This window comes from Salmo salar, chromosome ssa02 (assembly GCF_905237065.1).
Source record: "Salmo salar chromosome ssa02, Ssal_v3.1, whole genome shotgun sequence".
Taxonomy (NCBI): Eukaryota; Metazoa; Chordata; class Actinopteri; order Salmoniformes; family Salmonidae; genus Salmo; species Salmo salar.
The window spans coordinates 20,837,779-20,909,867 of NC_059443.1; the positions used below are offsets into that span (position 1 = coordinate 20,837,779).

The 72,089-nt window shown below is 44.5% G+C and overlaps 2 protein-coding genes across 3 annotated transcripts in view; one reads left to right on the forward strand and one right to left on the reverse strand.

The window, feature by feature from the left end:
* Positions 1-942: 942 nt before the first annotated feature.
* LOC106593696 (cytoplasmic phosphatidylinositol transfer protein 1) lies at positions 943-19,855 on the reverse strand. 2 transcript variants are annotated; one of them, XM_045699858.1, is made up of 10 exons: positions 19,314-19,855; positions 15,509-15,657; positions 7,298-7,386; positions 7,043-7,050; positions 6,635-6,706; positions 4,807-4,899; positions 4,289-4,444; positions 4,001-4,064; positions 3,143-3,232; positions 943-1,598 (listed from the first exon to the last, which is right to left on the reverse strand). In XM_045699858.1, the coding sequence occupies exons 2-10, from the start codon at positions 15,634-15,636 to the stop codon at positions 1,450-1,452; spliced, it is 849 nt and encodes a 282-aa protein (XP_045555814.1). In that variant the 5' UTR covers positions 15,637-15,657; positions 19,314-19,855; the 3' UTR covers positions 943-1,449. The 2 variants fall into 2 exon arrangements, with proteins under 2 accessions (XP_045555814.1, XP_045555811.1); XM_045699855.1 differs by having other exon boundaries at positions 944-1,598; positions 19,136-19,831.
* Positions 19,856-66,408: 46,553 nt separating this feature from the next.
* Positions 66,409-72,089, forward strand: part of LOC106591967 (glutamate receptor ionotropic, NMDA 2D) — an 85,255-nt gene continuing 79,574 nt past the window's right edge. Inside the window, exons 1-2 of the mRNA XM_045712846.1 lie at positions 66,409-66,729; positions 69,661-69,867. Of these exons, the coding sequence (XP_045568802.1) occupies positions 66,445-66,729; positions 69,661-69,867 (492 nt within the window). The 5' untranslated portion in view covers positions 66,409-66,444. The remainder of the gene's footprint in view (positions 66,730-69,660; positions 69,868-72,089) is intronic.

A 72,089-nucleotide genomic window follows, 5' to 3' on the forward strand; every position in this document is an offset into this window, starting at 1 on the left:
TATCCACTCTAGTAGCCCTTTCCTGCAGTCAAATTACCTAGAGGTCTCATGGGTGGAATGTTATTAATCATTTCAAACAAATATTTAACCTGCCGAAAATTCGGTGTTTCTATGTCAAACAGTTTTGTAATATTTCAGTCTACTTTGATGTATATAAAGTGTAATATTGGGATGCAAACTCAAGGACAGGGAGTTGAGTTATTCAGTTACTGCTGGAGAAAGGGGTAGGACAGGGGTTAGGGTTATATAGTTACAGCTGGAGAAAGGGGTAGGACAGGGGTTAGGGTTATATAGTTACAGCTGGAGAAAGGGGTAGGACAGGGGGTTAGGGTTATATAGTTACAGCTGGAGAAAGGGGTAGGACAGGGGTTAGGGTTATATAGTTACAGCTAGAGAAAGGGGTAGGACAGGGGGTTGGGTTATATAGTTACAGCTGGAGAAAGGGGTAGGACAGGGGGTTGGGTTATATAGTTACAGCTGGAGAAAGGGGTAGGACAGGGGTTAGGGTTATATAGTTACTGCTGGAGAAAGGGGTAGGACAGGGGTTAGGGTTATATAGTTACAGCTGGAGAAAGGGGTAGGACAGGGGGTTGGGTTATATAGTTACAGCTGGAGAAAGGGGTAGGACAGGGGTTAGGGTTATATAGTTACAGCTGGAGAAAGGGGTAGGACAGGGGTTAGGGTTATATAGTTACAGCTGGAGAAAGGGGTAGGACAGGGGTTAGGGTTATATAGTTACAGCTGGAGAAAGGGGTAGGACAGGGGTTAGGGTTATATAGTTACAGCTGGAGAAAGGGGTAGGACAGGGGGTTGGGTTATATAGTTACAGCTGGAGAAAGGGGTAGGACAGGGGTTAGGGTTATATAGTTACAGCTGGAGAAAGGGGTAGGACAGGGGTTGGGTTATATAGTTACAGCTGGAGAAAGGGGTAGGACAGGGGTTAGGGTTATATAGTTACAGCTGGAGAAAGGGGTAGGACAGGGGTTAGGGTTATATAGTTACAGCTGGAGAAAGGGGTAGGACAGGGGTTAGGGTTATATAGTTACAGCTGGAGAAAGGGGTAGGACAGGGGTTAGGGTTATATAGTTACAGCTGGAGAAAAGGGTAGGACCTGAGTGCTCTAAGTGCTGCTTCTGTGGACAGTGTAGCGTTATTGGTTAAATGTGTTTGTGGTGGACGGCCGTAAAAAAAAGGAACTGCTGCAGTGTAGTTACTGTCATGGAGGGGTTTAAGCAGGCAGGAACTGATGCAGTGTAGTTACTGTCATGGAGGGGTTTAAGCAGGCAGGAACTGATGCAGTGTAGTTACTGTCATGGAGGGGTTTAAGCAGGCAGCAACTGATGCAGTGTAGTTACTGTCATGGAGGGGTTTAAGCAGGCAGGAACTGATGCAGTGTAGTTACTGTCATGGAGGGGTTTAAGCAGGCAGGAACGTATGAACGTGTGTGTGTTACTCGGGGGTGGAGTTAAGGCGGACAGTGCTATGAGGCATTGTGGAGGTGGAGGGGTCTGACATGGCCATAGTCTTCACTCCCATCTTCTTCAGAGAGCGCTCATCTGTGACGGACATAGAGCGCGAGTATGCCGGACGAGGGGTTGCTGCAGATGAGAAAGAGAGAGGCAGGGGGGATGAAGGGAACGAAGGGGGAAGGGGGGGGGGTTGAGGGGTTAAATTATTCAAATACACATCCCTTCACTGTTCACACACCCCTAATAAAAATTCAAATACACTTTTTGTTTTCGAAAAGATGAATGGCATGAAATGTTTTAGTGTAAAATCTGCTAGGCGCCTGCAGTAGCATGTTCTGGCCTGTAGGTGGTCAGGACAGCGCAGCGAGCTGCAGCAGAGAGAGAGTGAGCAATGACTGCAAATCCATTTCAGCCCCCTGTCTCGCATACCACACAAACATTCTACGGGCCATACTGTGGCTGCCCTTGATATCGTTCAGCAGCAGCAGCCGGCCAAACTTCTCATGACTCACCAGCAGGGGGCAGAGTGACCCCACACACACACACACACACACACACACACACACACACACTAGGGCTGACATTTGCAGTAAGTGCTGCAATAGCTACCCAAACTCCTTGTTCCAGCCAAATGATATGCCCTACCCACGGACATTAGTTTCTTCTCTGCAATGAGTCTGGATCTGAGTACCTACCCAACGATTTCTAGAACACAAACATATTCTAACAGTTCTGATTGGTCCCAGAAACTGATGGGTTGAGCCAGAACACAGGTGGGCAAATCAGCGTTTAGAAAATGAGTCATTGGCTTTGAAACTCTGATTGGTTAGAGACTATCCAATCGCTGATTACTTGTAATGAGGGCTGTTTTGTAAAACATCCCTCATTTAGACGTCACCACAAACTAACTTCAATGATTGTAGTCTCAGACTGAAGTATGTAGCTAACATAGAGCAGAGGAAGTATTCAGTTTGAGTCTCCAGGCAATGTTTCTCCCTGTTGGGTTCCCTCTCCTCTGCTCTCACTGAGCTTCCTTTCCTATTTTGCTTCTTTGCTCTCTTACCTCTGGTTCTCACTCTCAATGATCTTTCTGTCTTTCTCTCCACGCTCTTCCCCCTCCCCCTCTCTCACTTTTCACCCATCCTTGCACTTTCTCCCTCCCCTTCTCACCCACTTTCTCAATGTTCCCCTATGCTCTCTCCTCTTCCCTTACTCTTCTCCCCCTCTTCCATCCACCCATTCTTCCTTCTATCACTCTGTCCTTTTTCTCCACTTTACCTTCTCTCTCTTCCCCCACAACCCCCCTCTTTTACTCCTCCCTCTCCTCTATTAAAATATGATATAGAATAGTACAGTAGTAGACCATTAGTTACTACAGCTGGGTGATACGAACAAAAATCCATATAGCGATAAATTGCCTGTATAGATAATGATAAATAGAACGACAAGTTTCTAACATTAATGTGAACTGCAGTTTTTATCCTTTAAAATACTAGTTGTGGTGGAAGCCATCAATTATCCAATTAACAATCACCCATATTTGCTAACGCATTTAATTTCAAACTTAACATTTCTCTAGAGTACTTATCATAATGAATGATATCAGCAAAATGCCTTGGATAAGTAATCGGTGTCGATCATTTTCCGTTTATCATCCCAGCTCTAATAATTACCTGTGTTGTTGTTCTGGGTTGATTTGAGTTTGCTGTTGGTCTGTTCCTGTATCTGTCGCTCATACTCTCTCACATCCTCCAAACTCATCCCTGTAGGGAAAAGCACAGTCGGATGAGATTATAATAAATATAATAATGTATGTAACGTGTGTATCATAATGCATTATAACCATGTGACATGTGTATCATAATGCATTATAACCATGTAACATGTACATCAATGCATTTAAAGCATGTCCAAACAAAAACATACAGCAACAGTGAACAGCACATTGAAAAGCATTAATTACGACGTAGTATAATGCATTATAACCATGTCCTATTATTATCATATATGTTATAGAGCATTAAAACAATGTTCTATTATAATAATGTCCTATATGCTATAAAGCATTATAACCATGTTCTATAATATAAAGCATTATAACATGTCCTATTATTATCATCATCATCATCGTCCTATATGTTATAGACCATTATAAACATGTTCTATATGTTATAGAGCATTAAAACATGTCCTATTATAATAATGTCCTATATGTTATAATGCCTTATAACCATGTCCTATTATAATCTTGTCCTATATGATAAAGCATTATAACCATGGTCCTATTATAATCATGTTCTATATGTTATAAAGCATTATAACCATGCCCTATTATAAACATGTTTTATATGTTATGAAGCATTATAACCATGCCCTATTATAATCATGTCCTATACTTTATGATGCATTATAACATGTTCTATAATGTATTGCATTACAACCATGTTCTATAATATAATGCATTACAACCATGTCCTATTATAATCATGCTCTATATGTTATAAGGCATTATAACCATGTCCTCTACTGACCATGCCATTCGTCTGTCCAGGCCACAGCCTGTCTGTGTCCCACCAGTAGGATGTCCTGGATGTTCTGCCAGATCATACACAGAGAAAATACATTTCTTACATCAAAGAAACACATCCAAAGGCTTTCAGCAGGTGCTGCTGGAGATCAGTGTATATGTTGAGCAAAAAGAAAAGATTCCCCACACGCAATCTATGCTGTCAAATGTGTTTCCTTAAACAACATTTTGACCCTTAGGTCTTTATCAGGTTCTCATCTGATGCATGATGGTAAATGTAGTTTCCTCTCACCCTGTGTATGAAGTCCTCAGTCTTGCCCTGGAAGCCGTAGACTTCGAAACTGCACTGCACCCTCTTATAGGAGCACATGATGGGGGTGCTGTCCTTACGCCACCCTTCCACCAGGGGGCCTCGGCCCGTCTTCTCAGACACCCAGCGACTCAGGTCCTACAGAGACAAAGTGCACATTACCTGCTGACTGAGCTAAATCGCTGGCCGGTGTGTAGGGGGGAGGGCGAGTGTGTGGGAGTGTGCGTGTGTGCAGGCCTGTGTGAGCAGGCTGTTGCTGAATACCTCACATATAATCTATGAATGATTCAAGATGATAGGCATCTGGGGCCCAAGATGCATAGATTGTACAAGTGTCTGTATTTATGTTTGTATTTATCTACAGTACATCTTCCTCTGCTCTGCGTGAGATAGTGAGTGTGTGTGTTTTCAGCTATGTGTCTTGCTGATTGACCTTTGTTTCTGAAGTTACTGGAACTGCGGAAGTCAGGAGGAGGAAATGTGTGTGTACACGCTAGTACCTCTGTCTCCTTGTAGTGTTTGTCAGGGATGGGGTCAATGAGGATATCCAGGTGGCTCACGCTCTCTGCAGGGGTGGGCCTGTCTCCAAATACCTGCAACCGAGCAGAGGGGGAGGTCACCCAGAAATAGACTGACACACACACACTGGAGCCAGGGACTAGTAGATGAGGAAATAGACTGACACACACACACTGGAGCCAGGGACTAGTAGATGAGGAAATAGACTGACACACACACACTGGAGCCAGGGACTAGTAGATGAGGAAATAGACTGACACACACACACTGGAGCCAGGGACTAGTAGATGAGGAAATAGACTGACACACACACACACACACTGGAGCCAGGGACTAGTAGATGAGGAAATAGACTGACACACACACACACACACACACACACACACACACACACACACTGGAGCCAGGGACTAGTAGATGAGGAAATAGACTGACACACACACACTGGAGCCAGGGACTAGTAGATGAGGAAATAGACGTAATAGTGAGGTCACACAACGTGTCACCCATCATAATACTCCACCCTCGGGCTTTGAGCAAATCATTACACTACAGCAAAACACTACACACAGACAGAGACAGAGACAGAGACAGAGAGAGAGGGAGAGAGAAGGGGTAAGGGAGATCAAGAGAGGGAGCACACTAAATCACAGAGAAAGAGAGACAAGCAGAGAGGGAGCAGGCGAGGATGTACTAGCGGGAGTGAAAGAGGAGAGAGAGAACGAGACACTTATCAAAGAAAGAGAGAGAAAAGTCACAGTTCTTTCTGTTCTGTCCCCTTGTCTTTGGAGATGTTCATTCCTCTGCTGGTATTTAACAAAGAGAAGAGCAGGGAGACAAACCCACAGCCAGATAATCAGCTGTGTTTCAGATCCTATTATGCCGTGTATCTTGTGTTTAAGAACCTGTTCTCTCGTATAAGGTATCTATTGTCCATCTGTCTGACTGTTGACACTTGTCATAGTTCCCATTTTTCCATGTCAAAAGCATTGTTTTACCTCATCCTTTAAACCTGCTGATATTCCTCTGTTTGGTTGTGCTTTTGGGCTCTTTAGATGTCTTCTATGTTGTTGTGTGTTGTAATAGAGGTGTATGTATCGGTGTGGTGTGTGTGTGTGGGAGCATGTGTGCATTAATGTGTGTGTGTCTGTGTGTTTCTGCTAAAATGAACACATGTAACCTGTAGCTGGGAGAAGGTTGAAACAAGCTTTGCCACATTTCTGGATAAACACACTAACAACCAACAGCCAGATGAGTTCAGTCTTGTTCCCAGGTTTCTATCCCAAAATGACAGGGGCACGCTGTAGGGACAAACCAGCTCAGAATTGTGTTTGTGTGTCGGAATTCCGTGTCAAGGCCAGAAAAGGTGGTGAAATAAGCCTGTAATACAAGCATGTACTCTTCTTTCTCCCTCTCATACAAACACAGTGGATGGCTAATAGATCTGCCGCTATTGCATTCTGGGCTTTGCTTGTTTTCCTTATAATGGCCACATCAATTTGATGAGCATTCTCCTTACACTGCAGAGAAGATTAAAATGTCTCTCCCTCCCTCCCACCCTTCCTTCAGTCTCTCACGCCCCCTTCTCTCTCACCCCCCTTCTCTCCCTCCCTCTCCCACCTTTCCTTCAGTCTCTCACCCCCCCCTTCTCTCTCTCCCTCCCTTCTTTCAGTCTCTCACCCTCCCACCCTTCCTTCAGTCCCTCTCCCACCCTTCCTTCAGTCCCTCTCCCACCCTTCTTTCAGTCTCTCACCCACCCTTCTTTCAGTCTCTCACCCACCCTTCTCTTTCTCCTTCAGTCATACTCACATTATTGTTGTCACCATTGTTGTTCTCAAACCTGGTCTCAATACGGATGCTGAACTTGGGAAGGAAGGAGACCTACAGTAGATGACGGATGGATGTGAATGGAGAGAAGGAAAGAGAGAGAGAAGGAAGGAGGGGGAGAGAAGGAGGGAGGGAGGGAGGGAGGAGAGAGAGAGAGAGAGAGAAAAGGAAGGAGGGGGAGAGAGGGAGGGAGGGAAGGAGGGGGAGAGGAGGAAGGAGGGGAGAGAAGGAAGGAGGGGGAGAGAAGGAAGGAGGGGGAGAGAAGGAAGGAGGGCAGAGAGAGGGAAGGAGGGCAGAGAGAGGAGTAGACAGATGAGGTTATGTACACAGACATTTGGAGAGGGATGAGCTCTACTGCATGCCTCATGCAAATTATGTGTGAATACTTACTGAGTACTCTGTAGCACACACCACAGAAGTTCCATACGGATAGAGAGGAACATCATTAGTGACACACCACACACACATTTCAAAACATGTGGAACGAAAGATTTTTAAAGTAAATCGGGTCTAGATAAGCAGATTGTGTTTTAATCTAAGTGCAGACAAGGAAACAGTCACTTCCTATGTTGACCCTATAGGAAGAACAGGTTGGTAGCAGGTGAAACGGCTGTGTTTGTGGTGGATAGAATAGTGTTGTCAGACCTGTGATGGTGTAAGGGTAGAAGTTCCAGGCCTTCTCTGTCACATAGAAGACCCTGGGGACAAACACACTCACCCAGGATGGCAGTTTACTGTCAGAGAGAGAAACAGACAGAGGGGAGGAATGTACTGTTATCGTCGCTGAAGTAGATGTATGTGTGCGGTATGATCTAGTTCTAGGCCATAGGGGGGGTGTGGGATAGTAGATGTATGTGTGCGGTATGATCTAGGGCTAGGCCATAGGGGGTGTGGGATAGTAGATGTATGTGTGCGATATGATCTAGGGCTAGGCCATAGGGGGGTGTGGGATGGTAGATGTATGTGTGCGGTATGATCTAGTTCTAGGCCATAGGGGGGGTGTGGGATAGTAGATGTATGTGTGCGGTATGATCTAGGGCTAGGCCATAGGGGGGGTGTGGGATAGTAGATGTATGTGTGCGGTATGATCTAGTTCTAGGCCATAGGGAGGGGGGGTGTGGGATGGTAGATGTATGTGTGCGATATGATCTAGGGCTAGGCCATAGGGGGGTGTGGGATAGTAGATGTATGTGTGCGGTATGATCTAGTTCTAGGCCATAGGGGGGTGTGGGATAGTAGATGTATGTGTGCGGTATGATCTAGGGCTAGGCCATAGGGGGTGTGGGATAGTAGATGTATGTGTGCGGTATGATCTAGGGCTAGGCCATAGGGGGGTGTGGGATAGTAGATGTATGTGTGCGGTATGATCTAGGGCTAGGCCATAGGAGGGGTGTGGGATAGTAGATGTATGTGTGCGGTATGATCTAGGGCTAGGCCATAGGGGGGGTGTGGGATAGTAGATGTATGTGTGCGGTATGATCTAGTTCTAGGCCATAGGGGGTGTGGGATAGTAGATGTATGTGTGCGGTATGATCTAGGGCTAGGCCATAGGGGGGTGTGGGATAGTAGATGTATGTGTGCGGTATGATCTAGGGCTAGGCCATAGGGGGGTGTGGGATAGTAGATGTATGTGTGCGGTATGATCTAGTTCTAGGCCATAGGGGGGTGTGGGATAGTAGATGTATGTGTGCGGTATGATCTAGGGCTAGGCCATAGGGGGGTGTGGGATAGTAGATGTATGTGTGCGGTATGATCTAGTTCTAGGCCATAGGGGGGTGTGGGATAGTAGATGTATGTGTGCGGTATGATCTAGGGCTTGGCCATAGGGGGGTGTGGGATGGTAGATGTATGTGTGCGGTATGATCTAGTTCTAGGCCATAGGGGGGTGTGGGATAGTAGATGTATGTGTGCGGTATGATCTAGGGCTAGGCCATAGGGGGGGTGTGGGATAGTAGATGTATGTGTGCGGTATGATCTAGTTCTAGGCCATAGGGGGGTGTGGGATAGTAGATGTATGTGTGCGGTATGATCTAGTTCTAGGCCATAGGGGGGTGTGGGATAGTAGATGTATGTGTGCGGTATGATCTAGGGCTAGGCCATAGGGGGGGTGTGGGATAGTAGATGTATGTGTGCGGTATGATCTAGGGCTAGGCCATAGGGGGTGTGGGATAGTAGATGTATGTGTGCGATATGATCTAGTTCTAGGCCATAGGGGGTGTGGGATAGTAGATTTATGTGTGCGGTATGATCTAGTTCTAGGCCATAGGGGGGTGTGGGATAGTAGATGTATGTGTGCGGTATGATCTAGTTCTAGGCCATAGGGGGGGATAGTAGATGTATGTGTGCGGTATGATCTAGTTCTAGGCCATAGGGGGGGATAGTAGATGTATGTGTGCGGTATGATCTAGGGCTAGGCCATAGGGGGGGGATAGTAGATGTATGTGTGCGGTATGATCTAGTTCTAGGCCATAGGGGGGTGTGGGATAGTAGATGTATGTGTGCGGTATGATCTAGTTCTAGGCCATAGGGGGTGTGGGATAGTAGATGTATGTGTACGGTATGATCTAGGGCTAGGCCATAGGGGGGTGTGGGATAGTAGATGTATGTGTGCGGTATGATCTAGGGCTAGGCCATAGGGGGGTGTGGGATAGTAGATGTATGTGTGCGGTATGATCTAGTTCTAGGCCATAGGGGGGGTGTGGGATAGTAGATGTATGTGTGCGGTATGATCTAGTTCTAGGCCATAGGGGGGGGTGTGGGATAGTAGATGTATGTGTGCGGTATGATCTAGTTCTAGGCCATAGGGGGTGTGGGATAGTAGATGTATGTGTGCGGTATGATCTAGTTCTAGGCCATAGGGGGTGTGGGATAGTAGATGTATGTGTACGGTATGATCTAGTTCTAGGCCATAGGGGGGTGTGGGATAGTAGATGTATGTGTGCGGTATGATCTAGTTCTAGGCCATAGGGGGTGTGGGATAGTAGATGCATGTGTGCGGTATGATCTAGTTCTAGGCCATAGGGGGGGTGTGGGATAGTAGATGTATGTGTGCGGTATGATCTAGGGCTAGGCCATAGGGGGTGGGATAGTAGATGTATGTGTACGGTATGATCTAGTTCTAGGCCATAGGGGGGGTGTGGGATAGTAGATGTATGTGTGCGGTATGATCTAGTTCTAGGCCATAGGGGGGTGTGGGATGGTAGATGTATGTGTGCGGTATGATCTAGGGCTAGGCCATAGGGGGGTGTGGGATAGTAGATGTATGTGTGCGGTATGATCTAGGGCTAGGCCATAGGGGGGTGTGGGATGGTAGATGTATGTGTGCGGTATGATCTAGGGCTAGGCCATAGGGGGGTGTGGGATAGTAGATGTATGTGTGCGGTATGATCTAGTTCTAGGCCATAGGGGGTGTGGGATAGTAGATGTATGTGTGCGGTATGATCTAGTTCTAGGCCATAGGGGGTGTGGGATAGTAGATGTATGTGTGCGGTATGATCTACGGCTAGGCCATAGGGGGGTGTGGGATAGTAGATGTATGTGTGCGGTATGATCTAGTTCTAGGCCATAGGGGGGTGTGGGATGGTAGATGTATGTGTGCGATATGATCTAGGGCTAGGCCATAGGGGGGTGTGGGATAGTAGATGTATGTGTGCGGTATGATCTAGGGCTAGGCCATAGGGGGTGTGGGATAGTAGATGTATGTGTACGGTATGATCTAGGGCTAGGCCATAGGGGGGTGTGGGATAGTAGATGTATGTGTGCGGTATGATCTAGTTCTAGGCCATAGGGGGTGTGGGATAGTAGATGTATGTGTGCGGTATGATCTAGGTCTAGGCCATAGGGGGTGTGGGATAGTAGATTTATGTGTGCGGTATGATCTAGGGCTAGGCCATAGGGGGTGTGGGATAGTAGATGTATGTGTGCGGTATGATCTAGTTCTAGGCCATAGGGGGGTGTGGGATAGTAGATGTATGTGTGCGGTATGATCTAGGTCTAGGCCATAGGGGGGTGTGGGATAGTAGATGTATGTGTGCGATATGATCTAGGGCTAGGCCATAGGGGGTGTGGGATAGTAGATGTATGTGTGCGGTATGATCTAGGGCTAGGCCATAGGGGGTGTGGGATAGTAGATGTATGTGTGCGGTATGATCTAGGGCTTGGCCATAGGGGGGTGTGGGATGGTAGATGTATGTGTGCGGTATGATCTAGGGCTAGGCCATAGGGGGTGTGGGATAGTAGATGTATGTGTGCGGTATGATCTAGGGCTAGGCCATAGGGGGTGTGGGATAGTAGATGTATGTGTGCGGTATGATCTAGGGCTAGGCCATAGGGGGGTGTGGGATAGTAGATGTATATGTGCGGTATGATCTAGTTCTAGGCCATAGGGGGGTGTGGGATAGTAGATGTATGTGTGCGGTATGATCTAGGGCTAGGCCATGGGGGGTGTGGGATAGTAGATGTATGTGTGCGGTATGATCTAGTTCTAGGCCATAGGGGGGTGTGGGATAGTAGATGTATGTGTGCGGTATGATCTAGGGCTAGGCCATAGGGGGGTGTGGGATAGTAGATGTATGTGTGCGGTATGATCTAGGGCTAGGCCATAGGGGGTGTGGGATAGTAGATGTATGTGTGCGGTATGATCTAGGGCTAGGCCATAGGGGGGTGTGGGATAGTAGATGTATGTGTGCGGTATGATCTAGGGCTAGGCCATAGGGGGTGTGGGATAGTAGATGTATGTGTGCGGTATGATCTAGTTCTAGGCCATAGGGGGGTGTGGGATAGTAGATGTATGTGTGCGGTATGATCTAGGGCTAGGCCATAGGGGGTGTGGGATAGTAGATGTATGTGTGCGATATGATCTAGGGCTAGGCCATAGGGGGTGTGGGATAGTAGATGTATGTGTGCGGTATGATCTAGGGCTAGGCCATAGGGGGGTGTGGGATAGTAGATGTATGTGTGCGGTATGATCTAGGGCTAGGCCATAGGGGGGTGTGGGATAGTAGATGTATGTGTGCGATATGATCTAGGGCTTGGCCATAGGGGGGTGTGGGATAGTAGATGTATGTGTGCGGTATGATCTAGGGCTAGGCCATAGGGGGTGTGGGATAGTAGATGTATGTGTGCGGTATGATCTAGGTCTAGGCCATAGGGGGGTGTGGGATAGTAGATGTATGTGTGCGGTATGATCTAGGGCTAGGCCATAGGGGGGGTGTGGGATAGTAGATGTATGTGTGCGGTATGATCTAGTTCTAGGCCATAGGGGGTGTGGGATAGTAGATGTATGTGTGCGGTATGATCTAGGGCTAGGCCATAGGGGGGGTGGGATAGTAGATGTATGTGTGCGGTATGATCTAGTTCTAGGCCATAGGGGGTGTGGGATAGTAGATGTATGTGTGCGGTATGATCTAGGGCTAGGCCATAGGGGGGTGTGGGATAGTAGATGTATGTGTGCGGTATGATCTAGGGCTAGGCCATAGGGGGGTGTGGGATAGTAGATGTATGTGTGCGGTATGATCTAGGGCTAGGCCATAGGGGGTGTGGGATAGTAGATGTATGTGTGCGGTATGATCTAGGGCTAGGCCATAGGGGGGTGTGGGATAGTAGATGTATGTGTGCGGTATGATCTAGTTCTAGGCCATAGGGGGGGTGTGGGATAGTAGATGTATGTGTGCGGTATGATCTAGGGCTAGGCCATAGGGGGGTGTGGGATAGTAGATGTATGTGTGCGATATGATCTAGGGCTAGGCCATAGGGGGGTGTGGGATAGTAGATGTATGTGTGCGGTATGATCTAGGGCTAGGCCATAGGGGGGTGTGGGATAGTAGATGTATGTGTGCGGTATGATCTAGGGCTAGGCCATAGGGGGTGTGGGATAGTAGATGTATGTGTGCGATATGATCTAGGGCTTGGCCATAGGGGGGTGTGGGATAGTAGATGTATGTGTGCGGTATGATCTAGGGCTAGGCCATAGGGGGTGTGGGATAGTAGATGTATGTGTGCGGTATGATCTAGTTCTAGGCCATAGGGGGTGTGGGATAGTAGATGTATGTGTGCGGTATGATCTAGGGCTAGGCCATAGGGGGGTGTGGGATAGTAGATGTATGTGTGCGGTATGATCTAGTTCTAGGCCATAGGGGGTGTGGGATAGTAGATGTATGTGTGCGGTATGATCTAGGGCTAGGCCATAGGGGGGGGGTGGGATAGTAGATGTATGTGTGCGGTATGATCTAGTTCTAGGCCATAGGGGGTGTGGGATAGTAGATGTATGTGTGCGGTATGATCTAGGGCTAGGCCATAGGGGGGTGTGGGATAGTAGATGTATGTGTGCGGTATGATCTAGGGCTAGGCCATAGGGGGGTGTGGGATAGTAGATGTATGTGTGCGGTATGATCTAGTTCTAGGCCATAGGGGGTGTGGGATAGTAGATGTATGTGTGCGGTATGATCTAGGGCTAGGCCATAGGGGGTGTGGGATAGTAGATGTATGTGTGCGATATGATCTAGGGCTAGGCCATAGGGGGGTGTGGGATAGTAGATGTATGTGTGCGGTATGATCTAGGGCTAGGCCATAGGGGGGTGTGGGATAGTAGATGTATGTGTGCGGTATGATCTAGTTCTAGGCCATAGGGGGGGTGTGGGATAGTAGATGTATGTGTGCGGTATGATCTAGGTCTAGGCCATAGGGGGGTGTGGGATAGTAGATGTATGTGTACGGTATGATCTAGGGCTAGGCCATAGGGGGTGTGGGATAGTAGATGTATGTGTGCGGTATGATCTAGGGCTAGGCCATAGGGGGGGTGTGGGATAGTAGATGTATATGTGCGGTATGATCTAGGGCTAGGCCATAGGAGGGGTGTGGGATAGTAGATGTATGTGTGCGGTATGATCTAGGGCTAGGCCATAGGGGGGTGTGGGATAGTAGATGTATGTGTGCGGTATGATCTAGGGCTAGGCCATAGGGGGGTGTGGGATAGTAGATGTATATGTGCGGTATGATCTAGGGCTAGGCCATAGGAGGGGTGTGGGATAGTAGATGTATGTGTGCGGTATGATCTAGGGCTAGGCCATAGGGGGGGTGTGGGATAGTAGATGTATATGTGCGGTATGATCTAGGGCTAGGCCATAGGAGGGGTGTGGGATAGTAGATGTATGTGTGCGGTATGATCTAGTTCTAGGCCATGGGGGGGGGTGGGATGGTAGATGTATGTGTGCGATATGATCTAGGGCTAGGCCATAGGGGGGTGTGGGATAGTAGATGTATGTGTGCGGTATGATCTAGGGCTAGGCCATAGGGGGTGTGGGATAGTAGATGTATGTGTGCGGTATGATCTAGGGCTAGGCCATAGGGGGGTGTGGGATAGTAGATGTATGTGTGCGGTATGATCTAGTTCTAGGCCATAGGGGGGGTGTGGGATAGTAGATGTATGTGTGCGGTATGATCTAGGGCTAGGCCATAGGGGGTGTGGGATAGTAGATGTATGTGTGCGGTATGATCTAGGGCTAGGCCATAGGGGGGTGTGGGATAGTAGATGTATGTGTGCGGTATGATCTAGTTCTAGGCCATAGGGGGGTGTGGGATAGTAGATGTATGTGTGCGGTATGATCTAGGGCTAGGCCATAGGGGGTGTGGGATAGTAGATGTATGTGTGCGGTATGATCTAGTTCTAGGCCATAGGGGGGTGTGGGATAGTAGATGTATGTGTGCGGTATGATCTAGGGCTAGGCCATAGGGGGGGTGGGATAGTAGATGTATGTGTGCGGTATGATCTAGGGCTTGGCCATAGGGGGGGTGTGGGATGGTAGATGTATGTGTGCGGTATGATCTAGGGCTAGGCCATAGGGGGGTGTGGGATAGTAGATGTATGTGTGCGGTATGATCTAGGGCTTGGCCATAGGGGGGTGTGGGATGGTAGATGTATGTGTGCGGTATGATCTAGGGCTAGGCCATAGGGGGGTGTGGGATAGTAGATGTATGTGTGCGGTATGATCTAGGGCTAGGCTATAGGGGGGGGGTGTGGGATAGTAGAAGTGTGTGTGTGTGTGTGTGTGTGTGTGTGTGTGTGTGTGTGTGTGTGTGCGCGCGCGCGTACTGGTATCATTTCTTGGTTGAGCAGTGCTAGGAGTGTGTGAGGTACAGTGTGTGTGTATATGTGAGGTACAGCTGCACCATCGAGAGCATCCTGACCGGTTGCATCACCGCCTGGTATGGCAACTTCTCGGTATCTGACCGTAAGGCGCTACAGAGGGTAATGCGTACTGCCCAGTATATCACTGGGGCCAAAGCCTCCTGCCACCCAGGACATATATAATAGGCGGTGTCAGAGGAAAGGCCAAAAAATTGTCAGAGACTCCAGTCACTCAAGTCATAGACTGTTTTCTCTGCTACCGCACGGCAAGCGGTACCGGAGCGCCAAGTCTAGGACCAAAAGGCTCCTTAACAGCTTCTACCCCCAAGCCATAAGACTGCTGAAGAATTTATCAAATGGCCACCAGACCATTTACATTGACACACCTCCCCCTCCATTTGTTTTGTACACTGCTGCTACATGCTGTTTATCATCTATGAATAGTCACTTCACCCCTACCTACATGTACAAAATGACCTCTAACCTGTACCCCCGCACACTCACTCGGTACCGGTACTCCTTGTATATAGCCTCGTTATTGTTATTTTATTGTGTTACTTTTTATAATTTTTTACTGAAGTTTATATTAAATATTTTCTTAACTCTTTGTTGAACTGCACTGTTGGTTAAGGGTTTGGAAGTAAGCATTTCACTGTAAGGTCTACACCTGTTGTATTCGGCGCATGTGACAAAGTTTGATTTGAGGTACAGTGTTAATGTGGGTGTGTTACCTATTGAGGTAGATGCGTTTCTCTGTGAGCTGTCCCAGGCCGTGTTGGGGATGTGTGTCTGGTTGGTTCCTCACCACCTCCACTCCCTCCCCTCCTCCGCTCTGCTCATTACTGTGTTTACTGATCATGTACAGCTGCCCTATCTTATACTGGGAGGGAAGAGAGAGAGAGAGAGAGAGTCAATTCACAGTCCTGTCTTAATACCACATCCTTCTTCCTTCTTCCAATTAATGTAGATCGTACACATTAAATATTTACTTACATAGCAGTCAGTTAATTCATCATAAAACCGGACGCTTTTATGGACTGCTCACGGTGAGCTTTTCTTGGGAACATAGGTCAGCTCACCCTCCTCCAAACCCCTAACCTTATCCATTAGGAAATCAATGAACAACTAACCTTAGATCAGTGAAAAGGCTGACTTCTTCCTGTGTGTGCCCTGACCATCAGCTTGGTGTGGAAACGTCAGTCACCTGTATACTGAATGGATTAAAGCTAAAATAAATACATTTCTGACTTTTTTGTTGAGAGCTGCCTCAAATGTTCTGCCTCAAATGTGTCATTTTCGAAGTTTTTCCTTGGTATGCCCTTTACTTGGGCTCCCGAGTGGCACAGCGGTCTAGGGCACTGCATCTGAGTGCAAGAGGCGACACTGCAGTCCCTGGTTTCAGGCTGCATTACTGTACATCCGGCCATGATTGGGAGTCCCATAGGGCGGCGCACAATTGGCTCAGCGTCGTCCAGGCTTTTGCCGGGGTAGGCCGTCATTGTAAATAAGAATTTGTTCTTAACTGACTTGCCTAGTTAAATAAAGGTTAAATGTAAAAAATGTAGATTTAGAAATGTATTTAAAATATTTTTGTAATTGTTGTTGAGCACCCCTCCTTTCCTTTGTTTGTTGAAGCATGGAACCCCACCTGAACTCTGACCTTAGACCAGTAGTATCTAGCTGTTACTTGCCCAAGTCCTTAAGGCAGTGATAAGACTTGGGTTGGGAAACCCAGAACCAGTCATTGACAGTGTTTACCTAGTCCTGTCCTATAGAGATGTTAAGATCACTGCATGTCTATCTATGTCTCTGTTCGGGCCATTCTCTACGTGAATGTCTATGTCTCTGTTCTGGCCATTCTCTACGTGAATGGATATCTATGTCTCTGTTCTGGCCATTCTCTACGTAAATGGATATCTATGTCTCTGTTCTGGCCATTCTCTACGTGAATGGATATCTAGGTCTCTGTTCTGGCCATTCTCTACGTGAATGGATATCTAGGTCTCTGTTCTTGCCGTTCACTATGTGAATGGATATCTATGTCTCTGTTCTGGCCATTCTCTACGTGAATGAATATCTATGTCTCTGTTCTTGCCGTTCACTATGTGAATGGATATCTATGTCTCTGTTCTGGCCATTCTCTACGTGAATGGATATCTATGTCTCTGTTCTGGCCATTCACTATGTGAATGGATATCTATGTCTCTGGTCTGGCCACTCTCTATGTGAATGGATATCTATGTCTCTGTTCTGGCCATTCACTATGTGAATGGATATCTATGTCTCTGGTCTGGCCACTCTCTATGTGAATGGATATCTATGTCTCTGGTCTGGCCACTCTCTATGTGAATGTGTCACCCACCCTTTGACTAACAACACAAACCCACACAGCGTTATGTTTCTCTTTCACTTCAGATCACTGTGACAGTTTTGTGGTTAATGTGTTGTACTGATGACTGAAACATACAGTGCAGTGAGACAGCAACTATATTATGTGAATATGTGCCCCACCCTTTGACTAAAAACAAAACACACACATACCTGTCTTAATTTGTCCCCCAGCTTTTGACTAAATATGAAACACACGTACCTGTGTCTTAATCCGCCAACCTACTAGTACAACCAGCTACACTCCCCTCAGAATTAGAAGTGTGTGTGTGTGCAGACATTGCATAAACAGTGGTTTGAATGTGGACTATAAGCTGATCCCACTAAAGCTGCATAGGAATCTTAACGCGCTTCCCCATCAGACCATGAGAGTCAGAGTTCCACACGTGGAATGGATCTCACCGTGGGGTTGGGTTCTGTGTGATTTTACGGAGACTATTTTCAGATAGATACACACAAGACACTGATCCAGGGTTTTTTCTGCAAAGAAAAGTCTTGGGCAGGTCTCCTAAGTGTTTTTTCGGGCTGCACATGTCCAAACAGTAAAAAAATACAATAATAAAATAAATAAAATAATAAATGATGGAAAAACGTTGTCAGTTTAAACTTAGACTCAAACCAAATATAAAGTATGTAGAAAACATAACGGACCTATATATTTTTATACGATCATCTTTGAGGACCAACAGTCACCAAAATAAAAGATAGAAAGTCCGGGATAATCTAAAATTCCAAAAATTATACATTCAGGAGTGTTTTTGTCATGGCATGGGGCCTCCATTGACTTTGTTATAATTTGAGAGTCACTCACATAGCATAAGCCATGGCAGCATGTTTAGAATGGCAGAAAATTATCTTTAAAACTGCACATTTCTCTCTCAGCCTCATGGCAGAATTGCAGGAAATGTACTTTTAAAATGGCGGCCAACAGGAAGTCCTCAAACAATTTAGGTCGGCCACCGCACCATTGGCCAGGCCCACCACCTAAGCCCCATTTTGATCCATAAAAACCCTGTGATCCTTCTAGCTAAAGCTTCTACAAACACTAAAACATTAGTAATCTTAAAGTTCACTCTAAAGTTTGTCACATTTCCAGATCACAGAAGTGGTCTAACAACTGACCAAAGTTGGTTTTAGAGTTAAGTATCAATGGAAGTTTCCGGCACAGCATGTTGTATTAATCACCAACTACATAACACTGTTCCCGACAGATAGCTCAGACTTAAACACTATGACAGGGAGAAATGCTTTGTTCTGGTGGTTGGAGGGAATGAGGACCTTCCCTTTGAAGGCACTCTAGAGCACCTTTCCCCTAAACCCTCGTCCACCCACCACTTCTTACTCCCTGGCGGAATCTGTCCTTTGTTTTTAACCTCAAGGCCAAATGCCTTCGTTGAAGTTTGTAAGCCTCAACCAGTCCAACTTGTTTGTGTGGTAAAAAATAAATAAATAAATAAAAGCGAAAGAGAGAGAGTGCGAGAGAGAGAAACAGCTGAGGTTAGGTACATGCAGAACCATACAGAGTGCCAGCCACATGAACAACACTACTCAACTACAGGATGTCTGTGCGTAATGTTGTTACAGATGTAGGATCTTAATTTGAGCCAGTTTGCTACAGCAGGAAAATAATCCTGCAACAGGAAATCTGAATTATTATATGGATTACAATGAAGGGACATTTTTGTCATGGGTGATACATTTATCGTAAATTAAACCCTTAAATCAACGACAAGCTGTCCTGCAACAGGGTGATCATATGAAGATTCTACATCTGTATTCTAGCAACTTTAACATTTTCAAGATCACATTAAAAGCTGTCACCTTATTTTTACAACAGTGGTCTACAGTATACACACATTCAATCACACAAGCACACAGACACCCCCCCCAAGCCACGAACACACAGACCCCCGACACACACATACATGTTCAAAGACAAACACACACTTATCCAGTCTACACACACTTACCTCTTCCACAGTTAGTGGCATGCATATTCTATACTCCTTCATCAACATGGTTCAATCGTGTAGTGAACGTCTGTCTGTCTTTGCTTGTCCTAACTCTCCTGTTGCATAGTAAGCGTGCTTAAGGAATTACAGTGCACAGCACCTACTTCGGACTGCAGTGACCTCCTTTCTCTCTCACCCTTTATTTTGCTGATGTCAGTGCTTCATTGAAGTCCAGTCCACTCTGTCAATGTGTATCTATTCGTTTTTCTACACTTTCTCTTTTTTCCTCCCCTCTCCTTTTTGCTTATCTCCCAATTAATATCCTCACTCCCTCGGTCAACATTCAACTGTTGTCCTTCCCTTTCTCTCTACCCCTGGTTCCCCCTTTCCCTATCTCCTTTCCTCTCTCTACCCCTGGTTTTCCCCTCTGCCTCTCTCTCTCTTTCTCCGTTGCCCTTATTGTTTACTCTTTCTTTGTTCTCCACTTTTCTTTGTTCTTTCTTCTCCTCCAGTGAGCAACAGGTAATTAACTTGTGAAGTAAGATTGAAACCTTCTCAACTCCATAATCCACACTATCGTACCTGTCCTGCTATTCTCTCTCTCCTCTGTCTCTCTTTCTTACTTTCGTTCTCTGGACTACTCTCACGTGTAACCTTGTTCTCTGCTCGGCACTCCTCCCTCTCCCCTTCGCCGCCCTCCCCTGCTTTCAGTTCCTCACAAATTCCTTCACTCCCGCCTTCTCTTCTCTCCCTCCACATCTTCTCACACCCACCTTACTTTACCTACATACCTGTTTCTGCTCTCTCTCTCACACAGCCAAAGTTTTGACAGCTCTCAGCTGATATGAATGGCTAGCACTGAGCAGTAGTCAAGTGGTGGGTTGGATTAAATATTAGCAGAGAGCTATGAGTGCTTCTATTAAGCACAGCCCCAGCATTTTATATATATTACCATGACCTTGAACTGAGTTTCATTGAATCCATGTTTAGTCAATGAGTACAGAGATGTGAGCAGTCATAATTGTATCTATTTCCTGTGTGCATCCTTGAGTACTGGGTTTGTTTCCCTGGAAGGGAGAAGGGAACAACACTGGTGGTGGTCATGATGAATGCCAAGCTTGAGTTGTATTGTTGCCCCACTATCAAATGTGACAAAGGAGGAACAGATGCTTGCGTTTATATGGGTCATAACACAGGGGCGAAGCTATACTGCATGTGTCAAACTCATTCTACGGTGGGCCAAGCGTCTGCGGGTTTCCACGCCTTCCTTGTACTTGATTAATTAAGGCACTGATTAGTAAGGAACTTACCCACACATGGTTGTCTAGGTCTTAATTGATAAAACCAAATACCAAAAACACTAAGCCCTCCATGGAATGAGTTTGACACCCCTGTTATACTGGGTCTGAGCTATAGAATCCCATAAGCCTCTCAAACTCAACTCTGGACCTCAAAGCCAGTGCCATTGCTTTTTTTAAATGGTTCCCCTCTACTCAGGGACTGATTTAGACCTGGGACACCAGGTGAGTCTAATTAATTATCAGGTAGAAACCAGCAGGCTCCGGACTTCGTTGGGTAAGAGTTGAATATCCCTTCCCTAAGCTCTCTGTAGAGCAAGGCTCTCCAGCCCTGTTCCTGGACAGCTACCGTCCTGTAGATATTCACACCAACCCTAATATAGCGCACCTGATTCTAATAATTAGCTGGTTAAGCTGAATCAGGTTAGTTACAACTGGGGTTGAATCAAAAACCTACAAGAGGGTAGCTCTCCAGGAACAGGGTCGTGGGGTTTTTGATCCTGTTTGAATAGTTTTATCCAAGTCCCACATTGACCCCTAACCCTTATCCATGAGTACTCTATAGATCTGAAATGATTGGATACGCAGTATGGTAATAGCTTCACCATGTCCTCTCACTGGATTGGGTTTTCTCCATCTTGCTTATACCAGATCAAAGTTCATTCATCTATCCCTTCCTTACAGATCTATACATATGAGCTCCTCCAGATAAGGCCAGAGCAGTGGCAACTTAAAATAGAGATTGTTTAGAAAATGATCGATGACTGACTGAAGGAAAGGTTTACCGGTTGATTGATTCAGTTACTGATTTCATTATTAATTGGTCAGTAGGGATTTTTGTCTCCAAACTTTGTGTTCCAATGATTTGAGACTGTTGGATGACTCGCGAGTTAATTCAATTATTGATTTATTCAGCCAATGTCACAATTACTGTTTCTGCATCCCAGTTCTCTCCAAACCTTCATCTCATTTCCTTTCCCTCATCTTTCACTGATAGGTGAAAAGACAGGTGTCAGCCATCTGGTGAATCCCTCTCTCAAACCCTCTCAGATCAGTGAAGTTAAATGAAAAACAAATGCTCTTTATGACTGTTTTGGCATAGCATTTAATCATTACTTTTCCTGTCCTGTGTGTGTATCTTATTGTGTGTTTGTGTTGTAAGGTTATTATAGTAAACTGAAACTAAAATAAACTAATCATGAAAAAACAATTGGTAAACGGAAATAAAATAATTAACAAACCTGTTTAAAAATGTCAAAGTATAATGAAACCATTAACTTTCTCCAAAACTAAATAAAAACAGTTATTCTCAGTTTTTTTTCTCAAAATGTTTGGCAAAAATCTAAAGGGGTTCTCAAGCTTTTTCTCCTAGTGGGGTTTTCAAGTTTCTGAATCTGGTGGGTCACATTGAGATTGGGCGTGTAGGCTCAAAGTCAACGAGGGAAGTTGGGCGTGTAGGCTCAAAGTCAACGAGGGAAGTTGGGCGTGTAGGCTCAAAGTCAACGAGGGAAGTTGGGCGTGTAGGCTCAAAGTCAACGAGGGAAGTTGGGCGTGTAGGCTCAAAGTCAACGAGGGAAGTTGGGCGTGTAGGCTCAAAGTCAACGAGGGAAGTTGGGCGTGTAGGCTCAAAGTCAACGAGGGAAGTTGGGCGTGTAGGCTCAAAGTCAACGAGGGAAGTTGGGCAAGATGCAACTGTGCTAGTCATAAGTTGAACACTAATGTGGTTTTTCAACAGCAAGGCTCAGATCAACATGGTTTTCCATTCTCTCTGTCTCTAACCCCCATATCACACACTCAACATGTATCATGTTCACACATCATACAATCCAGGTCCAATCCCAAAATGGACCCCTATGCCTTACTCTTTATGCAGGTTGACATGGGAGTGTCCCATCTTGTCCTGTCAAACGTTTAGATGCTCGTCTGTCTGTCCCCGCTCTGCGTGTGAGTAGCCATAGCAACTGCTCTGTTTGGCTGCTGCTCAGAGCTCACGAGACAGTTGCCTGTACACAGCTGATAACAACCACATTACGAGATGTGGCAATGAAGGCAGCCCTTGCACTTACTTACCCAGACTTGGATGAACTCATGGATATAGACATGTGTAACAGTGTACGTCTCCGAGCGCATCTGAGGTAAAGTTGGGAACGAGGCGCGAGAGTGAGCCAACAGCAGGGGGAAGGGGAAATTAACACACACACACACACACACACACACACACACACACACACACACACACACACACATATATATATATACTGCTCAAAAAAATAAAGGGAACACTTAAACAACACATTCTAGATCTGAATGAAAGAAATAATCTTATTAAATACTTTTTTCTTTACATAGTTGAATGTGCTGACAACAAAATCACACACAAATAATCAATGGAAATCCAATTTATCAACCCATGGAGGTCTGGATTTGGAGTCACACTCAAAATTAAAGTGGAAAACCACACTACAGGCTGATCCAACTTTGATGTAATGTCCTTAAAACAAGTCAAAATGAGGCTCAGTAGTGTGTGTGGCCTCCACGTGCCTGTATGACCTCCCTACAACGCCTGGACATGCTCCTGATGAGTTGGCGGATGGTCTCCTGAGGGATCTCCTCCCAGACCTGGATTAAAGCATCCGCCAACTCCTGGACAGTCTGTGGTGCAAAGTGGCGTTGGTGGATGGAGCGAGACATGATGTCCCAGATGTGCTCAATTGGATTCAGGTCTGGGGAACGGGCGGGCCAGTCCATAGCATCAATGCCTTCCTCTTGCAGGAACTGCTGACACACTCCAGCCACATGAGGTCTAGCATTGTCTTGCATTAGGAGGAACCCAGGGCCAACCGCACCAGCATATGGTCTCACAAGGGGTCTGAGGATCTCATCTCGGTACCTAATGGCAGTCAGGCTACCTCTGGCGAGCACATGGAGGGCTGTGCGGCCCCCCAAAGAAATGCCACCCCACACCATGACTGACCCACCGCCAAACCGGTCATGCTGGAGGATGTTGCAGGCAGACTCTGTCACGTCTGTCACGTGCTCAGTGTGAACCTGCTTTCATCTGTGAAGAGCACAGGGCGCCAGTGGCGAATTTGCCAATCTTGGTGTTCTCTGGCAAATGCCAAACGTCCTGCACGGTGTTGGGCTGTAAGCACAACCCCCACCTGTGGACGTCGGGCCCTCATACCACCCTCATGGAGTCTGTTTCTGACCGTTTGAGCAGACACATGCACATTTGTGGCCTGCTGGAGGTCATTTTGCAGGGCTCTGGCAGTGCTCCTCCTGCTCCTCCTTGCACAAAGGCGGAGGTAGTGGTCCTACTGCTGGGTTGTTGCCCTCCTACGGCCTCCTCCACGTCTCCTGATGTACTGGCCTGTCTCCTGGTAGCGCCTCCATGCTCTGGACACTACGCTGACAGACACAGCAAACCTTCTTGCCACAGCTCGCATTGATGTGCCATCCTGGATGAGCTGCACTACCTGAGCCACTTGTGTGGGTTGTAGACTCCGTCTCATGCTACCACTAGAGTGAAAGCACCGCCAGCATTCAAAAGTGACCAAAACATCAGCCAGGAAGCATAGGAACTGAGAAGTGGTCTGTGGTTACCACCTGCAGAACCACTCCTTTATTGGGTGTGTCTTGCTAATTGGCTATAATTTCCACCTGTTGTCTATTCCATTTGCACAACAGCATGTGAAATGTATTGTCAATCAGTGTTGCTTCCTAAGTGGACAGTTTGATTTCACAGAAGTATGATTGACTTGGAGTTACATTGTGTTGTTTAAGTGTTCCCTTTATTTTTTTGAGCAGTATATATATATATATATATATATATATATATATATATTATTAAGTAAAGTATATTAGGCCTACACAGTTGACTCCCATTCATGCTAGATTTCTGCAAGACCCCCGGGAGTCCTGTTCCCATGTCAACCTCTAGTGGAGATCTGAGAGGTATAAGCAACATGGTGAAACTTCCACACAGCCTATCAGAGGGCAAGGTGAATCTATTACCATATTGCTTACACCTGTCAAATCCTCTCCGATCTCTACTAGTGCACAGGGTGTTGGGAGAATCACAGCAAAGTTAGTTCCTGTTTCAGTCATGTCAAGAATAATGATTGGTTGACAATAGAGGCTCCCACAATGCAGGCCATGGTTGCTGGAGGAAGTTGGTGAAGAGCAACTGCAGAAACGTTCCATTAACTGCAGTAAAAACTTCACAACCTTTGATCACATGATTTTTATGAAGTTCATGCAGTCAACATGTAGGTGCAAGTAGGAAAATGTTTATGCTCATAATTCAACACACTTTTAAAGGTGAACAACAATGCAAGCAAGATGACATTGCCAACAGCAGCACAGCAAATATTGGGCGCGTTCAAGCGGATACATTCTGTCTAGTCAAGATCAACGATGGTCACCGCCTTTCAAAGAGTGTTGCATTATTGGGCAAAAAAATGTCCAACTTGCGCCTACATGATGACTGAATGAACTTTACAAAACCATGTGATCAAATGTCATGGAGATTTTATGAAGTCATCTTCAAGTCGCTACAGTTGTTTCTCACCAACTGCACCACGCAGCCAACTCCTGGCTAGTGGGAGACACTATTTGTCAACCAGTCACTAGGGTGTTTTTGGTTGACCCACGTGAACGTGACCAAAGACATGAGTGAAACCAGAACCAACTTTGCAGCGATTCTAAAGCTACAGGCAGAACCGAATGAAAGTGATATGAGACCTTTCTCTCTCACCAATTCATTGTACAAACATTGTGTTTTCAGTTTGTGTTTGATATGGGATTTAGAAAAGTTTATTTTTACATTTATAAAGAAAAACTTTGATAAACAATAGCAGCTACAGTGCCTTCGGAAAGTATTCAGACCCTTGACTTTTTACACATTTGTTACGTTACAGCCTTATTCTAAAATTGATTAAATTGTTTTTTTTCCTCATCAATGTTCAAACAATCCCCATAATTACAAAGCAAAACGTTTTTTGGACATTTTTGCTGTTAAAAAACTGAAATGTCACATTTACATAAGTATTCAGACCCTTTAATCAGTACTTTGTTGAAGCAACTTTGGCAGCGATGACAGCATCGAGTTTTCTTGGGTATGATGCTACAAGCTTGGCACACCTGTATTTGGGGAGTTTCTTAAATTATTTTCTGCAGATCCTCTCAAGCTCTGTCAGGTTGGATGGGGATCGTTGCTGCACAGCGATTTTCAGGTCTCTCAAGAGATGTTCAATCGGGTTCAAGTCCGGGCTCTGGCTGGGCCACTCAAGAACATTCAGAGACTTGTCACTCCTGCGTTGTCTTGGCTGTGTGCTTAGGGTCGTTGTCCTGTTGGAAGGTGAACCTTCGCCCCCAGTCTGAGGTCCTGAGCACTCTGGAGCAGGTTTTGATCAAGGATCTCTCTGTACTTTGCTCCGTTCATCTTTGCCTCGATTCTGACTAGTCTCCCAGTCCCTCTCCCTGACCAAGGCCCTTCTACCCCGATTGCTCAGTTTGGCTGGGCGGCCAGCTCTAGGAAGGTTCTTGGTGGCTCCAAACTTCTTCCATTTAAATATGATTGAGGCCACAGTGTTCTTGGGGACCTTCAATGCTGGAGAAATGTTTTGGTTCCCTTTCCCAGATCTGTGCCTCGACACACTCCTGTCTCGGAGCTCTACGGACAATTCCTTTGACCTCATGGCTTGCTTTTTGCACTGTCAACTGTGGGACCTTATATAGACAGGTGTGTGCCTTTCCAAATCATGTCCAATCAATTGAATTTACCACAGATGGACTCCAATCAAGGTATAGAAACATCTCAAGGATGATCAATGGGAACAGGATGCACCTGAGCTCAATTTCGAGTCTCATAGCAAAGGGTCTGAAAACGTATGTAAATAAGGTTTTTTATTTTTAATACATTTGAAAAAATGTTTTACTTGTTTTTGCTTTGTCATTATGGGGTTTTGTGTGTAGATTGCTGAGGATTTGTTTTATTTAATCCATTTTAGAATAAGGATGTAATGTAACAAAATGTAGAAAAAGTCTAGGGGTCTGAATACTTTCCGAAGGCACTGTATGTTGACACTGCCATGTTGATCTGAGCCTTGCTGTTGAAAAACCACTACAGTGTCCGACTTTTGGCTGTCGCCGCTGCACTTCTCCGACTTCACTCGTTGACTTTTGTTTACAGTCGGCTTCGTTAGCCTTACTATTCGAACACACCCAATGAGATGAGCGTGATGCAAGACTGCTCTCACACAGTCACACAGAGTGTCTGCGCATGTGCACAGGTTGGCTTCCTGCTGCTACATCTTTGTAGCTACAGGACCAAAACAGCGGAGAAGTTTAGCCTTGCCCTTTAACGCACCTGGTTGTTTAGGAAAATGACCCACTACTACTGTTTGCATTGTCAACATTGTCAACATACGTCAACTTGCTACCATGATTACGGATTGTCCTGAATGAATCGTGAATAATGATGAGTGAGAAAGTTACAGATGCACAAATATCATTCCCCCAAGACATGCTAACCTCTCACCATTACAATTACAGGGGAGGTTAGCATTTTTTTTGGGGGGGGGGGTTATGATGTTTATGCCTCTGTAACTTTCTCCCTCATTATTCAAGACTAATTCAGAACTATCCATAATCATGGTAGCATCCACAGTAATGTAGAAGTGTTTAGTAACATATTCTATTCTTATTTACAATAAAAGTGACTCCAAAATTGACACAATACATTATTTACCATTCATTTCTATTGGGCACAAAATCATCTGAAACACAACCAAAACAAACAGCAAATGCATCCAACAAGTTTGTACAGTTACAAGCCTGATGTAATCATTGCGTGCCAGGAATATGGGACCAAATACTAAACGTTTGACTACTTTAATACACATAAATTAATTTGTCCCAAGACTTTTGGTCCCCTAAAATGGGAGGACTATGTACAAAACGGTTCACCCGATATGGATGAAAATACCCTCTAATTAAATCTGACAGTCTGCACTTTAGCCTCATAGTCTTTGTTTCATTTCAAATCCAAATTGACGGCATACAGAGCCAAAACAAGTGGAAGAGGTGTTGAGAGGAGTGAGCCGAATAGGATCCATATTCAAATGAGAAGGCAGTTTTAGATAATTAAACAGTGGGCAGGATGCCAGCAGCATCATACCACCTCTTAAATGTCATGTGCCGGGGTCACAGGTCAGGAAAGTGTCCACTCAGAGGAGGTAAATGATGGACCCGTCCTAGCCCACTCTAGTTTTTACCATGTTTTGAAGCTATACCGTGTTTGTTTACAATTACATTGTTCACAAACAGTGGAGTAAAACAAGCTTATATTTTGGGTCCTGATGTGGTTACAGTTAAACTAAGCTCATGAGGCATTTCCAAGTAATATTCTTTAAAAAATCTATAGCTTTATATCATTAATTTACAAGTCCCAAACGGATATAGCAATTGTACATTTTTCCTTTAAGGTTTGGCTTGGGTTTGCATTTGTGTTAACAGGTTAAGTTAAGGGTGAAAGTTACAGTAAGATCATGATTCGCGTTTGAAAAGTGCATTTGTGTTTTGAAAGCACAGCACCCCCTTCGTCCTCTCTACCATGGCCAGATAGATAGTGTTGACCCTCCTCCTCCTCTTCCCTTCCCCATCTCCCCCCACCACCCCACTGGACTCCTCTGATCTAACGTTCAGTCCAATCATCAGAAAACCTGAAGGATTTGGGTCACACCTCCACCTAGCTCGGAGAAAACACAGAAAGTAATAGTCAGGGATTTTAGACTTAAACTTTCTCCTCCATCAAGGATTTATTTTTCTCACACAGTCTCACAGCAGTACAACAGCTGTCAGAAGTCATTGCAATACATAAAGAGCTACATGGTTATTTAGCCTGCAACAAGGTGTATGTATGTCTCTGTGTGTCTGTCTATGAATAAAGCGGGGAGAGAGGCTCCTGTGGGTTGTGATGGGAGGGAGGTTTAGGCTGGGTAATCTGGTGTAGGGGAGGATCACAGACTGATGGGATGGTGAGACACTGAGTCATTGATTAGACCTGCTTTCTTATTGATATCACCAGAGGACTGCTGTCAGGGGTGTAGTGGCAGGATGGAGGGAGACAGGGAGGGAGAGAGGGAGTGTATGTGTGTGGTTGTATGTGTGTGTGTGTGTGTGTTTAAAAAAATCTATATATATATTGCGGAAAGAATGTTGCTTCCATCAATGTAATTGTCTGCCTCATTTCCAATCCCCCATATATTTTTGGGTAAATATATATATCCATATACAAACACGCATGCATACACATATATATATATATATATATATATATGTGTGTGTGTGTGTGTGTGTGTTTGTGTGAGTAGGGGGATGTGAATTCCCCAGTGAGCTGGATGAAACAGAGCGCTCACTTCTCCTTATGGAATCCTGATCCCCCGTTGTCAGGCAGTATTCCCTCAGGAGACACATTCTCCAGCGAGACATCGTTAGGCGCTCTGGATGGCGTTGCAGACCGCGCCAGCCACTGCAGAAGGAACAAGACTATTAGACTCAAACTCAACATGAGGGCTGTGATTTGGTCCAAGCAGAGACAGAACAGTCTTGATTGGTCCAAGCAGAGACAGAACAGTCTTGATTGGTCCAAGCAGAGACAGAACAGTCTTGATTGGTCCAAGCAGAGACAGAACAGTCTTGATTGGTTCAAGCAGAGACAGAACAGTCTTGATTGGTTCAAGCAGAGACAGAACAGTCTTGATTGGTCCAAGCAGAGACAGAACAGTCTTGATTGGTCCAAGCAGAGACAGAACAGTCTTGATTGGTCCAAGCAGAGACAGAACAGTCTTGATTGGTCCAAGCAGAGACAGAACAGTCTTGATTGGTCCAAGCAGAGACAGAACAGTCTTGATTGGTTCAAGCAGAGACAGAACAGTCTTGATTGGTCCAAGCAGAGACAGAACAGTCTTGATTGGTCCAAGCAGAGACAGAACAGTCTTGATTGGTCCAAGCAGAGACAGAACAGTCTTGATTGGTCCAAGCAGAGACAGAACAGTCTTGATTGGTCCAAGCAGAGACAGAACAGTCTTAATTGGTCTAAGCAGAGACAGAACAGTGTTGATTGGTTCAAGCAGAGACAGAACAGTTTTGATTGGTTCCCAGGACACAGGCAGGGATAACGGAATCTTAAACACACACATGCACACAAGTATGCAGGCATGCACTCAAACGTGCGCAGATGCTACATAGGCACTTCACACGCTACACACACATGCGCGTACACACACACACCCACTCCCTCTCTCTCTCTCTCTCTCTCGTTATCAAGTCCTGAGATTCTCTTGTTTCCACATAATAAAGAATTATTCATTTGCCGGTTTTACATATTCATGAGCTAAGATGATATAAAGTGTATTTATTACATTGTTGTTCTTCTGTTCCCAGATAAATAATACATGGGCTTTTAAATTGTTCAATGTTCTTTAATGTCATTATTAATCTGAACATGTTTCAGGCTTTCATCCACAAAGTAGTGTGTGTTTTATAGAGAAAGAGATCAACATCTAGACTGTAGGCTACTGTATTCCTGTTTGAGCCAATGTCTACTTGAGCCAGTGAGTGTGTGTGTGTGTGTGTGTGTGTGTGTGTGTGTGTGTGTGTGTGTGTGTGTGTGTGTGTGTGTGTGTGTGTGTGTGTGTGTGTGTGTGTGTGATGTTCCCGAGGGTGTGAGTTCTACACATTCATCAGGGTTCTCCGGGGGGATAAAAGTTGAGCCTCACAATGGCCAGAAGAAAAAAAAAAAAAATGTATTCAAGAAGAGCAATGGAGGGGATTTGCACACAGTAGCATGAGGACTGGAGGGCCACTGAAATGGATTAGAGTTCCTTTCAGCACAGCAGGTCATTGGGAGCTACGGCACTATAGCACAGAGGAGCAGGATATTTCCTCTTTCACATTCCATAGAGGGAAATTAAATTGCCTCTTCTCTCTGCCGTGTATGTGTGTGTGTGAAGTCAGCGTCGGTTGGAGATAGGTTTGAATACGCTTCCCACACGTTCTCCTTAGCCCTCTGTCTAACTATGCCAAGACCCCATGGCCCTATCATCCTCTCTCTTTCTTCTCTCTCTCTCTCTTCCTCCCTTGCTCACATTCATATTCCTCATGCCATGACCCCATGGTACTCTCTAGATCACCCACTCACAGCCCTTCTTTTCTCCCTTCCTCTGTACCTTCCTCTTCTCTCCCTCTCTCAATCACTTCCTGCCTCCTCTATCCTCCCTCCCACCCACCCACCCACCCTCTCTCACTATCTCTTTCTCTCTCCCCCTCCATGCCAATCCCCATGGTCCTCTCTAGATCACTCACTCCTTTTTCGCTCTTTCTCTCTCTCTCTCTCTGTGCCAGGGCCCCATGCCTTCAGTTAATGCCAGACAGGCTAGTCAGGCTCAGAGAATCATCCGGAGGGCTTGTGTCTTTAACACCACTCCACTGAGGACCAACTATCCATTTCCCTCTCTCCAACATCTCTGTCTCTCTCTGTCTGTCTGTCTTTCTCTCACACTGTAATGAAACCTATTCCGGAAGACCCTCCTGACATTGCAAGGACCCAGTCAAGCAGACAAATCTGAAATGATGAACCATCTCTCTCTCACTACAGCTATGTAATTAACAGACTTTTAAATGATTGTTTTCCGAATAAAAAAAACCTGGGTTATATCAAAATCTAATCAAATCTGGTTGGTGTGTGTGTGTGTGTGTGTAGCCTGGTGTTTGATTATTAGCTCAGAGCTAAACAGATGCGTAAACAGAGATAGGGGGGAACCCAGTCACATCAGATTAGGACAGACACCAAAGATCTACCCTACACACACACACACACACACACACACACACACACACACACACACACACTCATTTTTGCAAGGCAAAATAATGTACAGTATGTGTAATGTGCACATGCAAACATAATCCTGTCACAAATACACACCCACACAACCCTGCATAGGAACACATCTATAGTACTGCTCCAGATTCACATGCATACTGTACTTATAGCCTATACTGTACAATACACAAAAGGCAATACTACACATGCTGCCACAAATAATAAATGCTAGAATGCATACCATCACATGCCTAATAAACCCTATATTACAATATAAACATCTCAGAGGGCATGAGAGAGAGAGAGAGAGAGAGAGAGAGAGGTTCATAAGATAGCAGGAGGAATGTGACAAGTTCTCTGGTTGAGGAGGTTCATAAGATAGCAGGAGGAATGTGACAAGTTCTCTGGTTGAGGAGGTTCATAAGATAACAGGAGGAATGTGACAAGTTCTCTGGTTGAGGAGGTTCATAAGATAGCAGGAGGAATGTGACAAGTTCTCTGGTTGAGGAGGTTCATAAGATAACAGGAGGAATGTGACAAGTTCTCTGGTTGAGGAGGTTCATAAGATAACAGAAGGAATGTGACAAGTTCTCTGGTTGAGGAGGTTCACCTGTACTGTATGAGAGAAACCAGGGGCTGATATGTATCTGGCCTATTATTAATACCACTATAGTAGCACTGTCTCGCAACACACCACTGAGCCTGATATGGATCCTTATCCCACATCATATACCTCAGAAACAATGGGTCCTCGCTGTCTATCCGTCTCTGCCATCTGGGGAATAATGACTTCACAGATCTAGGATCAGCTTGCCATAACCTTATCGTAACCTTTAACCATTAGGGAAGGAAATGTACGACAGACCATATACCAGTGTATAGGGGTGACTTTATCATCCTCCTAATGACTGGGATGTGAGCTGCCTGTAGGCACAGATCTAGGATCAGTTTACCGTTCCACATCCTAACCATATGGCACTTGTCACGTCCTGACCCTTGTAAGATGTCATTTTCTATAGTAGAGTGGTCAGGGCGTGACAGGGGGTGTTTTTGGGTGGTTTTTGTGTTTTCTGTTTCTAGGTTGTTTTTCTAGGTTTCTATTTCTATGTTGGGGTTGTTGGGATGATCTCCAACTAGAGGCAGCCGGTTCTCGTTGTCTCTAATTGGAGATCATATTTATGTAGGGGGTTTTGCCATTTGGTTTTATGGGTTGTTAATTTTGAATAGTGTGTTTTCTCTCTGCGTCACGGTTTGTTGTTTTTGTTATTTGAAGTATTTGGTGTACTGCATTCAGTTTCACGGTTTAATAAAGATGTGGAACTACAAACAGGCTGCGCCTTGGTCCGATCCTTTTAAACAGCCGTGACGGCACTAGGGAGGGTAAATGCAACTGAGCTTAGATCAGTGTCTAGGGGAGACTTTCTCCTACAGTCCTAATGGCTGGGATTGGTACAGGAGAGAAAAATAACTTCCACTATTTGCCCTAAGGTCTGCTGTGTGTCCACCGCTAATGGTTACACACACACACACACACACAGATATTGATGAATGTTAAATGAGATAGAACAGAGACACCTACATGTCCATCAAAAAATATATATTTTTTCGTATTCGAATGTAACCTTCATAAACACAACCAAATGATTATTTTTGCGATAGCATATATGAAAGGTATTAATTACACTGTTGTTGCAACCAGAATGACTGCTTATCAGCTCAAAGGGGGGTCCCTCGAGGGCCAGCTGTTCCAGTGTTAAGGTAAGGGTTAACATTGGTGATAGGGTTAAAACAGAAAAAATAAAAACAAGTGCTTAGAACTGGGATTAAACCCGCAATCCTCGAAGCCAGAGCATACAGTTTAAGCCCATCCTCTATCCCCATCCACAAGACCCTAGCAAGTTGCTAGCTGGATGCTAATAGGCGCTCTCGTTGCTCCTAGCGGACGGTGTTGAAGGCATCTCCCAATGTCCTGGGGACCTGGACAACGTTGAATATTGAAGTCGATCTGTTGTGACCTGGCTGGTGTGTATGTGTGTGTTTTATGTAAATCAATCTGGAGCGCTCCTCAATATGTTAACTCCAATCATATGATAATTTACACAGTAGCGTGGTGCAGGCCTCACTAATGATCCATGGTCATTTACACAGTAGCGTGGTGCAGGCCTCACTAATGATCCATGATAATTTACACAGTAGCGTGGTGCAGGCCTCACTAATGATCCATGATCATTTACACAGTAGCGTGGTGCAGGCCTCACTAATGATCCATGATCATTTACACAGTAGCGTGGTGCAGGCCTCACTAATGATCCATGATCATTTACACAGTAGCGTGGTGCAGGCCTCACTAATGATCCATGATCATTTACACAGTAGTGTGGTGCAGGCCTCACTAATGATCCATGATAATTTACACAGTAGCGTGGTGCAGGCCTCACTAATGATCCATGATAATTTACACAGTAGCGTGGTGCAGGCCTCACTAATGATCCATGGTAATTTACACAGTAGCGTGGTGCAGGCCTCACTAATGATCCATGATCATTTACACAGTAGCGTGGTGCAGCCCTCACTAATGATCCATGATAATTTACACAGTAGTGTGGTGCAGGCCTCACTAATGATCCATGATAATTTACACAGTAGCGTGGTGCAGCCCTCACTAATGATCCATGATAATTTACACAGTAGTGTGGTGCAGGCCTCACTAATGATCCATGATAATTTACACAGTAGCGTGGTGCAGGCCTCACTAATGATCCATGATAATTTACACAGTAGCGTGGTGCAGGCCTCACTAATGATCCATGGTAATTTACACAGTAGCGTGGTGCAGCCCTCACTAATGATCCATGATAATTTACACAGTAGTGTGGTGCAGGCCTCACTAATGATCCATGATAATTTACACAGTAGCGTGGTGCAGCCCTCACTAATGATCCATGATAATTTACACAGTAGTGTGGTGCAGGCCTCACTAATGATCCATGATAATTTACACAGTAGCGTGGTGCAGGCCTCACTAATGATCCATGGTCATGTATGGATCTATTGATCAAATCAAACTTTATTTGTCACATGCGCCTAATAGAACAAGGGTAGACTTTACCGTGAAATGCTTACTTACAAGCCCTTAACAATAAGTGCAGTTCAAGAAGAGCCAAGCAGAGTTTACACACCAACAAAGACAAGCATAGAGGAAAGGAGGAAGAGAGAGGGATAGTGAAAGAGAAGAAGGGGAACACTCCCAATCTCAAACTCCACTTCCTCTATCTCAGTCAAATAAAACATTAGCTAACACTTTGCTGTGTGTGTGTGTTTCTTGTTTGTGTGGGTGTGCGTGTGTGTGAGAGAGAACTAATGTAGAAAATATTTTTGTTATTTAATCTGAAAAATGTATTTAAAAAAATGTATGAATGGTATTTCTAAACGATCCAGATAATTTCCAGAATAATTGATTTAAAAAAAATGCAATGTGTGTGTGAGTGTGTGTGTGTGTGTGAGCGCACACATGTCTGTGTGTGAGAAAGAAAACGAATGTAGAAAATATTATTGTTAATTGATCTGAAGAATTAATGAATATTTTTTTATGAAGGTTTTTTCTAAACAATCCAGATACTTTCCTGAATAATTGATAAAAGATGCAACGACCAGACTGGTCTTTCTACTGGATACCCCAGGCCGGACACCGACCAGACTGGTCTTTCTACTGGATACCCCAGCCCGGACAACGACCAGACTGGTCTTTCTACTGGATACCCCAGGCCGGACACCGACCAGACTGGTCTTTCTACTGGATACCCCAGCCCGGACAACGACCAGACTGGTCTTTCTACTGGATACCCCAGGCCGGACACCAACCAGACTGGTCTTTCTACTGGATACCCCAGCCTGGACAACGACCAGACTGGTCTTTCTACTGGATACCCCAGCCCGGACAACGACCAGACTGGTCTTTCTACTGGATACCCCAGCCCGGACAACGACCAGACTGGTCTTTCTACTGGATACCCCAGCCCGGACAACGACCAGACTGGTCTTTCTACTGGATACCCCAGCCCGGACACCGACCAGACTGGTCTTTCTACTGGATACCCCAGGCCGGACACCGACCAGACTGGTCTTTCTACTGGATACCCCAGGCCGGACACCGACCAGACTGGTCTTTCTACTGGATACCCCAGGCCGGACACCGACCAGACTGGTCTTTCTACTGGATACCCCAGCCCGGACAACGACCAGACTGGTCTTTCTACTGGATACCCCAGGCCGGACACCGACCAGACTGGTCTTTCTACTGGATACCCCAGCCCGGACAACGACCAGACTGGTCTTTCTACTGGATACCCCAGCCCGGACAACGACCAGACTGGTCTTTCTACTGGATACCCCAGCCGGGACAACGACCAGACTGGTCTTTCTACTGGATACCCCAGCCCGGACACCGACCAGACTGGTCTTTCTACTGGATACCCCAGCCCGGACACCAACCAGACTGGTCTTTCTACTGGATACCCCAGCCCGGACACCAACCAGACTGGTCTTTCAACTGGATACCCCAGCCCGGACACCGACATCTTGCTTTCGAAACTAAACACCTTCTTTGCCTGCTTTGAAGATAACACAGTGCCACCGACAGGGCCCGCTACCAAGGACTGTGGGCTCTCCTTCTCCGTGGCCGACGTAAGACATTTAAACGTGTTAACCCTCGCAATGCTGCCCACCCAGATGGCATCCCTAACCGCATCCTCAGAGCATGCGCAGACCAGCTGGCTGGTGTGTTTACGGACATATTCAATCTCTCCCTATCCCAGTCTGCTGTCCCCACCTGCTTCAATATGGCCACCATTATTCCTGTACCCAAGAAAGCTAAGGTAACTGAACTGAATGACTATCGCCCTGTAGCACTCACTTCTGTCATCATGAAGTGCTTTGAGTGACTAGTCACGGATCATATCACCTCCACCTTACCTGTCACTCTAGACCCACTGCAATTTGCATACCGCCCCAATAGGTCTACAGACGATCCAATCGCCATCACACTGCACTCTGCTCTATCCCATCTGGACAAGAGGAATACCTATGTAAGAATGCTGTTCATTGACTACAGCTCAGCATTCAACACCATAGTACCCTCCAAGCTCACCATTAAACTTGAGGCCCTGAGTCTCAACCCCGCCCTGTGCCATTGGGTCCTGGACTTCCTGACGGGCCGCCCCCAGGTGGTGAAGGTAGGAAACAACTTTTCTGATCCTCAACACTGGGGCCCCACAAGGGTGCGTGCTCAGCCCCCTCCTGTACTCCCTGTTCACCCATGACTGCGTGGCCATGCACGCCTCCAACTCGATCATCAAGTTTGCAGACGACACAACAGTAGTAGGCTTGATCACCAACAACGAGACAGCCTGTAGGGAGGAGGTGAGGGCACTCAGAGTGTGGTGTCAGGATAACAACCTCTCACTCAACGTCAACAAAACAAAGGAGATGATCGTGGACTTCAGGAAACAGCAGAGGGAGCACCCCCCTATCCACATCGACGGGACAGCAGTGGAGAAGGTGGAAAGTTTGAAGTTCCTCAGCGTACACATCACCGACAAACTGAAATGCTCCATCCACATAGACAGTGTGGTGAAGAAGGCGCAACAGTGCCTCTTCAACCTCAGGAGGCTGAAGAAATTTGGCTTATCATCTAAAACCCTCACAAACATTTACAGATGCACAATCGAGAGCATCCTGTCGAACTGTATCACCGCCTGGTACAGCAACTGCACCGCCCACAACCACAGGGCTTACCAGATGGTGTTGCTGTCTGCACAACGCATCATTGGGGGCAAACTACCTGCCCTCCAGGACACCTACAGCACCCGATGTCACAGGATGGCAAAAAAGATCATCAAGGACAACAACCACCCGAGCCACTGCCTGTTCACCCTGCTCCCATCCAGGTGAGGAAGGTGAGGTCAGTATAGGTGCATCAACGCTGGGACCGAGAGACTGAAAAACAGCTTCTATCTCAAGGCCATCAGACTGTTAAACAGCCAACACTAACACAGAGAGGCTGCTGTCTACATACAGACTTCAAATCATTGGCTACTCTAACAAATGGATCACTAGTCACTTTATTAATGCCACTTTAATAATGATGTTTACATGTCTTGCATTACTCATCCCATGTGTATCTCCTGTATTTATAATATCTATTGCATCTTGCCTATGCTGCTTGGTCATTGCTCATCCATATATTTATATGTACATATTCTTATTCCATTCCTTTACCTAGATTTGTGTGTATTAGGTAGTTGTTGTGGAATTGTTCGATTACTTGTTAATATTGCTGCACTGTCGGAACTAGAAGCAAAAGCGTTTCACTACACTCACAATAACATCTGCTTTCCATGAGTATGTGACCAATAAAATGTGATTTTAGACTAGACTAGAAGTAACATAGTGGACGAAAATACGGGACACTCAAATTAGTACAGCATATGTTTCGTTTGGCATGGTTACAGTACATAAGATGGAAGGTTACTAAATGCAAAAACAAAAGGAGGGTGGTTGGTCAGGGTGGATGGGTCTAGCAAGCCAAATGTTGTGTGTTTTACTCTCACCACAGACAACTTTAGCATTTTAGCTAATTAACAACTTTGCAACTAATTACTACTTTTTAGCTACTTAGCATGTTTGCTAACCCTTCCCCTAACCTAAAGTCCTAACCCCTAATCCCTAGCCAAGCTAATTTTAGCCACCTAGCTAACGTTAACATTAGCGTTAGCCACCTACGTAGCTAACATATCCTGTGAATTGTAATTCATAACATATCATTCATTATGGTTGATGGACATACCAAATAAAACATGTCATACTAATTTGAGTGATTTTTGTTGACCTCTTTCATCCACAGGAGGTTGGCGGAACCTTAATTGGGGAGGACGGGCTTGTGGAAATGGCTGGAGCTGAATAGGTGGAAAGGTATTAACAACATTAAACAAAAGGTTACCATGTGTTTGATGCCATTCCATTTATTCCATTCCAGCCATTATTACTAGCCTCAGCAGCCTCCACTGTTTCCATCTACCCCCTAGTCCAGGGTGCAAACTGATTCACTATGCTACGCTATCATTTCACACGTAGACTATGCACTAACGCAGCACATTCGTCCAAATTACAAGGCAAGATTGCATACGACCATACACAGCAAGCACACGTGCCCCCCTCTCTCTCACTCACTCACACACACACACACACACACACACACATTCATGTCAGGTCTTTCCAGCCACGGAACAGTGACACTCACATGTGCTCCGCAGACAGTGGCGAGGTGCGCCTCCGTTTTGCTTGGAGAAGCAGAAAGCGATAGGAGCCAGGAGAATGGCAGGACTGGAGGGGAGGAGAGAGGGAGGGAGGGAGGAAGGGGGAGGGAGGAAGGGGAGAAATGCGGATGGAGGGAGGTGGAGGGGGTGCAATAAGAGGGTTGAGTGGTTCTAGTAAATATTTATATTGCATTATGATAGCCAAAGTGTGAGTGAAAGAGAGAGAGAGGCAGAGAGAGGGAGAGTTATAGAGCGACCACCCCTTTATTCATATTATTCCACACCGCTAAGTTTAGCATTCAACACGTGTCGCCAGTGATGGAGAGAGAGGGTGAGGGAGGGATAGAGAGAGAGGTTGATGGTTGCTAGGTGACCGGGCGCATATACTGAATTTTAACAAAAGAACAGGGAAAGGGGGAGAGAGAGAGGAGAGAGGGAGGGAGAGAGAGAGGTAGAGAGAGATCGAAAAATTGAATACATGTAGAATATATATTTAGATATATATTTTCAGAGGGGAAAACACTCAAACGGATACCTCAAAAGGGAAGGATGTGAAAAGGATGGAGGGACGAAGGGAGCGAGGGGGGAAAGGCTCATGAAAAACAGTAAGTACATTTATTTTTATGAATTCGAGGTGCGGAGGTATTTCGCTCGTTTTTTTTCTGGCTTCTAGTTAGATTAATTGTGGTTAGGGGAGCGAAAGCCTGCTACGCGTCATTGAGACGGGGATAGGGGGTGCGGGTGTCGGCATCTGTAGAGCCGCTCATGATGGAAAGATGGATGGAGAGGTGGAAACGGCCGGCGCACGGAGCTTTGACCCCTCTGTCATTGCTGCGCGTGAACACTCACGAGCTCTTATACCTCTCAACGCATAGACCATCTTGCATATTCGTAGGTTATATAGATACCATATGAAAAACCTCCACATTCGGACACACGCACACACACACACTTGTTCAGCAGTTTTCTGGTACTTGCATGAATGCCTGCGGATTTATCAATTGAAGTGGTAATATCTATTGATGTTCATTTTGCAAGGTATGCTTATGCTACTGTTTGTGTTTGCTGTGTTTGTATGTGTGTGTGTTTGCATCTCTCTCTCTCTCTCTGTGTGTGTGTGTGTGTGTGTGTGTGTGTGTGTGTGTGTGTGTGTACCCACCGTCTTGATCTTAGCTACAGCTTTCAGTAAGATTGTAGATCAATCTTCACTCGATCTATTTATATCTCCGCACTGCACGCTAGGATGGGGAATTCGTTAAGACCACTGCATGCCGAGGTACAGTAGTGGGACAACTACTGTCATTCTCCTTATTTTCACCAATGTATTTGTACTCAAACACTGTTACTTGACTAAATTACCAACGGCAGTGGAAATATTATTTATTTTAGCTGAGAGTGCGAGCTCAGTTGTTGTCTTGGTAGATTTCTAAATTTACATCCTCGTGTTTCGAGGATAAATAAATAACTTTTGTTCCTAGCATGACTTTATTAGTAGACTATAGCTAAGGTAAACAGAAATGAAGGCCCAAATGTAAGGCCAGAACTGGAAACTAGAGCCTGAGCTCTGTAGCCAGAGTGGAGAGAGAGTATCTGACCTGTATGAGAGATGGTGTTGCATATCACAGATGTGCTGCAGTGTTTCTGCTTGCCATATCAAACTCAAACTCATTGGGATGCGCTGTTCAAGTGTTGCATTATGTTGATGGAAAACAGCGTTTTCACTATAGGCCTACATTCACATGTGTGTATTTGTAGTAGTCTAGATGTTGGTTCTGATAAGAGCAGTTTCCACTTGTTTAGATTGTTAAGCTGGTATCCATTCCTATGGACTATGTTATCATTATTCCTTTATGTTATGTTTGTGGAACTTAAACTTGGTGTACATGCTCATCTGCATAACACACACACACACACACACACACACACACACACACACACACACACACACACACACACACACACACACACACACACACACACACACACACACACACACACACAGAGGAAAGAGCCCAATCCCCCCCTCCACACACACAACCATGCACAGACACACTGCAGCAGCAGAGGAATGCATGTGTTGTGGTAATGCGTTGCCTTCAGTGTCAATACATCTCCCTCTCTACCGTTCAGTCATATTGTCGCCCACAGAGAGCTCTACTGTATCAGCTGTGAACATGGCAACAGGGGGAGGAGGAGAGAGGGAGAGAGGATTGGGGAAGAGAGGTGAAGTGAGGAGAGCGAGAGACAGAAGGTGTAAATAAAGGTGGAGGTGAATATGGGAAAAGAGAGCAGAGAGAGGGAGAGTGGAAGAGAAGGTAGAGGAGGAGAGTCAGAGGGAGAGGGGAAGGTAGAGGAGGAGAGTCAGAGGGAGAGGGGACAAGAAGGTAGAGGAGGCGATTCAGAGGGAGAGGGGAAGAGAAGGTAGAGGAGGAGAGTCAGAGGGAGAGGGGAAGAGAAGGTAGAGGAGGAGAGTCAGAGGGAGAGGGGAAGGTAGAGGAGGAGAGTCAGAGGGAGAGGGGACAAGAAGGTAGAGGAGGCGATTCAGAGGGAGAGGGGAAGAGAAGGTAGAGGAGGAGAGTCAGAGGGAGAGGGGAAGGTAGAGGAGGAGAGTCAGAGGGAGAGGGGAAGAGAAGGTAGAGGAGGCGATTCAGAGGGAGAGGGGAAGAGAAGGTAGAGGAGGAGAGTCAGAGGGAGAGGGGAAGAGAAGGTAGAGGAGGAGAGGGAGAGGGGAAGAGAAGAGAAGGTAGAGGAGGAGAGTCAGAGGGAGAGGGGAAGAGAAGGTAGAGGACGAGAGTGAGAGGGAGAGGGGAAGAGAAGGTAGAGGAGGAGAGTCAGAGGGAGAGGGGAAGAGAAGGTAGAGGAGGAGAGTCAGAGGGAGAGGGGAAGAGAAGGTAGAGGACGAGAGTGAGAGGGAGAGGGGAAGAGAAGGTAGAGGAGGAGAGTCAGAGGGAGAGGGGAAGAGAAGGTAGAGGAGGAGAGTCAGAGGGAGAGGGGAAGAGAAGGTAGAGGAGGAGAGTCAGAGGGAGAGGGGAAGGGAAGGTAGAGGAGGCGAGTCAGAGGGAGAGGGGAAGAGAAGGTAGAGAAGGTAGAGGAGGAGAGTCAGAGGGAGAGGGGAAGGGAAGGTAGAGGACGAGAGTCAGAGGGGGAGGGGTCAGCTGGAATTGAATATCCTAGAGGGGACATAGTTGGAGGGGGCGAGAGGAGAGATGAGAGGAATCGAGTCAACGTTTGTCTACTTTTTTCTCCCTCTCCGCTCTTCATCAATTTCACCTCATTGATTCTCCTACTTCTTCACAGAACACCTTAAAGCTCTTCTCTATCCTTCCCTTTGCGTCTCTCTTTTCTCCCTCCAATCCCTTCCATTTCTTCTTCCTCACCCCAGCAACCTGTCTCTCTCCTCTAATCCCACATCACACCTTCCCCTCTTTCTCCTTTCCTTTCATCCATCCCTTTTATACAATATTAAAGAGACTAACCCAAATCCCACCCACCCACACCACCCAACATTTCACTCCCTGTTCTTTTTAATACCATTAATTAAGGTAAAGCTCGTTAACATAGAACATCAATTAGTCTTTAATGAGATCAGAGACTGGTGTTTTGGAGCGATTGCAGTACTCCCCTCTCCCCATGCTCTCTTGTGGATTGGCTTGGCCGCTATTGATAAACAGCATGCTAATTGACATTAGCCCACAGTGGTAGGTCTGGGCCAGGGATAGCACACAGGGAGAGGCTATACTGTACTCTACTGTATTGTACTGTACTGTAGTACATGGCTGGGCTGGCTGCACGGTTCATACACACTGACAGATACGTGCAAGGACAAACAAGGAACCAGGATGGATGGACACCACAAACACAATACAGACAGACAGATGTGTAGACAGAGCACACAGCTGCACAAGGCTAAACAGAGTACATAGACACACACACACACACACACACACACACACACACACACACACACACACACACACACACACACACACACACACACACACACACACACACACACACACACACACACACACACACACACACACACACACACAGACCCAGCAGGTGTGTTTTGGTGTTGAGAGTTGGCCTCAAGCATGGCTGCACATGACTGCATGTTTTGTGCGTGCAGCATTTTGCAGCAGTGTGGTGTGGTCCCTCATGATGATGGATGGGGCAGGAAATGACAGCATAAGTGGTTATTAAAAAGAGGAAATGGAGGCATTTCTAAAAGCGATGTTACCCTGTGTCTGCAGCCCGTGCCGTGTGTCACCCTCCACTGTGTCATTGCTCCAGCTCAGACACACTCCCAGGGCCAGGATCTGTGGCCACTTTCACTAACCCCTCACTACTGGCGCCATGCCTCGTGGCTTGACAATGGAAATGCACTGGACTGAGTGGCAGCAATCTTTGTGATCAACCCCATATTCAGATTCAGTGAAGCTAGAACCAGGGGCCAGCGGGAATATTCACTGTCATTTATCAGTCTTGTGGAAAGATTTGCTCAGTATTTGAACCAGTTGTAAAGTTTGTAACCCAGATTGAAAGGGGGATAAAACACCAACAAACAAAGGAAAAAATGATATTTTCATCATTCCATCTTCCTTTACTCTTACCCTGATGACCTCATCCTTCTCAGAACCTCTTGGTTCTAACGACCCTGTTTAATTCTCTCTGTCACAAACAAATGCTTAATAAACCAAATCCATACATACTATAGTGTTATTATCCCCAGAACAGAGCACCTTTTCCAGAGTGAATGAAAGACAAAAGGAAGAAGAAAAGGCAGAGTAAAGAAGGAGAAGAAAAAGCAGAGTAAAGAAGGAGAAGAAAAGGCAGAGTAAAGACAGTGGGAAGGATGATGGCTGAAGGCAAAGTGTTGATCAGGACACTGTCATGTTATTAGCTTTGTGTTTCCTCTGGTCCCCTCCCTATCAAAGGGACTGTGGCAAACTTTGTCAAGGTGGAAACAACATTTAAATCTAGCCCCCCCCCAAAGACAGTTAATGACACTATGTCCTCCTGCTTCTAACGTCACACAATCACACACTGATGAGAGTGTACAGTAGCAGTAGCTAATTCTCATCACATTGATGGGGTGTGAGAAATGCACAGCAGGACGGCCCAGTCAAGTCCATGATAGTTCCTTCGGCAACCGGCAGACCTGGAGCCCCTGAGAACACAGAGGAGGGTGGATCTCACCTCAGCTCTATCTCCTGCTGGCTGCTCTGACATACTTCACTGGACCTCATGAAGGCCAGTCATCACCTCTTGGACGTTGGCTGTGAGAAATAGACGTATGTGTATGTGCGTTTGAATGTGTTATCCTGTAGAGCTGGGAATTGCCAGGGACCTCACGATACAATATTATCACGATGCTTATTGTCAAAACAATACGATATATTGTCCAAAAATAATATCCCTACATGTAAGTATCAATGTTTTCCCCCATCATTATTAGTCAGTGTGAGAGTGTCCTTTTGTTGAAGGCAGGTCATCATCACTTGGACTTTCGGCGTGAGAAATACACGTGTGTGTGTGTTAGTCAGTGTGTGTGAGAGTGTGTACATACCCTGAAGGAGTTACTGGATGAAGGCATGTCATCACTTGTATGTGTGTGTTAGTCAGTGTGTGTGAATCTTTGTGGAAGGTGGTCATCACTTTTGGGTGTTAGAAATGATACACAACAGCAACATGACTGAACAGGGAAAAGCCATTCTCACCATCAGCTCTCAGCTCTGTACATGTATCATCAGAGCCTGAAAAGCAGAGAGAAAGATGGAGAATTTCACAGCTGTCTTCCTGTGTAACAAACTTCACAGGTTCATCAGCCTCCACCTCTAGTGTTCAGATCGTAGATTTTACAGTGTGAAAAACACAATGGGGTTCCGACGTTCCTCTCTCAGCTCCTACGTCTCAGATTTAATCAGCCCCACAAACCCCAGGAAAGTGGGTCTGTCTCTGTCTCTCACTTCCACCAGGTCTTCTCTCCTGGGTGGGGCTCTGCCTGCTTATTTAAATGTTTTTATTTTACCTTTATTTGAACAAGGAGTCATGCTGAGACCATGGTCTCTTTCACAGATGAGCCCTGCATACACATCAATACACATCACTATATGCTATACACATCAATATTCACATCAATACACATCACTATACGCTATACACATCACTATACACATCAATATTCACATCAATACACATCACTATACACATCAATATTCACATAGAAAACAAACACATTCTTCAGTAAAAATGTCCTCAATCAGCTTTTTTTGAAATTGACCTAAGGCACCAATTCATCCAACTTCAGAGAGCCTTAAAAGTTGCAAAAAAATTAAAAGCAGATTTATCTAACTCAGTGGAGATCGACATGATCTCCAGAGTTAGCCATCCCTGAGAGGTGTGTTTCCCCAGCCAAGGTGTTCTGCAGCCGTTTGTAGGCAGACAGGAGTGATTTCGTCCCACATACCCTAGAGAGGTTAAACACTTTGAAATTTGACGTTTGCAACAACTTTGAAATTTGACGTTTAACTTCTATCGGCTAGGTGGGACGTTTGCATCCCACCCTAGTCAACAGCCAGTGGAATCGCGTGGCGCGAAATACAAATACCTCATAAATGCTATAACTTCAATTTCTCAAACGTATGACCATTTTACACCATTTTAAAGACAAGACTCTCGTTAATCTAACCACATTGTCCGATTTTAAAAAGGCTTTACAGCGAAAGCAAAACATTAGATTATGTCAGGAGAGTACCCTGCCAAAAATAATCACACAGACATTTTCAAAGCAAGCATATATGTCACAAAAACCAAAACCACAGCTAAATGCAGCACTAACCTTTGATGATCTTCATCAGATGACACTCCTAGGACATTATGTTATACAATACATGCATGTTTTGTTCAATCAAGTTCATATTTATATCAAAAACCAGCTTTACATTAGTAGGTGATGTTCAGAACTAGCATACCCACCGAAAACTTCTGGTGAATTTACTAAATTACTCATGATAAATGTTGAAAAAATACATAACAATTATATTAAGAATTATAGATATAGAACTCCTTTATGCAATCGCGGTGTCAGATTTTAAAATAGCTTTTCGGCGAAAGCACATTTTGCAATATTCTGAGTACATAGCTCGGCCATCACGGCTAGCTAATTTGAAACCCACCAAGTTTGGTGCTCACTAAACTCAGAATTACTATTAGAAAAATTGGATTACCTTTGCTGTTCTTCGTCAGAATGCACTCCCAGGACTTCTACTTCAACAACAAATGTTGTTTTGGTTCCAAATAATCCATAGTTATATTCAAATAGCTCCATTTTGTTCATGCGTTCAGGTCACTCTCCGAAGGGTGACGCGCGAGCGCATTTCGTGACAAAAAAATTCAAAATATTCCATTACCGTACTTAGAAGCATGTCAAACGCTGTTTAAAATCAATTTTTATGCTATTTTTCTCGTAAAATTGCGATAATATTCCAACCGGGCAACGTTGTATTCATTCAAAGGCTGAAAGAAAAAAATGGAGTAGTCTCGTGAACGCGCATCTCAGTCTCACTGCCCCCAGGCTGACCACTCACAAACTCTGCTGCTGTTCTTTGCCCAGAGACAGCAGACACCCCATTCCACTTTCTGGCGGCTTTAGAGAGCCAATGGAAGCCTTTGAAAATGTCACGTTACAGCACAGATGCTGTATTTTCGATAGAGATGCAACAGAAGGACAACAAATTGTCAGACAGGGCACTTCCTGTATGGAATCTTCTCAGGTTTTGGCCTGCCATATGAGTTCTGTTATACTCACAGACACCATTCAAACAGTTTTAGAAACTTTAGAGTGTGTTCTATCCAAATCCAATAATTATATGCATATTGTCATTTCTGGGCAAGAGTAGTAATCAGTTTAAATCGGGTACGATTTTTATCCGGCCGTGCAAATAGCCCCAACAGGTTTTAATAAACATGGATGAAAGTCTAATTCTGACGTGAGACTGTGAGAGCTAGTTGACTACATCTACAACCTAGCAGTGTTCCATTTCACTGTTCTAAACTGCAAAATAAAGTTCTCAAACGGTTTGAAACCCCCAAAAAGTACCAGTTTATATAGTCCCTTTCTCTTCCTTTTTAAACCTCTGAAATTATTTATTTTTGTTTCATCAGCTCGTCATTCAATTACTTCAATCAGTGCGGATAGAGCAGCTTGCTATGGGGCAGGCAAACTATAGTTGTTTTAGCCTAGACACTATCGACTGCCTACGCTATCGACTGCCTACGCTATTGGCTGCCTAGGCTATAGTATACATGCACGATGGACAGACAAGTGTGCGAGATGCGACTGAAATTTTGAGGGTGGAGGAGGCTTGGCTTGAAGCGCTGGGCATTGTTATGAAATGCGTGATCTGAATTAGACCCACAGAACTTTACCTACGGAGCAGCATCTTCTATGGAGGAACTTTGAATGTCTTTGAACTTCTGAGAGTTGGCTTAAAGTTGGACCAGAGCTAGCTAGCTAACTAGCTAACAAGCTTGTGTTTGCAGAGCGGCAGCAGAATAAAAATCACGTGTTACCTCTTTGTAGTTAATAAATCCAATGTGGAATGTGAAAACTGTAGTATCCGTAACTAGAATTGAAAAAATAAATTATTCTCTAATAAAAAATCTCTCCCTAATTTCTGAATCAGTAGGCTACAGTAGACTTTGCTTCGGAGGGGAAGTGGCAGGTTGACTACACACACTGGTAAAGGTTTTTAGCTGGCAGGCACATACTGGGACACGCGCCATGTTGCATTTTTTTGTGGGACTGAAAAAAATGCCCGGAATGTAAAAGAACAGTACAGATCACTTTCGTTCGCGGTTCTGATTCTTTTCCTCTAAAAATGTCTTTATTTTCTGGTTTTCGGTTCTGTTCCCTGAACCGTTTTGAACCCCTGCAAACCAGTAATATACATTTTTGTGATTATCAACACCAGCTATGTATCAACATGCTGTGTTAGGTGGAATTGCATTCAATTTAGGAGCTGATTTAGTTTTTTGTCATTTAAATCCTCTCCCGCAGGCATGCTCTATTTCCTGTGAGTTGCATTTGTGTGTGTGTTTGTGTGTCTGTGTTTGTGTGTGTGTGTGCGTGCGTGTGTGCACGTTTGTGTGTGTACGGTAATGTGTGTGTGTTAGAAATGTGTCAAATTAGAAGGGTTGATGTTTCTCTGTTCCAGTTAATTTAACAATGATCAATAAATGTGTGTTTGTTTGGGGGGAGGTGGGTGTGTGTGTATGCTTCCTTAACATATAGTAAATCAGTGTGTCCTTGTTATTTCTAAGGACAGATAACAGTGTGACTCTGTGTTACATAGTGTGTTTAACATCAGACGTTCCTTTACCATTAGCTGGTTGTGATGTTGAGTGTTTTAGCTCAGGGATGTCAGACCCCATTCCTCAGGGGCTTTACAGCATCTGCCGCTGCTTCTGCTTTTCATTCCAGCCTTTTAATTAGTGGCTGATGTCGACCTGGCTAGGAGAGTGAACTGTCTAGCCAATCAATGCATTTAATTGATGATGTAATTGCTAGTGAGAAAAGGGAAGCAGCAGAGACGGTGGCCCCTGAGGTTGACCCCCCCAGGTATAGTTGCTCTGGATCACAGTGTTTCTAGACCTCATACGAACCTGGAACTGACAAGCTAGGCTCGGTTTCCCTCTACGACAGCTGAAATGACAATTAGCATTTGAGAACAGACTAAATTGGTGTCAGCTGACCATTCGAGGGAGCTGTCAGTAACGGTTGAGAAACGCTGGTGTAATAAATCCACTATAACCACTAATAGTGATGTGAAGGTCTGTGCCTCAAGATTCCCCTCCTCTGTCTGCAGGGTTCCTGTCCATCCTCTCTCTCAATTCAATTCAAAGGGCTTTATTGGCATGGGAAATATATGTTTACATTGCCAAATCAAGTGAAAAAGACAATAAACAAAAGTGAAATAAACAATAAAAATGAGCAGTTAACATTACACTCACAGAAGTTCCAAAGGAATAGAGACATTTCAAATGTCATATTATGGCTATATACAGTGTTGTAACAATATGCAAATAGTTAAAGTACCAAAGGGAAAATGAATAAACATAAATATGGGTTTTATTTACAATGGTGTTTGTTCTTCACTGGTTACCATTTTCTTGTGTCAACAGGTCACAAATCTTGCTGCTGTGATGGCACCTCTCTCTCTCTCAATATTTAATTGATCTATTACAGTAACAGACTATGATGCAGATGTCTACAGTCATTTAATGGGGATTTTGGAGATGGTGGAATTGTCTATAAGTTTATTTCTCCATAATAATTTATTAACAGAAATCTGTTCAATTTCCATTTTACTTCCTCTCTAGTTCTAAAGTGTCGTAACTCTGTTCCACTTTATTCCCCCTCAATTTAACTCCTGGATCTCTGATCAATGGAAGGATCAATGGAAGGTGTCTATTCACATAAATAGTGAGCAGAGTTCTAGAGGGCCATTCAAGCTCACTGGTGATGAAGGCTAAATGAAGCCAAAACACATTTGTTTTACTGATGAGAGAAACACCTTTGTATCGGCCTTCTATTGTTCTCCAAGATAACCAGAATGGCTTTCTTATATCCAGTTCATTCTTCATTTCATGCCCAGTGGGTGGGCTGCCAGGTACAGTAAAGACAGTATGTTAGACATTTGTTGGACATTTATAGATATTATGTACAGAATACACATTAAGTTTCACGCATTTGGTTCTATTGTAGTGAATAGGCAGTGTTGGGTATTGAATGTGTCCCTGCAACAAACGCCAGCCCTCCCTTCCCAGTCCCTCCAGCTCAGCTCAGAACCTGAAGCATTGGAAGGGGTCAGGGAGGGAAAATGACTTCCTTTAAAACACACGTAGTAAAATAATCCAGCAGGTCGTATGTTATAAGGACATCTTGACAGAGGGATTTCAACCAAAAAACGCTATATATGTAAATCCAGTAAATGATGTGGCATTATAGTCAACTTGGGAAGGAATGGATGGTGGGGAGAGTGGAGGGACGGGCTGTGTGCATTGCAGTGGTAGTCAGTCTCGTGCCTCTCTACTGTATTGCATGTCTGAGCTCTGGAGAATAATATATACTACTGTACTCTACCAGCCTCCCTTACAGCCGGCAGTGATAGTGACCCTGGTATTGGCAGAGTGTACCCCCACTTTTACAGTCATCTTTACATGTCCTGGTGGAATACAACGTTGTTTGTCACAGCATATTGTTGTATATTGAAAGTGATTTACATTTGTATCCATATACAAACAGTGTTATTATCCAGGAAGTGGCAGAGAGAACAAGGGAGAGCGAGAGAGATAGAGAGCAGCAACGTACTAGGCTTCTTATACAGCCCATTATAATAAACCTCATATCCAGATGGTAGTAGGAGGTAAAGCCATACTTATTATAAAAATACAGCAAATAATACATCATGGAATGATTGAAATCCCCTGTTTGTCTAGTACACTGGTTCTTATTGAAATAATACAGCGTATTGTATTGTATTGTGTTGTATTGTGTGGAAGTGTGAGCTGCAGGATCCCCTGGGACTGTTCTTTCTACATGAAGGCGGTTGACCTTACTCTTATTTATGACTGAACTCTCTGGGGGCTTGTAAAGCATTTGTAGCTGGCGGATGTTTTGTGAATGGTGTGATGATGATGATGTGTGTGTGTGTGTGTGTGTGTGTGTGTGTGTGTGTGTGTGTGTGTGTGTGTGTGTGTGTGTGTGTGTGTGTGTTGTAGCATATAGATGTGCTTAATGGTACTTACTGAGTGTATTTTGGTGAGTGTTAATGAGAATATGCAGGAGTTTATTTCTGAGACGTGTGCACATGCTTGTGCGTGCGTGCGCGCGGGTGGGTGGCTACGTGTGTGTACTGTGAAGGCTGCTGAGTCCTAGGTATTAAATGAAAGGCAGTAGTATAATGTCAGAGTCAGATTACACATTGAGCTGTATGATAACACAGTGTGTCTCTGATCACAGGTGACTGGGTGAGCTCAGGCACGCACGCACGCACGCACGCACGCACGCACGCACGCACGCACGCACGCACACACACACACACACACACACACACACACACACACACACACACACACACACACACACACACACACACACACACACACACACACACACAGAGAGAGAGAGATCCTACAGTGCTCGGGATGCATAAAGAGTAGACAGATGCCACAGAGAGGCTTTTTAATTTAGATGAGTGGAATCAATCAATCAATATCAAGCCCTTTTTACATCAGCAGTTGTCCTAAAGAGCTTTACAGATACCCAGCCTAAAACCCCAAAGAGCTTTACAGATACCCAGCCTAAAACCCCAAAGAGCTTTACAGATACCCAGCCTAAAACCCCAAAGAGCTTTACAGATACCCAGCCTAAAACCCCAAAGAGCTTTACAGATACCCAGCCTAAAACCCCAAAGAGCTTTACAGATACCCAGCCTAAAACCCCAAAGAGCTTTACAGATACCCAGCCTAAAACCCCAAAGAGCTTTACAGATACCCAGCCTAAAACCCCAAAGAGCTTTACAGATACCCAGCCTAAAACCCCAAAGAGCTTTACAGATACCCAGCCTAAAACCCCAAAGAGCTTTACAGATACCCAGCCTAAAACCCCAAAGAGCTTTACAGATACCGAGCCTAAAACCCCAAAGAGCTTTACAGATACCGAGCCTAAAACCCCAAAGACCAAGCAATGTGGAAGCAGAAGTACATTGGCTTCGTGTGTGTGGTGTGTGTGGTGTGTGTGGTGTGTGTGGTGTGTGTGCGCCCATGTGTGTATCTTTGTGTGTCCTTTAGTGTAGTTACATGTATACTATAAAATAGAAGCATAGGTTTACCATCTACTGTACAGTACCAGTCAAAAGTTTGGATACACCTACTCATTCAAGGGTTTTTCTTTATTTTTACTATTTTCTACATTGTAGAATAACAGTGAAGACATCAAAATATATTCATTTTACCTTTATTTAACTAGGCAAGTCAGTTAAGAACAAATTCTTATTTTCAATGACAGCCTAGGAACAGTGGGTTAACTGCCTTGTTCAGGGGCAGAACATCAGATTTTTACAATGTCAGCTCGGGGTTTCGATCTTACAAAACTTCCGGTTACTAGTCCAACTCTCTAACCACTAGGCTACCTGCCACCATGTGCTTGTTTGCGTGTGAAGTGACACTCTCTTATTGAATCATGTAGTAACCAAAAAAGTGATAAACAAACCAAAATATAGTTTATATTGGAGATTCTTCAAAGTAGCCACTCTTTGCCTTGATGACAGCTTTGCACACTCTTGGCATTCTCTCAACCAGCTTTAAGAGGTAGTCACCTGGAATTAATTTCAATTAGCAGGTGTGCCTTGTTAAAGGTTAATTTGTGGAATTTCATTCCTTCTTAATGCGTTGGAGCCAATCAGTTGTGTTGTGACAAGTTAGGGGTGGTATACAAAGATAGCCCTATTTGGTAAAAGACCAAGTCCATATTATGGCAAGAACAGCTCAAATAAGCAAAGAGAAATGCCAGTCCATCATTACTTTGAGACATGAAGGTCCATTAACATTTCTGCAAAGTTTTGATTTGGTTTTAGTCATTTGAAAGTATATTGAGGTTACCCCCCCCAGAAAAACAAAAAATCACCCGTGGGCCATATTGGACCCAGTCTGTTTGACACCCCGGGCCGTCTGTTTGACACCCCTGGGTTAGACAGCACTACAGTATCTTTCCGAGATTCATTGATGTTAAAGTTATGACATAGGCCTCATTGATGTTAAAGATATGAAATAGGCCTGCGTACGTGGAAATGCAAGGTTCAGAAATATTGATGTAATGACTATTGATGTAGTGCCTTCGGAAAAGTATTCAGACCCCTTGACTTTTTCCACATTTTGATATAAGTTACAGCCTTATTCTAAAATTGATTAAATAAATAAAAAATCCATAGAAATCTACACACAATACCCCATAATGACAAAGCTGAAACAGGTTGTTAGAAATTAAAATCAGAAATACCTTATTTACATAAATATTCAGACCCTTTGCTATGAGATTCTAAATTGAGCTCAGGTGCATCCTGTTTCCATTGATCATCCTTGAGATGTTTCTCCAACTTGATTGGAGTCCACTTGTGTTAAATTGAATTGATTGGACATGATTTGGAAACCTGTCTATATAAGGTCCCACAGTTGACAGTGCATGTCAGAGCAAAAACCAAACCAAAGGAATTGCCTGAGGAGCTCCAAGATAGAATTCTGTCGAGGCACAGATCTGGGGAAGGGTACCAAGCGTTGAAGGTTCCCAAGAACACAGTTGCCATCATTCTTAAATGGAAGAAGTTTGGAACCAAGACCCTTCCTAGAGCTGGCTGCCTAGCCAAACTGAGCAAACAAGGGAGAAGGGCCTTAGTCACTCTGCCAGAGCTCTAGAGTTCCTGTGTAGAGATGTGAGAACCTTCCAGAAGGACAACCATCTCTGCAGCACTCCACCAATCAGTTCTTTATGGTAGAGAGGCCAGACGGATACCACTCCTCAGTAAAAGGCACATGACAGCCCGCTTGGAGTTTGCCAAAAGGAACATAAAGACTCTCAGACCATGAGAAACAAGATTCCCTGTTCTGATGAAACCAAGATTGAACTCTTTGCCCTGAATTCCAAGCGTCACGTCTGGAGGAAACCTGGCACCATCCCTGCGGTGAAGCATGGTGGTGGCAGCATCATGCTTTGGAGATGTTTTTCAGTGGCAGGGACTGGGAGACTAGTCAGAATCGAGGCAAAGATGAACGGAGCAAAGTACAGAGAGATCCTTGATGAAAACCTGCTCCAGAGCACTCAGGACCTCAGACTGGGGCGAAGGTTCACCTTCCAACAGGACAACTACCCTAAGCTCACAGCCAAGACAACGCAGGAGTGGCTTCAGGACAAGTCAACCCAATCCAACCTGACAGAGCTTGAGAGGATCTGCAGAGAAGAATGGGAGAAACTCCCCAAATACAGGTGTGCCAAGCTTGTAGCATCATACCCAAGAAGACTTGAGGCTGCAATCGCTGCCAAATGTGCTTCAACCAAGTCCTGAGTAAAGGGTCTGAATGCTTATGTAAATGTGATATTTCAGTTTTTTTCTCAAAACCTGTTTTTGCTTGGTCATTATGAGGTATTGTGTGTCGATTGATGAGGGGAAAAAATGGTTTAATACATTTTAGAATAAGACTGTAATGTAACAAAATGTGGAAAAAGTCAAAGGGTGTGAATACTTTCTGAATGCACTGTATACTCAGACTACTGAAAAGATCAAAGTTAAGATATGTTGAATTGGGACAGTGTTCTTTTGTTCTCCAGGGTTGAAGGTTACAGCATGTTGAAAACCTGAGGCTGAGGAATAGCCACTAGAAACAGGTGCTCGTATAAACATATACAGTGCCGGGAAAAAGTATTTGACCCCTTTCTGATTTTCTCTATTTTTTTATATTTTTGATACTGAATGTTATCACTTCTTCAATTACAAGCAAAATGGATACTTGCTCGCTTTTTACATTCAGATAGCTAGGTTCATTAGCCACGTTTTATGTTGTTGGATTTGTTATATTGTTTCATTAACAAATGCAACACCCAATTCCCCTGTGTGAAAAAGTTATACTCAATAAACATATACAGTATTTTTGCTTGTTAAAGGTTCTGAAATGCTGGTGTGAGCGAGTTGAGTGTGGAGAGATAAACTATGGAGGAGTGGAGCTACGATATTGAGTTTTATCAGTGAAATGGTGAAACAGCTTAAAACCTATATTATATTATTCATCTTCTTGCCAGAAGAAAACATCCAGTAAAGATCCAGACGTTGGTTTGTATTCCAGAGCAGTTTGTTGTCACATTAAGATCCATACACCCCAATCTAAAGTTTTCCACATAAACAAGTACCATCACAGTGATGTGACTGTCATAATCTGGTATTTAGCCCACGTCTAATTTACAAATGTAGTGTATTGTATTTCCCTGAGAGGGCCTGGTGTCAGCGCAGGTTGATGGATGGCTATGTCGTTTGTCACTTGAATAGCTTGTGATGGCCATGGGGTCTGTGGCACAGCACAGAGCCGAGCAACACAGCTCTTTACCATAACTGTTTACAGCCGTGCAGTAAAAACAACACTACGGTGTACAGTAGTTCTCCACCAGGAGTACAGACTGATCAGGGTGGACATTATGTACAATGTGAAAGCAGCCTCTTGCTGGTACTGCTCTCACACGACAGAGATAGATAGAAGAGTGAGTGTTTGTGTGCGTGCGTGCGTGCGAGAGAGAGAGAGAGAGAGAGAGAGAGAGAGTGTGTGAGTGAGTGAGTGAGTGAGTGAGTGAGTGAGTGAGTGAGTGAGTGAGTGAGTGAGTGAGTGAGTGAATGAGAGGATCTGTTCCATCAGAGAGGACACACTCCAGTGACTGTGATTGAAGTATGGGCCAATTAATATGAGGAGCATTGAGCTGCAGCTGTACTTTACTGTTCACTCCACTGCTGCTGCTGGACGTGGTTATTACCCCACATGACACTATCGTCTACCGGGAATTACTGTAGACTATACAGTGCATTCAGAAAGTATTCACATCTCTTGATTTTTTTCCACATTTTATTGTGTTATAAAAGTGGGATTAAAATTGATTTAATTGTAATTTTTTGCCAACGATCTACACAAAATACTCGAATGTCAAAGAGGAAGAAAAATTCTAACATTTTATAAAAAATATATGAAAAATTTAAAACGAATATATCTTGATTAGATAAGTATTCACCCCTGTGCTTAGGTGTATTCTGTTTCTTTTTTCCTAAAAAAGTCTATAGTCCTTGCCGATGACAAGCATACTCATAACATGATGCAGCCACCACCACGCTTGAAAATATGAAGAATGGTACACAGTGATGTGTTGTGTTGGATTTGCCCCGAACATAACACTTTGTATTCTGGACAAAAAGTTCATTTTTTGCAAATTCTTTTTGCAGTATTACTTACGTGCCTTGTTGCAAACATATGCATGTTTTGGAATATTATTTTTCTGTACAGGCTTCCTTCTTTTCACTCTTCCATTTAGGTTAGTATTGTGGAGTAACTACAATCTTGTTGATCCATCATTCTCATATCACAACCATTAAACTCTGTAAATGTTTTAAAATCAGCATTGGCCTCCTGGTGAAATCCCAGAGTAGTTTCCGTCCTCTCCGGCAACTGAGTTAGGAAGGACAATTTGTAGTGACTGGGTGTATTGATACACCATCCAAAGCCTAGTAAATAACTTCAACATGCTCAAAGGGATATTCAGCATCTGCTTTTTATTTTATTTTATACATCTACCAATTGGTTCAAAAACCTGCCTGGTCTTTGTGCTTGAATCTGTGTTCGATTGAGGGACCTTACAGATAATTGTATGTGTGCGTTATAGAGATGGGGTAGTCATTCAAAAATCATGTTAACTACTATTATTGAGCGAGTGAGTCCATGCAACTTATGTGATTTGTTAAGCACATTGTTACTCCTGAACTTATTTAGGCTTGCCATAACAAATGGGTTGAATACTTAGTGACTCAAGACATTTCAGCTTTTAATTGTTCATTCATTTCGAAAATGTTCAACAAACAAAATTACCCTTTAACATTATGGTATATTGTGTGTAGATCAGTGACACAAAATCTCAATTTAAATTCAGGCAGTAACACAACAAAATGTGAAACAATTAAAGGGGTGTGAAAACTTTATGAAGGCACTTTACTACACCTATGCTGCACATACAGGGGAACAATTATTGGCACCTTGATAAAAATGACAAGAAAACACAGTAGAAAATAAATAATACAAATACTGAGCTATATTATATGTTCAAACAACTTGTTTAAATTATATTATGTTATATTAGTGCAATTGCTCAGAGAAATAATTTTTTTTGAACAAGTAAAACAAATGATCTAAAAAAGATAGGGGTCAAAAATAAAATTCACCCGTGTTTTCAATACGTTTCAATACCTCACCTTGTGAGGATAACAGCACTGCCCCTGTTTTCAATACCTTTCAATACCTCACCTTGTGAGGATAACAGCACTGCCCCTGTTTTCAATACCTTTCAATATCTCACCTTGTGAGGATAACAGCACTGCCCCTGTTTTCAATACCTTTCAATACCTCACCTTGTGAGGATAACAGCATTGCCCCTGTTTTCAATACCTTTCAATACCTCACCTTGTGAGGATAACAGCACTGCCCCTGTTTTCAATACCTTTCAATACCTCACCTTGTGAGGATAACAGCACTGTTCCTGTTTTCAATACGTTTCAATACCTCACCTTGTGAGGATAACAGCACTGTTCCTGTTTTCAATACGTTTCAATACCTCACCTTGTGAGGATAACAGCACTGTTCCTGTTTTCAATACCTTTCAATACCTCACCTTGTGAGGATAACAGCACTGTTCCTGTTTTCAATACCTTTCAATACCTCACCTTGTGAGGATAACAGCACTGCCCCTGTTTTCAATACCTTTCAATACCTCACCTTGTGAGGATAACAGCATTGCCCCTGTTTTCAATACCTTTCAATACCTCACCTTGTGAGGATAACAGCACTGTTCCTGTTTTCAATACGTTTCAATACCTCACCTTGTGAGGATAACAGCACTGCCCCTGTTTTCAATACCTTTCAATACCTCACCTTGTGAGGATAACAGCATTGCCCCTGTTTTCAATACCTTTCAATACCTCACCTTGTGAGGATAACAGCACTGTTCCTGTTTTCAATACCTTTCAATACCTCACCTTGTGAGGATAACAGCACTGCCCCTGTTTTCAATACCTTTCAATACCTCACCTTGTTTTATGAGATTGGAGAACACAATGGGAGGGTATTTGCAGATCCTTGATATCCTTCATCTGTGTTTATGGACTGCCCTCTTCAATTCAAACCACAGGTTTTCAATGGGGTTCAAGTCTGGAGACTGAGATGGCCATATCAAAATGTTGATATTGTTGTTAATTAACCATTTTGGGGGGGATTTTTATGTGTGCTTGGGATTATTGTCTTGCTGGAAGATTCACTTGCGGCCAAGTTTCAGCCTCCTGGCAGAGGCAATCAGGTTTTTTGGCTAAAATGTCCTAGTACTGCGTAAAGTTCATGATGTCGTTGAAATTAACAAGGGCCCCAGGACCAGTGGAAGCAAAATAGCCCCATAACATCAAAGATCCACCAACATAGTTTACAGCAGGTATGGGGTTATTTTCTTTCAATTCACAACACTGATGTGCTTGGCCAAAGAGCTCTATTTTCATGTCATCTGACCATATCTCCTTTTCCAATCCAAGTGCCAATGCCGTTTAGCAAACTCCAGGCATTTACATTTGTTGGATGACATGAAAATAGAGCTCTTTAGCCATGCACAGTTTGACGACACAACAGTGGTAGGCCTGATCACAGACGGTGATGAGACAGCCTATAGGGAGGAGGTCAGAGACATGGCAGTGTGGTGCGAGGACAACAACTTCTCCCTCAATGTCAGCAAGACAAAGGAGCTGATCATGGACTACAGGAAATGCCCCCATTCACATCGACAGGGCTGTAGTGGAGCAGGTCTAGAGCTTCAAGTTCCTCTGTGTCCACATCACTAAGGATCTATCATTGTCCACACACGCCAGAATAGTTGTGAAGAGGGCACGACAATGCTTCTTCCCCCTCGGGAGGCTGAACAGACGTGGCATGGGCCCTCTGATCCTCCGAAAGTTCTACAGCTGCACCATTGAGAGTATCCTGACTGGCTGCATCATCGCTTGGTATGGCAACTGCTTGGCATCTGACCTCAAGGCGCTACAGAGGGTAGTGCTTACAGCCCAGTACATCACTGGGGCCGAGCTCTCTGCCATCCAGGACCTCTATATCAGGCGGTGTCAGCGGAAGGCCCTAAAAATGGTCAAATACTCCAGCCACCCAAGTCATAGACTGTGTAAGGAGTGCGTACTGGCAGCAGAGAAGTCAGACGCAGGAGAACAAAAACTGTGTTTCCAAACGGCACAGTTTAATAACAAAGAAACCCACTGGAAAACAGAACAATCAAATAATGGGTACATAACCTGACGCACACCAGGACAGATGTGCATAAGCACTTACAAAATAAACAATCACCGACAAGGACATGAGGGGGAACAGCGGGTTAAATACACAACATGTAATTGATGGGATTGGAACCAGGTGTGATGGAAGACAAGACAAAACCAAAGGAAAATGAAAAGAGGATCAGCGACGGTGACTTTGACCGCCGAACGAACAAGGGGAGGGATCCAACTTCGGCGGAAGTCGTGACAGACTGTTCTCGCACGGCAAGCAGTACCGATGCACCTGGAACCAACAGGACCATGAACAGCTTCTACCCCCAAGCCATAAGACTAAATAGTTAGTTCAATTTACATTTTAGTCATTTAGCAGACCCTGAACAAGGCAGTTAACCCACTGTTCCTAGGCTGTCATTGTAAATAAGAATTTGTTCTTAATAACTGACTTGCCTAGTTAAATAAATAAATCATTTATTTTATACAGTGTTTTTTTCTCATCATTATCGAGGGTGCCAATAATTTTGGACCTGACTGCGTTTTCGCAAATACAACCAAAAATCCTTGGATGTTGAATGTCAGTATGGAAATATGACAACATGTAATATTGATAGAACACTGATTCACATTGTGTTTTTGCCTCGTGGGACAGTACAACTAATATTATACTTCAGTCCCCTAATCCTCTGGAGTGCAATATTATATTACCCTACTCTGCATGACACTCAGAGGACAAAATATTATGGTACATTACTGCTATATTAATCTATAGGAAATAGTGTTATTATTAATGATGACACAGAGGGAACTTAAAGTAATCAGCATTCCTCCTCCTACAGCTCTGTGGAACAGGTCATGATACTCTGTATGACAGAGTGATGGCAATACTACACATAGTGTACTTCACTGCAGCACACAGGGTTCCAGTGGGATATTTCTACTATGCAGCATCACAGTATCTACTGTAGCTATGCTGTGGGATTTGAGCTATGCTATACAGACATGGAATTCTGTAGCATTACTGCAGTCCTTTTGGAAAACAAAACACTATTACGAGAGACTACTGTACTTACTGGTGGAGGTTTTCTCATCAAAACCTCTACAGTGATGACAGGCATTTAATCAATTAAAAGTGTTTTGTTAGATTGTAGTCCATTGATTCTTAAATGTCTGGATTCTTGGGGAAATTCTACTTCTGAAGATCTTGACTGGTCCTAGTGATGAGGAATACACATTCTAAATATTCTAGGCAATGAATGAATGAATAAATTAAGGAACGAAGAATGAATGAATGAATGTATGAATGGCTCAACAGCAGTTAGGATATTACTGTTCATGACAGTGAATGGAATGGAATAGAATTCTACTAGCGCTTTGTGGACTACAATAGTAGTTCGTTCATCACTCCAACCAGCCTCCAACAAACCCATTCACTAACACACTACCAGATATGATGGTTCTCCATCCAGCCTCCAACAAGCCCATTCACTAACACACTACCAGATCTGATGGTTCTCCAACCAGGCTTCACAAGCCCATTCACTAACACACTACCAGATCTGATGGTTCTCCAACCAGCCTCCAACAAGCCCATTCACTAACACACTACCAGATCTGATGGTTCTCCAACCAGCCTCCAACAAGCCCATTCACTAACACACTACCAGATCTGATGGTTCTCCAACCAGCCTCCAACAAGCCCATTCACTAACACACTACCAGATATGATGGTTCTCCATCCAGCCTCCAACAAGCCCATTCACTAACACACTACCAGATCTGATGGTTCTCCAACCAGCCTCCAACAAGCCCATTCACTAACACACTACCAGATCTGATGGTTCTCCAACCAGCCTCCAACAAGCCCATTCACTAACACACTACCAGATCTGATGGTTCTCCAACCAGGCTTCACAAGCCCATTCACTAACACACTACAAGATCTGATGGTTCTCCAACCAGGCTTCACAAACCCATTCACTAACACACTACCAGATCTGATGGTTCTCCAACCAGGCTTCACAAACCCATTCACTAACACACTACCAGATCTGATGGTTCTCCAACCAGGCTTCACAAGCCCATTCACTAACACACTACCAGATCTGATGGTTCTCCAACCAGGCTTCACAAGCCCATTCACTAACACACTACCAGATCTGATGGTTCTCCAACCAGGCTTCACAAGCCCATTCACTAACACACTACCAGATCTGATGGTTCTCCAACCAGCCTCCAACAAGCCCATTCACTAACACACTACCAGATATGATGGTTCTCCAACCAGGCTTCACAAGCCCATTCACTAACACACTACCAGATATGATGCAGCATTCTGCTGGCATGTTGCCTGCCGACATCCCAGTTCAGTGTGAAAGCGGTTGGAGAGGTGTGAATGCCAGGATTTCACCTCCAGCAGTTTACCCATTGTAGACTGTACTGTAGTATAGGAGAAGACAGGAAAATAGTTTTCACATTGTAAACTGTACTGTGGTATAGGAGAAGACAGGAAATTAGTTTACCCATTGTAAACTGTGCTGTAGTATAGGAGAAGACAGGAAATTAGTTTACCCATTGTAAACTGTACTGTGGTATAGGAGAAGACAGGAAATGAGTTTACCCATTGTAAACTGTACTGTGCTGGTAGTCTAGGAGAAGACAGGAAATTAGTTTACCCATTGTAAACTGTACTGTGCTGGTAGTCTAGGAGAAGACAGGAAATGATTTTACCCATTGTAAACTGTACTGTGCTGGTAGTCTAGGAGAAGACATGGAATCTGGGGTGTATTTCTCTGAATGGAGCTCGCTACTTTACAGATAATCAAATAACACATTTAATTTATAAAGGGATTTACAGTAATTAACAGAAACCTGGTTCTAAATCCCCAAACTACAAGCATTGGCGCCAGACAGACGGTACACTACTACTACTCTGTGAAATATTGACCAAACTTACAGTGAAGCAGACTTAGACTACACAGTAGTGTATCTTTCTATCAGTACACTACAACAACCTAATCAACATATAGAGTAGTACATTGAGTACCCTCTACAAGTAAGGACACTAGGTGCACTAGAGGAATAGTGTAGGCTATAGGAATAGCAGCAGAGCAGAGCATAAACACCTTAGTGGAATTAATTATGATGACAGGCCTAACAGTAATGGCTAAAGACTCAGCACTGTAGAATGTAGAATATGTCTTGGCCAAGTAGTGATATGTGATCTACAGTATACTCACCTCTCTCCTTCTGCATTTCTCTCTCTCTCTCCCTCTGTCTCCCTCTCTCCATCTCTCTTCCCATCCCTATCCCTCTCTCTGTCACACACACAGCACGGTTCCTCTCTTTTTCTATTACCCTCTCTCCCTCTCTCTCTGACTAGGACAGTCTCTCTCCATGTCTCTCTGACTAGGACAGTCTCTCTCCCTCTCTCTCTGACTAGGACAGTCTCTCTCCATGTCTCTCTCCCTCCATCTTCCTCCCTCTCTCTTCATTAGTGCTGAGCGATTTGTGCTTTTTGAGGTTGGTTTGGTTTCAGTTCGATTATTAAGAAATAATCATGGTTTTCGATTTCGGTTTTGATTATTTTTTTTAAACATGAAATGTATTATGAAATAATGACGTTACAATGATTTTAGAGCTTTTAATGGAAATCCCAAAGCCCAAAATAGTAAACATTACATTTCCAAAACATTGAAAATATTATATTGTCTCTGTCAGGTCCACATAACGTAGACATCAATAGAAAAATAGGTGTACATTCCTCTCTCATGCGGTCTATGTGGACTGTGTGTACCACAGGAGGCTGGTGGTACATTAATTGGGGAGAACGGGCTTGTGGTATTGACTGGAGCGGAATAGGTGGAATGGTATCATATATATCAAACACATGGTTTGCAGCCTCCTGTGGTGTGTATCTAACCTAACGTAGCAGGTGTTAAAGTGTACCAGAGATCTATATACAATGACTAGATGCTCATGTCTATGCCCTAACAATGGGAGTTGTTGTCCCAAAAGTGGGAAGGCAGACGACAAGCTTAGGACCAAAATAAGCCCATAGAAAGGCATAGGGCTTATTTTGGACAGATTTTGGAGAGAGTAAAACCTCTCACTTCGCCTCTTCCTCTCTGATCCATCTCTGAGTCGTAAAAAATTGGTTGAATATTTTCTTAATGAAAACTACAACTCCCGTCAGCCCAGCGTCCCACATAGTTCTTGACTTGATTTCTCAGATTTCTCTCGTGAATTATTAGATTTCTATCTACAGTAATTGAACTGATGTCAGTCAATTAGTTGTTTAATAACCCCCCCCCCCCAAAAAAAGAAATGACGGTTAGTTGTTCACCACCACTCTTCATCTTTCATTCTCTCTCATCTCTCATCTCATCTCTCTCATCTCTCATCTCATCTCTCTCATCTCATCTCTCATATCTCATCTCTCTCATCTCTCATCTCATCTCTCATCTCATCTCTCTCATCTCTCATCTCATCTCTCATCTCTCATCCCATCTCTCATCTCATCTTTCATCTCTCATCTCATCTCTCTCATCTCTCATCTCATCTCATTTCTCATCTCTCATCTCATATCTTATCTCTCATCTCATCTCATCTTTCATCTCTCATCTCATCTCTCTCATCTCATCTCTCTCATCTCATCTCATCTCTCTCATCTGGTCATGGCTCACATCAACACCATTATCTCAGAAACCCTACACCCACTCCAATTTGCATACCACCCTAACAGATCCACAGATGATGAAATCTCTATTGCACTCCACACTGTCCTTTCCCACCTGGACAAAAGGACACCTATGTGAGAATACTATTCATTGACTACAGCTCAGCATTCAACATCATAGTGCCCTCAAAGCTCATCAATAAGCTAAGGACCCTGGGACTAAACACCTGCCTCTGCAACTGGACCCTGGACTTCCTGACGGGCTGCCCCCAGGTGGTAAGGGTAGGTAACAACACATTCGCCACGCTGATCCTCAACACAGGGGCCCCTCAGGGGTGCGTGCTCAGCCCCTCCTGTACTCCCTGTTCACTCATGACTGCACGGCCAGGCATGACTCCAACACCATCATTAAGTTTGCCGATGACACAACAGTGGTAGGCCTGATCACCGACAACGACGAGACAGCCTATAGGGAGGAGGTCAGAGACCTGGCCGTTTGGTGCCAGGACAACAACTTCTCCCTCAACGTGATCAAGACAAAGGAGATGATTGTGGACTTCAGGAAAAGGAGGAGCGAGCACAGCCCCATTCTCATCAACGGGGCTGTAGTGGACGGGGCTGTTGGTGTCCACATCACCAACAAACTAACATGGTCCAAGCCCACCAAGACAGTCGTGAAGAGGGCACGACAAAACCTATTCCCCATCAGGAGACTGAAAAGATTTGTCATGGGTCCTCAGGTCCTCAAAAGGTTCTACAGCTGCACCATTGAGAGCATCCTGACTGGTTGCATCACTACCTGATATGGCAACAGCTCGGCCTCCGACCGCAAGGCACTACAGAGGGTAGTGCGACGGCCCAGTACATCACTGGGGCCTGATGGCTTCCTGCCATCCAGGACCTCTAGGCGGTGTCAGAGGAAGGCCCTAAAAATTGTCAAAGACTCCAGCCACCCAAGTCATAGACTGTTCTCTCTGCTACAGCACGGCAAGAGGTACCGGAGCGCCAAGTCTAGGTCCAAGAGGCTTCTAAACAGCTTCTACCCCCAAGCCATAAGACTCCTGAACATCTAATCAAATGGCTACCCAGACTATTTGCATTGCCCCCCCCCCCCCCCTTTCTTTTACGCCGCTGCTACTCTCTGTTATTATCTATGCATAGTCACTTTAATAACTCTACCTACATGTACATATTACTTTGACTAACCGGTGCCCCCCGCACATTGATTCTGTACCTGTACCCCCTGTATATAGTCTCACTATTGCTTTTTTTCTGATGCTCTTTAACTAATTGTTACTTTTATTTCTTATTCTTTTTAAACTGTGTTGTTGGTTAGGGGCTTGTAAGTAAGCATTTCACTGTATTGTTGTATTCGGCGCATGTGACTAATAACATTTGATTTGATTTGATCTCTCTCTTACACACACATGTGCTTGCACACCATGTATACGCACACACAAAAACACACACACACCCTGTCAGTCAAGACCTCAGGTTTGACAGTGTGCTTGTTTAGGCCAAACACGTATACACATCATGGTAATCAATATTTCTCTCTTTCCTGCTCTCCCCCATATTTTATCCCTCCGCTCCTCTCCCCCTTCATTCCCTCTTTAGTCCCCTGTTTCCTCTCCTCTACCCGTCCTCCTCTCACTCACTCATGTTCCCTCTATTTACCTTCTATCAACAGACGGCATTTCTACCCAGACGGCATTTCTACCCGTCTCTCTCTCTTTCTTTCTCTGTCTGTCTTTCATTCTTCCAGTCCCTTCCTCCTCTCCTCTTTTTTTCACCTTCCCTATTTCTTCCAAAGGACTCGTCAGGGTCAAAGAACAGACACTGTGAAATGGAGGGAGAGGAAGGGAGGGGATAGAGGGAGAAAGGGAGAATATCATGTCAGCAAGCCCTGTTAATCAAAGAAATTGTGTTAGCACCTGAATTCATGAAAAACTGAGTGAGAGAGAGAGAAAGAGAGCGAGAGAGAGAGGAGGTGATGGGGTGAGAGAGATAAGTGAGGGGGAGGTTGAAGCAGAGAGTGGAAGGGAGGGAGGTTGGCACAGGAAGTAAATTGAAAATTATTTGCTATCTCTCATGCAATCATTATCTTCTTGTATGATTGTTTGCGTGTATCATTGTGTGTAGACTGCATTAACCCCTATAGCTCTCTCTATTATTATGTGTGTGTGTGTGTGTGTGTGTGTGTGTGTGTGTGTGTGTGTGTGTGTGTGTGTGTGTGTGCGTGTTTTGCAGTGATCTTAATTGTTGTTATCATTCATGCAGTACAATAACCACCTCCACCCCTATCTTTGTCTCTGTCTGCTATTTACCCTCCCTCCCTCCCTCCCTCCCTCCCTCCCTCCCTCCCTCCCTCCCTCCCTCCCTCCCTCCCTCTCTCTCTCTCTCTCTCTCTCTCGCCTCTCTCTCTCTCTCTCTCTTCCTTTCTCCCTCGCTCCCTCCTTTCTATTTCCCTTCTCGCTCATATTGTTTCTTCTCAGCCTGTAGCCTAAATAGCACCTATTTCATCTTCCCTCTCCCTCTGCCCCCACCCTCCATCTTTTCCTCATCTCTCTCTCTCCATTGTTTGTTCCCCTTCTCTATACCGTATTGCTGTTCCAGTATTACTCCAGCCAAAGCTAACTTATATTACCCCATGATTGGATTCAGAATCCATTACACTCTCGCTCTCCTCCTCTCCCTCTCGTTCTCCCTCCCCCGTCTCTCTCCATCCCTCTCGGTCTCTTTGCTTTGCACCCTCTGTGTAGGCAATTCCTGATGTGAACAAACTTACAATTCTGGGAGAATGTTGCAAGAACATCTAAGTCTTCTAAACTCCTCAATATCTTCTCTCTCGTTCTCTCTCTCTCTCTCTCTCTCTCTCTCTCTCTCTCGTTCTCTCTCTCTGTCTCTGTCTCTCTCGTTCTCTCTCTCTGTCTCTTTCTCTCTCATAGGCACCCTCTCTCTGTGCGCTTTACAGCTTCGCCCCTCCCCCCCACCCCTCCGCCCCCTCCCCCCTCCATGGTTGGTTGATCTATTGCAATGGTCGCCATACCCACCCTCTCTCTCCTATTGGCCCTGGCGGAGTGGGCAGGACCGGTCACGCCCTCCCCACACCTCTTGCTCCGCCCCCGGGAGCGGGAGAGAGACCCGGGGACTATAATGAACTTCAACATCGCTGTGATCCACGCGGGGGCCAGCGTGCAGGTAGAGGCGGCGGCCGGGCCCGGGGGAAGGGTGCTCTACCCTGGGTTTGGCCGGGCACACAGCTCCCTGGGGGAGAGCGTGATCACCCAGTGGGGCTCTGCTAACGTCATCTGGCTCCAGGTGAGACAAGACTGTGCTGTTCTGGGGGTAATAGTAGTAATGGGGATAATGGATCCATTCATTACAGCCTGAACCTTAACCTGACGCTAATGGATTGGGCCAAATATAAGTACCATGTATTATGATTATTATAAGGGGAAAATGTAGGGGTGATGTGGTGGTGTTGGGGGGGTCCAGGGAACACAGTGAGGGTGGAATAGGAAGACAGCGATGGATTCAAGGGTCAGAGCTGGCTTGTTTAGGGTTTAGAGTCATCATAGTAATGGAATAATGGATTACATTCATCTAAGGCCCAATCCTTATCTGAGACACATGTTATATAGCCAACTCTATGTCATACTGTCAGTACTATAGATCTAGGACTATAGGAGCCACAGTGCTAACCTGTATTAAGGTGAAGAGACGTCATGCTGTTGTGTCTAAATAAGAATAACTGAAAGTGTTTCCTTAATTCACCTGCTCTTCTACCATTGCATGAACTCTATGTAACCGATAGCCTTGTCATTAAACTCTATGTAACCGATAGCCTTGTCATTAAACTCTATGTAACCGATAGCCTTGTCATTAAACTCTATGTAACCGATAGCCTTGTCATTAAACTCTATGTAACCGATAGCCTTGTCATTAAACTCTGTCTAACCGATAGCCTTGTCATTAAACTCTATGTAACCGTTAGCCTTGTCATTAAACTCTATGTAACCGATAGCCTTGTCATTAAACTCTATCTAACCGATAGCCTTGTCATTAAACTCTGTCTAACCGATAGCCTTGTCATTAAACTCTATGTAACCGTTAGCCTTGTCATTAAACTCTATGTAACCGATAGCCTTGTCATTAAACTCTATCTAACCGATAGCCTTGTCATTAAACTCTATCTAACCGATAGCCTTGTCATTAAACTCTATCTAACCGATAGCCTTGTCATTAAACTCTATCTAACCGATAGCCTTGTCATTAAACTCTATGTAACTGATAGCCTTGTCATTAAACTCTATCTAACCGATAGCATTGTCATTAAACTCTATCTAACCGATAGCCTTGTCATTAAACTCTATCTAACCGATAGCCTTGTCATTACTTCACCCCAGGTAAGAGAGGGACACTTCAGGCCTCAGACCCTGTCTGTCTGTTTCCCTGCTTCCTGTGTCTTATCCTTCTACTCTTTGTGTGTGTTTTTGTGATTTCACACACTGGTGGTGTCTGAATACCCAGACTTGCATCCTAAATAGCAGGCCGTTTGAGTATGTGAAGAAATTCAGTTTAATAGTGTGCGACATTTCGAATATCGAGTATACTTTAAATGCCCGGATGTCATACTCATTTCAGCTTTAACAGCTGATCAATTAGCAATGGGGATGTGCAACAGAAATCAACATATAGCGGGAAACAACTCAATCACGCATGACGCATTCTAAGTATGCGAAAATAAAATGTTTAATTATACTATGCAACATTTAGAAAATCGAGTATGGTTTAAATGCCAGGATGTTATACTCATTTCAGCACTTCATCTACTAGAATTCTCTGCACACTTTTCCAACAATGCACTGGAAGAGGTGGGCTGCGATTAATAGGCCCTAGTTCTCTTCAAGTAGCCAAACAACCACACTTGGCTACTTCATTGGGAATATGCTTGAAGCTTCTGCGGTGGTGTTTAAATGTAAGATACGTCGTTTTTGTTCTCCTTAAAATGATCAGGAGCATTGCATCGTAGGCTACATTTTTGAAAATGTGAGTCTTTTTTCCCCCTTTTTTTCCCCAAAGTGCATTTCTGTTTTCTCATTGAAAGTGTTTCTTGTTCTCTTGGCCTTAGTCAGAGCTTTTAAACTAAATACTAAACCATCTTTTGATTTGTGAATGTGTAGGCACCAGGGACTTGGGATGTGGCTGCGTTATTGATGTCATATTAATCAGGCCTTTTGATTTGAACATATGGATTGTTTTAGTGTTGTAGGCGTGGCTATCTATTTAATTAATGGATCAAGCCTTCATCTTGTTCTCAATGATCAGTACTTTAGTTTATTATGGTGCTGTCCAGCAGTTCTGAATTTGCATGCACCCAACTGTCCACGTTTTATGTGCAATAGGCCTTTGATTTGAACATTTTAAACGTTTGTGTGCACTACTAGGCTGTTTGATTTCATTATTATATGCTACAACACTTTGGTTTCACTAATAACTATGTTGAAACGGAACCAAATCTGTTTCTGTCTTCAGTCCTTTTTAAACAGGATAGATTGGCTATATGGTCCACTACGGTGTAGGTCTAATGTGATAGTCTTCCTATAAGCAACCTGAGTAGGCCTATAACTCCATTCCTATTTTACTCAGACTTTAGAGAAATTAATCGAATTGGAAATGAACTATTATCAGGCTGGTTAATGTAATGCATGTCTGTTGAATTTGGAAAATATCCAACCACACTCTACCCCGCCCCACCTACTCAGCCAATCAGGAGCCGCTACAGAGTTGCAGCTGTGGCATACTGCATACTTTTTACTAAACGGTACATGCAAAATAGAATGCAACGGTGAGTGAATAGTATGGAGTTTAAGTATGTAGTACGCTAGTATGGGTATAATCAACACCGCCAATGTGTTCACCATACATTGTAATGTAATCTTACTCATCATGGCTCCGTCTCCAGATGAACGACAGTAGTCCATCTGTACACCTGTCTGTCTCTGTTTTCTGTTCTATCACTCTCTTTGATTTCTCTCTCATTGATAGTAGTGGTAAGACACTGTACTGTCCCTTACTGTTGTTTATCTGCTTTCTCACAAAAAGTTTCACGAAGTCTTTCTCTATATATGTATTGTTGTTACCATGTGTTCATGTGTCCTCTGTAGGTGAATGCCTGTAGTCCTCAGATCATGTTGTAGTCCGTGTGTAATGCAAGCTAACCTATCCCTGTCATGACTTCCTCTTCAGGTGAATGACAGTAGTCCTAAGACTCTGCTGTCCCAGCTGTGTGACCTGCTGGCAGCGAGGCCCCTACAGGGCCTGGTCTACGAGGAGGAGAGGCCACCACCCACCGCCTGGGGACCCCTGGCCCCCATGTTAGAGTTTGTCTCTGCCCAGACTGGACTACCCATAGTGGCTGTAGGAGGAGGAGCAGGGCTGGGGAGGATGCAACAGGTATGGAGGTGGAGTGAGGGGATGAGAGAGAGAGAGAGAGAGAGAGAGAGAGAGAGAGAGAGAGAGAGAGAGAGAGAGAGAGAGAGACCCATCATGCCTGTAGGATGGTGAGCAGGGCTGGGTAGGAAGCCACAGGTATGGAGGTGAGAAGAGAATGTGTGTTTGTGCGTGCCTGTGTGAAAGTTTGAGGGTTGAGGTCATTCAAATCAAATCAAATCAAATGTATTTATATAGCCCTTTTTACATCAGCTAATATCTCAAAGTGCTGTACAGAAACCCAGCCTAAAACCCCAAACAGCAAGCAATGCGGGTGTAGAAGCACGGTGGCTAGGAAAAACTCCCTAGAAAGGCCAAAACCTAGGAAGAAACCTAGAGAGGAACCAGGCTATGAGGGGTGGCCAGTCCTCTTCTGGCTGTGCCGGGTGGAGATTATAACAGCACATGGCCAAGATGTTCAAATGTTCATAAATGACCAGCATGGTCAAATAATAATAATCATAGTTGTTGTCGAGGGTGCAACAAGTCAGTAACACAAGAGTAAGTGTCAGTTGGCTTTTTCATAGCCGATCTTTGAGAGTATCTCTACCGCTCCTGCTGTCTCTAGAGAGTTGAAAACAGCAGGTCTGGGACAGGTAGCACGTCCGGTGAACAGGTCAGGGTTCCAGCATTCACTGTTTCAGCCCAGTCAGAGCATTGTAGACAGCAAGAAGTGGGTGGTACAGGGTAAGAAAGAGAGATTCGGGGTTATAGAGAAAGATTCAGGGTTAGAAAGAGAGATTCAGGGTTATAGAGAGAGATTCAGGGTTAGAAAGAGAGATTCAGGGTTATAGAGAGAGATTCAGGGTTAGAAAGAGAGGTTCAGGGTTATAGAGAGAGATTCAGGGTTAGAAAGAGAGATTCAGGGTTATAGAGAGAGATTCAGGGTTAGAAAGAGAGATTCAGGGTTATAGAGAGAGATTCAGGGTTAGAAAGAGAGATTCAGGGTTATAGAGAGAGATTCAGGGTTAGAAAGAGAGGTTCAGGGTTATAGAGAGAGATTCAGGGTTAGAAAGAGAGATTCAGGGTTATAGAGAGAGGTTCAGGGTTATAGAGAGAGATTCGGGGTTATAGAGAGCGATTCAGGGTTAGAAAGAGAGATTAAGGGTTATAGAGAGAGATTCAAGGTTTGAAAGAGATATTCAGGGTTAGAGAGAGAGATTCAGGGTTAGAGAGAGAGATCAAGGGTAATAGAGAGAGAGAGATTCAGGGTTAGACAGAGAAAGTGATTCAGGGTTAGAGAGAGAGATTCTGGGTTAGAGAGAGAGATTCAGGTTTAGAGAGAGAGATTCTGGGTTAGAGAGAGAGATTCTGGGTTAGAGAGAGAGATTCAGGGTTATAGAGAGAGATTCAGGGTTATAGAAAGATTCAGGGTTAAAAAGAGAGATTCTGGGTTAGAGAGGGAAAGAGATTCAGGGTTAGAGAGAGAAAGAGATTCAGGGTTAGAGAGAGAGATTAAGGGTTAGAGAGAGATAGATTCAGGGTTAGAGAGAGAGAGAGATAGAATCAGGGTTAGAGAGAGAGAGAGAATCAGGGTTAGAGAGAGAGATTCAGGGTTAGAGAGCGAAATCTCTGGTAGGATTAAGTGGATGATCCTGCCACCTGGTCTCACTCAGCAAGCTTCACAGACCTTACACCCGTGTCCCATCTCTCTCTCTTTCTCTCTCTCTCTTTCGCTCTCTCTTTCTCGCTCTCTATTTCTCTTTCTCTCCCTCCCCTCCTTCTCCCCTCCATATCTCTCTCTCCCCTCCATCTCTCTCTCCCTCATATCTCTCTCCCCACCATCTCTTTCTCCCCACCATCTCTCTCTCCCCTTCATCTATCATTTAGCCTGGTTTGAACTGGATGGATGGGGAGTTCAAATAATCAATTTCAATTCAGTCAATTCATGAAGTACTTGAAGTACATGAAGAACAATATTGCAGAACTGTATTTCAATTGATCTCTTGTAGTGACCGAGAATTGACCATAATCCTGGGATGCATATGAGGATGCGGAATGCTCAGAATCATGATTGGTAGCTGCTGGAGGGAGGACAGGGGGTCTGGGCTGGGATAGGGATTAGGTATGGGTGTGGAGGATGGGTTGGGGTATAGGGGTTGGGTTGGTGTTGGGGTATACACTCTCAGAAAAAAAATTGCTATCTAGAACTTATAAGGGGTTTTCAGCTGTCCCCATCGGAGAAC

Bases quoted from the DNA above. Each gene is read 5' to 3' on its own strand.
- LOC106593696 (XM_045699855.1), bottom strand. From the start codon at position 19,183: ATGTTGATGAAGGAGTATAGAATATGCATGCCACTAACTGTGGAAGAG. The intron at 15,658-19,135 runs GTAAGTGTGTGT...CTTCCCTCCCAG, and splicing joins TGCCACTAACTGTGGAAGAG to TATAAGATAGGGCAGCTGTA. The intron at 1,599-3,142 runs GTAATTATTAGA...TCTCATCTGCAG, and splicing joins AACCCAGAACAACAACACAG to CAACCCCTCGTCCGGCATAC.